At 45.3% G+C, this 71,758-nt stretch overlaps 4 protein-coding genes across 4 annotated transcripts; all 4 read right to left on the bottom strand.

Moving 5' to 3' along the window:
• Window positions 1–15,273: 15,273 nt before the first annotated feature.
• LOC149363401 (uncharacterized) lies at window positions 15,274–22,173 on the bottom strand. Its single transcript, XM_089568517.1, has 3 exons — window positions 22,153–22,173; window positions 15,487–17,119; window positions 15,274–15,398 (listed from the first exon to the last, which is right to left on the bottom strand). Coding segments are annotated over exons 1-3 (1,656 nt in total). The 3' UTR covers window positions 15,274–15,396.
• Window positions 22,174–35,938: 13,765 nt separating this feature from the next.
• Window positions 35,939–44,935, bottom strand: LOC149363400 (uncharacterized). The gene is made up of 4 exons (XM_089568516.1): window positions 44,931–44,935; window positions 38,093–38,147; window positions 36,140–37,490; window positions 35,939–36,060 (listed from the first exon to the last, which is right to left on the bottom strand). Coding segments are annotated over exons 1-4 (1,413 nt in total). The 3' UTR covers window positions 35,939–36,058.
• A 5,551-nt stretch (window positions 44,936–50,486) lies between these two features.
• LOC149363399 (uncharacterized) lies at window positions 50,487–58,648 on the bottom strand. Its single transcript, XM_089568515.1, has 4 exons — window positions 58,633–58,648; window positions 52,509–52,555; window positions 50,692–51,907; window positions 50,487–50,609 (listed from the first exon to the last, which is right to left on the bottom strand). Coding segments are annotated over exons 1-4 (1,281 nt in total). The 3' UTR covers window positions 50,487–50,607.
• Window positions 58,649–64,732: 6,084 nt separating this feature from the next.
• On the bottom strand, window positions 64,733–68,955 carry LOC149363398 (uncharacterized). Its single transcript, XM_089568514.1, has 4 exons — window positions 68,952–68,955; window positions 66,897–66,943; window positions 64,941–66,288; window positions 64,733–64,855 (listed from the first exon to the last, which is right to left on the bottom strand). Coding segments are annotated over exons 1-4 (1,401 nt in total). The 3' UTR covers window positions 64,733–64,853.
• Window positions 68,956–71,758: the final 2,803 nt, after the last annotated feature.

Genomic DNA, 71,758 nt, shown 5'->3' with positions numbered 1-71,758 from the left:
AAGGAGAAAGAAACACGGATGTAGCTTGCGCGATGAAAAACTGGAAATTACCGCTTCTTTCATACCGTCAATTTTTGGTTATTTACAGAGTATAGCGTGGAGAAAAGCAGAATTCGTTGTCAGTAAAGAAAGGGCCAGCCCCGCCTAAGGCTAAGGTTGGAAGCCATGAGGGAGAGTGATAAACTGCAGGAGACGGTGCATGTAGCTTGGTCACGAATATACGCGAAAGTGGCCTACAACTTTTCGTGTAAATATTGAACAAAAATTTGAATACCCTGGTATCTGATCAATGTGGCGAGGAAATCCCTGTGACAATATTTCATCGAAAGCCCATGTGGCCAATGTATCACATGCTTCGGTGATCAATGAGAGAAATAGCACTGAAACAGGATATCTAAAATTAGAGGGACACTTAAGCTCCGCCTTCACAGTATGACGCGATAGCGGCCAGTGATCCTCTCCAAAACAAACATAATCATATACCACTATATTTGAAAGACCACAGGGTGTCCATATAAACTCCCTCTTCTTCCCAAACCGTGCCACCTTGCCTCGCGCGGCCTAGTCGACAGCGAGTCTGGCTCGCAACCCCAGCGTCGTGAGTTGGAATCCCACGTAAAGTTCTCAGAGTTATTTTTCAAGCTATGTGGAAGAAACTATAAAGTAAATCTTTTGACAACAGGCGGTGTTATTTAATTCTTACTACGCGTCTTAATTTACTTGCTTTGATTTCACGCGCGACGTCATGTTCCACGTGAGCGTCGTGGGTTGTTTGAAACTCATGCGCGAGTACGTGCGGCTTATACGTCATTACCTTACCGACCAGTGGGGATTTTCGCGTTACAACGCTACCGACAGCAGTTTTTCTGCGACGCGATCTCCTTAACACTCTCGCGTTCAGACTTCGGCATTAGGGTGCGATCACCAGATTCTTCTTTGGCAGAGTTCTGTGTCAGTGAGTACACATCCTTAAAAACAGCTGAGCACTAGATAGTTGCCGTAATCAGGAACTAGGCAGAAGCTGTTTTGTTTTCAGCCATCCGTAAATCCAGTTTGATAGTCTTGGAGAACGCTACTGTTAGCGTTGCTCGTGTGCAGTGTACGGCCGCAAGAACTTCGGCCCACGTCTTTCATTTCCCACCGATCGGCACTCGAGTGGCATTCCTGCAGTGTTGCGTGGCGTGCAGGCGAAACCTACGATCGCAACGTGCAGCTTATTTCTACATAATCCTGAGCTCGTATGAACAAGTACTGCTCGTTGTCTAATCCGATGTGATGTCAGTGGTATTTCGTGCGTAGATTTTTTGCCGGCTTGAGTTGTAGGCGGCGACCGGATCTCGAAATGGTATGCTTAACACCTTGCGTGACCTCGGCGGGAAATATGAATCGTTATTTTAATCATCGTTTTTTGAAACGGCGAGGTGAGATGAGCTCCGTATCGATCTTGTCTGTAGACGACGCCACAGAGCCTCCTCGCGCATATATAAATATGCGCGATCTATACAGCCCGAACTGTGAACACTGCTGCCAACGAGCCAACTACGGTTATATCCTCTAGGAAAGCAAGCACTTCATAAGTCAGTATTGTTTACTACATGCGATATAAAGACCAGGTAAGGTTGATTTATGCCTTGCTGTGCAAAGAAAATTTACCAGCTCATTCACCCATAGAGATACATCCCCTGCTGTTTACAAGCTGTGTAAATGAGCGTAGTACATAGGATGGTTTGGTTTATGGGGTTTAACGTCCCAAAGCGAATAAGGCTATAAAAAACGCCGTAGTGAAGGGCTCCGGAAATTTCGACCACCTGGGGTTCTTTATCATGCACTGACATCGCACAGTACACGGGCGTCTAGACTTTCTCCTCCATAGTACATAGGACATCTGATCATAAATTAAAGGCTGTGATAGGAGGGCTTCGCAATATCTGGCGCATGAACGCTCCATTAAGTGATTGCGCCGATGAAACAATATATAGTACAAAAAATAACGAATTGTTGAGTTTAATGCCCTCAAGCGAAATATGGGCTGTCGAGAAGCAGCAGTGGAGGGCTCCGGTTAAATTCAGACAGCCAGGCGTCATTTAACATACGCTGACTAGACAGAACCCGAGGTGGCCAAAATGATCAGGTGTGCTCCATCGCGGCGCCTTCCATGGTTCACGTGCCGCATCGGAGCGTTAAGCATATCAACACATCACACAGCAACTGTATATAACACTTGAACATCGGATCGGACGGGTATGACGCGTGCCGCAGGCGCCCAGTACACTAGATGCGAAGGAGTACAAGCGCATTTGGTGAGCTGATAGGAGCATTTGATAGTGTGGGTAAGCATTCATCGCGTATTCTGCGCATGCAGCTGATATTCTCGTTGAGATTCGCACTGCAGGTCCGGCGCAAGGACACGCCTGCTTTGGCGTTGCCCTTGCATATGTCACTATAGGAGGTTATAAAGTTTGAAAGTATGCGAGACCTGCGTGTGTGTTGTAACATGCCCATTTTAGCTTCACCTAAAGCGGCCTCTCAGTATACAATATACACGTAGAAGATGTAGTCCCTCTTTACAAGATGTCAGGTGTCTTCGTCAAATGTCGTCAGTTTCGGGGATCCTTGGTTATCGCCGCTCTTGCTTCACTGTTTCCAGCTCTCGTGACCTGGGGCCGCATTCAATACTCTTTCCTTCTGTGCTTTGAAATGAAACTAAATGCGATTTAATCAATCTCCATCTGCTTCAAAAAAATGAATAAAGGTAGTTTAGCCCTTACTCGAAATTGTTTTCATTCTCTAAAACAGAAGCAAGCAAGCCAACAAACAAATGAGCAAACAAACCAGCGCTCGCACTTTCGTCTTCTGCCAGGACTAAAAAATAAATAAGTAACCACAAGTGTTGTAACGTCACGTGAGAGACATTCTTAGGCAGAAAGCCTCAATTTGATGTCCCCATCTCACCCCTTCTTGAATTCTACACTTTGTTATACGTGATATAAGGATGTATTTTTAATGTACTGTAGGGAATAGTTGCGCAAAATCCGAAGTTCTTGTTTGTAAAAGCCAATGAAGGAGAGAGCAGCCTGTTCGTATGTTTAAAAAGAGCGCAGGTGAGCACATGCACGTGGAGTCAATGCGTACAGCGTTCGTTGCTCGCTGGCAACGGTCCAAGTCGATCGGTTAATTCGGCGCTCTTCCTCATCGTCCAGGGACGGAATCCGGGCTTTACATTTGGCCTTCGAAGGGTGAAGCAAGCGATCGGGCGCACGTGAAAAGCCACAAAACTGGAACGCTCTGCAGTGACGACTCTGTAGGAGGAATGTAAAAATCACCCGCTGCAAGTGTTCACCGTGTAAACACTCAGGATGCTTAATTAAGTCACACATTTCCTCTTGGCCAAGTCGAAGAATAAAAGAAACAAATGGATGAGCTCTTGGGGAGCAAGTGCGATCAGAAATCAGAAATCAGTGAAAAAGGTAAGGAATGCCGCCATATGGCTACTCGCGCGAAGTGTCTATCTGCCGACGTCGTCCGTGCTCTGAATGACGCGTGACGTGCGGTTACAGCGTATAAGTTTAAGTATTTGTGTGTTAAGTATAAGTATTTGTGTTGGGCAGCCACCTGTTTTTCAGTTATTACCACATCCCAACTTTTTCGAGTTTGCGAATACTGGCAGCTGCTGTGTGCTCCTTTAATACATTGCGAAGGCAGCGATGTCCTGTTTCTCAACCAGTCTGTGAAAGAAGCGCATGTTTTGAGCTAAGCAATATTTCACATCAGGCCTGTTTTATAATATAGCCACTTATCTATGCTCAGAGCATCCTTATAACAAGGGCAGATTTTCGGACCTTTGCCGAAATTTAGAAGAGAAGGAACATGAAGGATTGGACCAGGAAAGTTTGAGAAGCTATTTTGAGGAGACGCCTCAAGTGACTACTGTACACAAGGCATATTTTAGGACCGAAACTGAGCGCCCCAACGTTCAACAGCATTTTTAAAAAACTACCTTTGTGCACCTAAGGAGCATTTTCACCGCAACCGAAGAACAATTCACCTCGATTTTTTGTCGGCCATTGCTACATGTCTAACTCATGCAATGAAGTAAAAAATTACGCATTCATAGATCTAGCTATTTATTTACTGACTAATTTATTTGTATAAGTATATTTCAGTAGCCTCTCAAACAGCCTTGTCAGCAGTGGGCCAACTAGAAATGTCACAGAAAATGACCGTTTACAAGGTTCATCAATAAAAAATTTGCGTGCCGCTTGCACCAGAGCCTCACCAGAAAATGAAGGTAGGGTACAGCTACAAATTAGGTCAGAAACGCAGATGAGCACAAGTCTGGTGCACATTATCTGAGCGGCGGAAAACGCCGAAAGGAAATATAGTTGTATAATGGGCACATGTCTTCAACATATGAGCTATTAGTAAGCGCGCATTAAGTAATTTGTGATTATTGGAGTAATGACATAGGCGGTAACACAAAATATGACACTGCCACAACGCGGACAAAGTTTGAGGCCTGACAAGTTCGCACTAAGAGACGAGGGCTCTACAAGATAATCGAGTAACGAATTTCGTTCTCGTATATCTTCAGTACTGAAATAAAGCTTAAATATATCACATTTTGCTTTACTGGCGTGTATTCGAAAAGCACTGTATATAGCACATAAATAGATGTGGCGCAGGAAGTTCCTCCGTTTGTTGATATTTCAAATAACGACTTCGGTCAAGAGCGCTCTTTGTGAGTCGCGACTTACTGCGTATCAATAAACTGATTTCTATCTGCCTGAAAACTTTTTATTCCTTAACACAGTTTCCTTCACTGTTAGCGCCAGTACTAACCCACCAGTGTTGAACAACTTTTTCGAAAGTTTTTCAACATCCTCCGAATTTTGCGAAATTCAGATGTCGTGGGTTCGGATCGCACCGGTGGCATGTGGTTGTTTTTTCTTCTGCTTATATTATTCCCTCATTGATGAAAGTACAAAAATAAAAGAAAAAAAATAAATAAAAAATCCCCTATGCTCCTTGGTTTCGGTGGTTTTTGGTTTCTGTCATTTATAAAAACTATTAATATAATTAGTGTTCAAAGCAAAGTACACAACTTTGAGAACTACTGAGAAAAGTTTCTTTGCTAAATACAACTTAAATAGTTCTTAAATGTTCTTTGAGACAGCAAAAAGTAATAAACTACTGAGACGAGTATCTTTGCTATATATAACTAGATAGGCAGTTAGAAATTGTAGTAAGGGAGTAATTACTCATTGACGTCCACCCGAGCGCAGCCATACGGCTACAAAGGAAAGCTATACAGCTTTCTCAGAAACTTCGTAGTTAAAGAAAAATTCGTCCTGGTCCGGGGTTCGAACCCGGGACCACCGCTTCACCGGAGCAGTCGCTCTACCAATTGAGCTAACCGGGACTTTTTACAGGCCGAAAAAGGTTACAGCGCTTACAGGCCGAAAAAGGTTATCCCGCCTCATGGATTCAAAAGACGAATCCCACACAAAAGTAGCGAAAACCCTGTGAAAACGCTGGATAGGAAGTCTTCCGCAATGAATAATTTGCAGCACATAATATATTTTAGTGGCGAGAAACAGATATCCGGCGGTCACCGTGCCAAAAATTGAGAGGCCATGGGGGACAAACGTTTGAGCATAGCGCTGAAGAGTTGACACGCGGTCTTTCCAATACTGTGCGCTATGCTTATAGGCACTCAAAGGAATGCCAAGATACTTTGGTGGCCTGCATGTCCATGTTATACCAGCATATTCAGCAGGTGTCGAACCCCAGCTACCAATCCAAAGACCGCAACTCTTAGAGCGATTAATCCGACTTCCTGACACCGAACCAAAGTCCTCCGTTAAACGAATAACCTCATCAATGCTTGGCTTATCGGTACAAAAAAACGCAAGGTCATCTGCATAAGCCAATGTCTTCAGTTCGTGGCCCATTATTCGGAAACCATTGACAGCTCTACTGTTTATAACACTTATGCAAAGTGGCTCCAAGTATAATGCGAACAGGAGCGGAGACAGTGGGCACCCTTGTTTCACCGAAGACTGAATTGGGACTGGTTGCGAGAGACAGCCATTAACAATCAAGCGCGTGGTACAGGATTTGTAACAAAGGCGTATGCCAGTAGAAAGTATTGAACCGAGATTGACGTGATTTAAAAGTGGAAAAAGAAATGAATGGCACACTCGATCAAATGCCTTTGCCAGGTCAATTTGCAGCATTGCTAATTGTTCTTGAGCGTCACTGCAATACTGCAACACCGTACGCGCTACATGTAGGTTAGATTGTATTGATCGTCCCCGCAAGCCACATGTTTGATGAGGCCCAATCAAAGTAGACATTGCAAGCTGCAGCCGATTTGACAGTACTTTAGCAAAAATCTTATAATCTACATTGGAAAGCGTGATTGGTCTGTAGCCATCTACAAATCGAAGTTTTTCCTTATCTAGGTTTTTGGTATAAAGAAAATATGACTTTTCGTAAATGACTGAGGCAGAAATTCAACATCAATACTTGTCTCAAAAATCTGGAGCAAGACAGGGGCTAGAACGGATTTAAATACCTTGTAAAATTTTCCTGAGAGGCCGTCAGGCCCCGGACTTTTCGAAAGCGGCAATTGATCAATTGTATCTTGCAATTCACCCAAGCTTAAAGAGCCAGCTATTGCTTTGCACTCATCCTGATTGAGTGGGTTAATCATGGACACCAATCGCGCTATATGATCATCATCAGCAGTGCTAGACGTGGCAGCAAACAGAGAGCCATAGTGGTTTTCAAACTCGGTAACTATGACATCTGCACTTGTGACCAGGGCACCACCACAGTAGAGCTCAGAAATTTGCTTGGCAGCCACGTGACGACGCTCATCTAGCAAGGCCTGTCTAGTAGGCTACTCAGAGTGCAGAGCACGGTTGCTGCGGGATCGTACACGGGCCGCACGATAGCGTTCTGCATCAAACTTCTGAAGGTTGCACTTAACAGCACCAATTTCCTCTGTGTACAAGCCAGGAGCCTCACATTCAAGCTCATGCAGATTATAAAGAGTCTGAAGTAACCGTTTCTCCTCACCATGCTTAAGATAAGACTCCACGGAGCCGATCTCAATAGCTATGCTACGAACTTCTAGCTTAAACACGGCAAGCTTATGGTAGGGGGAGAGCGAATTGATCAATAACTCGAAGTAGGAACAGTGTTGACCAAATGTTTAGGGGAATCCCGCAAGGTGGAGTAGATTTGTAATAAGGGAGTAATTACTCATTGACGTCCACCCGAGCGCAGCCATACGGCTACAAAGGAAAGCTATACAGCTTTCTCAGAAACTTCGTAGTTAAAGAAAAATTCGTCCTGGTCCGGGATTAGAAATTGTCTTTGATGGCAGCAAGAAGTAATAAACTGATTTCTAAATATTAGCAGTCTGCTTTAAACATTTTTACTCAAAATTTGTCCGCAGCATGTTACAGCGTATAATAATCTGGAAAATTTCAGTTCTTGACCAGAAGCTGAAGAATGGCAATACATTTCGAGTCCTGTTTTGCCTAACCCTCCTCTCCCTATTATCTTTAATGCTATTTTAAACATCTTCAGACAAAGAAAATAGAATAAGACGGCACACACACTTCTGACAAACTAAAAAGGACAAAGCGTGTTCGTGAGTTTTGCGTCATGTGTGTCGATACAGAAAAAGCACGTTAATTCCACCCCCGCTGAATTTGTAATTCCAAATAATTACAACAGCCAGAGAGGACCGACCGGCATCCGTGCAAGTGTACGGCGTTGGAGACTCGCTAATTTCGACTCTACGCGTATCGCAACGGGTAATTCGAACAACTTCGCGTATGGAGGCCGCGTCCAGGTACGACTGGCACGGCAAGCGATCGCTAAAATAGCCCTACTCAAACCCGAACGGCACGCTGCTGAGTTGCACGTCCACCTTTCACGTACAAGGGACTGAAGGCACGACGATAAAGGGATAACCACCGCCTCCGAGAATACTCCGACCGCTTAGTTTCGGTTTCGCCTTCCAGAGCTTCGCGCAAGCGCTCGGCGTTTGGCGGCCATCAGCCGCGCATCAAGCATCCTACCGACCACAGCTGCGCTTCTGTTGGGCGGTTTATTGGCGCCTCTGCGCGGTTCTCGCGCTTCCACCTTCGCGGCTCTTTCAGTTCGCCGGAAACTGCGTGCGCGTCGCGTGGCATTCGTTCATTGCGCGGGAACCCTGAAAATCGGGTATGCGTATAATCGAAGACATTGCACTTTTATGCGGCGTCGGCACTGTCGATGTAACCTGGCCAAAGCATAATTAAAAAGTACATAAAAAACACTGCCACGACTGGGATTCGAACCCGCGGCACCGCGAACAGATCAATTTCGCTGGCCACTGCACGCGAGCACGGCTTTGATCTACTGTGATAACAGCAAGGCTAAGCGCATGTACTGTAAAATTCTGCGTCGATGTTTATAGAGGGGTTTTATTTCCATTGAGAATTGGGGGTCAAAACTCGCTATATATTTGAATGCATACGGCAGCTAGCGGCACTAAGTACGCGTAGAATACGCAAACAGCCCAATGGCAAGAGACATAAACAGCGGCCTTGAATTATAATACAGTGGAGAGGAAGATTATTTTAGACGTCTATTAATGGCTGAATAAAAACATGTCGCAGTATATCTTCAGTGTCGCGGCACGGTGCCTGAGCCCGAGCGAGTGAGCGGATATATAAGCCTGTTTTTTCGGTTTGGAAAATGCTTCTCTTGTGGGGAATTGACTGAAGCAACGTTTTGAGTCAGACATCTAGCGTTATTGACCTCACTGCTGCAGTGCTATTTGACAGAAATACGTGAGTTTAAAACACAGCCATGGAGCAATTTTTACCCACACCTGCTCAGCGGTTTCGTGATACCCCTGACACAAGGGCAGTTTCAACGCCCATTGAGCCAATGGGCATCGAACTCGATGGGGATCGGCCAGTCCCAGATGGCGGTTTCGAAAGACAATTGAACTCGATGGAGATTGACTCAATGGAGGTTCGCTAATGGCCATTAGAATATTGAGGGACATTGAGCACCTCGCACTCACTATACTTGAAAGAAACAACACCTAAAAATTTGAGCAGAACAAAAAGATCTTCCTGATTGCATTTCTAATTTTACACCATAATAGCCAGTTCGTAAACTCATTTTTACTTGTTTGTCAAAATGACAACTCTGCAGAAAGTCCGGCTATAGTCCGGCTATAGTCCGGCGGTTTGAAGAAACGAAATTGACGCCGTTCTTGCTGTGCGGCGTTTTGATGCCTTTCTCTTTTCTTTTCGCCTCATAGCCCACTTTTTTTTTTATTGGGATTTAAACTCCCAAAGCGACTCAGGCTATGAGAGACATCGTATTCAAGGCCTCCGGAGATTTCGATCGCCTGGGGTTCTTTAACGTGCCCAGACGTCACACATAACACGGGCCTCTAGAATTTTGCCTCCATTGAAATTCGACCGCCGAGGCCGGGATCGAACCCACGTGTTTCAGACCAGCAGCCGAGCGCCGTAACCACTCAGCCCCCGCGGCGGGTTTCGTAGCGCACTTTGCGAGAGATAAGATCAAAACTTGCCCCACAAATTCTGCAAGGATAGTAGCTATGAACACGACAAAGACGGTCACTTATCTGTGGCTGCTTCGCCGGCGAAAAATGAATGAATGCTTTTTAAATGAATGCTTTTAAAACGAGGTGAGCGTCGGTTCTCATCGTCTCCCCGCCATTCCTGTGTCCAGGTTGTGGGAAACTGTGAAGTATCCGAACAGTTTTTTTTTTCTAAAAAGGCACCAATTAAAATGCTGCCTACTCAAACAGTTGACTCGTTTTACTTAGCTTCACTTCATAATCTGTTTTTTAAATCTTGCTACTCTTAGCGCCACCTGTGGGATCGCGCGCTCACTCGTCACTCAAGGGTGATTGAAATTCGCCGTGTGCAGCGGTGTATCAGGATGGCCCCCAAATTTTTCAATGAACGTTCACTCATCGGGCATTTAGATTGCCCGTGTGGCTGGGGTATACATGGTACGATGGTATGAACTACTTCTACTTCCTTCTTTACTAGACCTAGGCCCCTCAGCCATAAACTCAAAAGAGCAAATGGATGTCATTGCAATAGATCTCTCCAAAGCATTCGACAGAGTGTCTCATGGCAAACTTTTACACAAATTGCATGAGATGGGTATCGATGTACAAATAATTAATTGGATTCAGGCTTACTTAAATAACAGAGAACAATTTGTACTAATAGATGAAGAACGCTCATCGACTTCATCAATATCCTCTGGTGTTCCGCAAGGGTGCGTTCTGGGTCCTATATTGTTTTTTATTATATATTAATGATATTGCGAATGACATACACCCTCTCGTCGAAGCGCGCTTGTTTGCTGATGATATTGTGTTATTTTGTCGCGTAAAATGCCTGCAAGACCAGGTTCTATTGAATGACTCCTTGAATGCTGTGTATAATTGGTGTGTGAAATGGGACATGAGCATTAATTATGATAAGTCAACTTCTATGACCGTGTCGAACAAAAAGACCTCATTAGTCTTCCCATACATAATTAATAACATAGAACTAAAGCGTTCTAGTCAATTAAAATATTTAGGTATCACGATTAGCCATGACTTAAACTGGAGTGATCATGTGCAAAACATTTGTGGAGCAGCTCAACGAAAACTTGGATTCCTAAGGCGGAAGCTAAAAGATGCACCATCAGATGTCAAACTACAAGCATATAGATCAATAGTAAGACCAACTCTGGAATACGCAAGCATAGTTTGGGATCCGAATCAGAAATATCTTGTAGATAAGGTTGAACGTGTTCAAAGATTGGCAGCAAGATTTATATTTTCGTCTTACCGAAGAACGCAGTCCGTATCAGAACTTCTATTACGAGCACAGTTACCAACATTGGCTATTCGCAGAAAAATTTCTAGGCTAAAGTTTTTTTATCAGCTTTATCACAATATGTTCAATCTGGATTCTACCTTGTACTTGCGCCCACCCGGAAGACTGTCATCGCGTACTAACCATCCCTTCGCAGTTATGTCATACATGCCGAGAGTTGATGTGTATAAGTTTTTGTTTCTGCCTAAAACAATTATAGAATGGAATAACCTTAACCGACATATATTCAACAAAACTTGTTCACTTGAAACTTGTAAAAGAGCTGGAACTGTGTTGTACTGAATGACTATACTATTCCCACCCTGTAACAGCCCGCAAGGGCTAACAGTATTTTGAAATAAAATAAATCACAACTCTTGCTGAAAACAGTACCCTTTGCGGAGAAAAAGAATACTCTTTTCTAAGCGAAAGCGTACCCTTCATCGTTTCATCGTTAGTGCATGCGCGTAGCTTATCCAGTGCTAATTTGGAACAAGCATCTCTTTATCGAGCTTGTGAAAGTTTGACTTGATGCCAAGAATAGTTTCTTGAGCGCTGTTCGGTGCGCCGTCGTCCAAGGTCTCATTTAAAAGCGGGGGGACAGCGAAATAAGAAATGCGCTTGCGGTCGCTGTACACGGGTCTCTGAGGCCATTTCTTTGAAACTTCCCTTTCACTATCAGAGATGGCGCAGCCACCTTGAAACGGCAGGGGCTTTAGAAACGGCTAAGGTGCGCCGATGCATACGGAATGCGTGGATCGAAGCAACCCAGGAGCTACTATAGCCAGCTTGGAACTTCTTTGGAGTTGAAAGTTCACTTACCAAAAGCGTCATTCCTTTAATGAGATTTATAGGTGACGTAGTCACTCTAATCACTATTTCTGCATGAAAACACCAATAGTGCCGTACGTCCCAACGTGTGGTAACGTGTATGCGCCGTTGAACAAAGCTGTAGAGTGATGTTTGTGGGTAATAGGGGATACTTTTGTGTTTATCCTCCCGGGAGATGGGGCCTGTGGGAAGGCAACTACTTCCCCTTCTTCAGGTATCCTGTAAGACGACAAGAATAAAGGTTACTTTGCACACAGCAGTGCGAGTGCCGTCGGTGAACTGCCTGGTGGTCAATACTGTGATTGCGGAAGCGAGATTTCACTGCTTAACGGGTAAGGCTAATGGAAGAGCCTTGGCTCCCATTTCACTTCCGTTATCAATCTAGCGGCACACTCAATTTTCATGGATTGTCAGAACGTGAAAATTATTGTTGGCAATCGATTTTGTTCCGAATCGGCACTGTTAAAATTTCGGAAACGACCCGGGCCAAATTTTTGGAAATTAGCCGTGTCAGATTTGGACGTCACCAGCGTGTTCGGACATTGCAGGAGAATTGAAATCTGGGTTTGTTGCTACATACTTAAGAAAAACCAGCCAAAAAGACGGAGTCAAAGGAGAAACGAGGTACACGCAACGACTGGACTAAAAACTGTGCTTTATTGAAAAACAGCCAGTCTGCCCGGAAACCTAACAGAGCATGCGCAGCTCAACGGCAACGCAAAACCAGCACAAAAGACCGCGATGCTTGCGAGATAGTCAGGCTGCAGTGTCAACAGGACAGGTAACCTATTTTCTTCTGCATCAGCTTGATAGACACCGTGCTAGTACAGTTATCTCCTTGATTACTTAAGTGATATGCTTCGAGGATTTCGCGCTCAACCTTACCCTTGCCTCTACCGAGAAAAGTGACATTCGAAAACAACGGGTAGCACCCGCAATCACGGAAATGTCGAGGCAAGTTTGCTTCATCAGCAGGAGTCAGAGAATGATGGTGCTCTCGTAACCTTTCATTAATACACCGGCCAGTTTGGCCAATGTAAACTTTTTTGCATGTCAGCGGAATCTTGTAAATCACTCGTGTCGCACATGGAACGAAGCTGTTTTGATGCCGCGTTGAACAAACAGGGGGTCTAGTTCTGCCACACGCTACACCTGGACAAAGGCTTGAAAGTTTGCAAGGAGCAGAAAAAACAACATTGACACCTTGTCTGACAGCAACTTTTTTGATGTTATGGGAACCCATAAAGCAATAAGTTGTAAGTCCAGTCGTTGTGCGTGCCTCGTCTCTCCTTTGTCCCCGTCTATTTGACTGGTTTTTCATAAGTGTTCGGACATCTGATGTTGAATTTAAGGCTCTTGCTCAGTGGCTTATCAACGTCAGCAAAAGTTAAGGCTCGCACCGGCCCGATGATCGACTTTTGCAACTAGTAGCGCTATCGATCTAACAATGACACCTATATATTTATGTATAGCTTCTGACGTCATTTCTCTCTTTAGGGAGTACTGCTATCGTGGTTTCTTTTATATGGACAGCATACGTGCGCATATCTGCAAACATATTTCAATGTTTTATAACACTTTTATTTTATCCCTGCAATTTCCTGTCATGTCTAAAGTTTTAGCATTTATCACTTTGAACGGGTACGTACTTGCGAGAAGAACAGACATATGTCGTGTGTGTTCCTTTGCTGTGCCCCGTCTTCTTCGCACAAGTACGTATCCGTTCAAAGATGAAGCAACACACCCAAACAAAAGTTTTACTTTGCTTTGTGTGCACAAGAACATTATTTCACATCTTTGCTACTGCTGTGAGTCGATGTTGGATTTAAATTGCCTTTCATTTGCACCTACTTTGAAAAAAATGTAGCAGTGGCTTAGCTCGGCTATGCCAGGTTATAAAGCAAAAGCTGGTTCCTCTTGATTCATCTTAGCTGCTATGCACCGCCTGTTACGCTCCTCATCCCGGCGTCTCCGCTTGATAAGCCGTTCTTCTCTCTGGTCAGGCGTGTCTGCCGCTCTCTTGCCTTTTTCACGTTCATTTTATCTCGGCAGAGTGGCCAAGTGCCAGGGGACAACTTCTGGCACCCAGGACTTTATCTTGTCTTGTCGATGCCGCCTCTGAGCAGCAGCCGAACTCTCCTTCTCGTCACCATGCTAAACGACTCTGATACGGCCTCAAGAATATTTCAATTTGTAAGTGCAACCGCCGTACATAGCTCGCTGTAAAGTACATCTTTCTAGGCTAGCTGGCAGAGCATTGTGTAACAAAAGATAAAACAACGCTAAATTTAACACAAACCACACAAAAAGACGGACAGGACGGGTGCCGACTGCCACTACGTTTATTGGTTTGCGGTTTCGTTTGTGTGAAATTTAGCGCTGTTTTTACCTTTTTTTCCAGGCATTAGCATGGTGTATGATATTGGTCTTCAAAGTCACGATGCCACACATGGGATATCAGGAATGCCACAATGGGGTTTACAGGCTCACTTCAGAACAGATGGGGTTCTTTAAGGAGTGCTAACGTCACTGAGCACGCGAGTGATGTTAATTCTTTCTCATCCAACTGAAGCCTCCGCGGTCAGGATCCAATCCCCGGTCCTGTGACCTTGGAATAAGCTGCCGGCTGCATAAACAACAAAGCCAGCGCGCTAGTTGCGCTCAGTGGGGTGATGAAGATTAAAAAACATTGCCGTCAAACTACCCACAATTTTCTGACAGTTAAAACGAATAGCTTTGCTCCAATTATTCAATCATCAAAATATCATCAAAGTTTTAAACATAGGCTCTTAGAAATACTGGCAGATGTACTGCAACTCAAACACCAGGAACGTCTTGTCTTTGTATTGTAAAAGAAATGGTTTGGTTTATGGTTTGGTTTATGGGGTTTTAACGTCCCAAAGCGACTGAGGCTATGAGAGACGCCGTAGTGGAGGGCTCCGGAAATTTCGACCACCTGGTGTTCTTTAACGTGCACTGACATCGCACAGTACACGGGACTCTAGAATTTCTCCTCCAAAGAAATTCTAGCCGCCGCGGCCGGGATCGAACCCGCGTCTTTTGGGACAGCTGCCGAGCACCATAACCGCTGAGCCACCGCGGCGGCATAAAAGAAATGAAGGTATAAAAAGCTTCTCTCTTGCATGTAACGTACATTTTAAACATTGCATTGCAACTTATCCTGAAATTATGAAATTATTATGTTCCCTTTAGAGCAAGACAGGCACATTATTGATGAAAACCTGCCAGGCTTCGCTGATTATTTCCAGAAAAGTTGAGCCATATGATTGTTCATTGTTGTTCGTGAGACAAAAATAAAATTCGTGACGCAATAATTCACGACTTTAGGCGTGTCCCTTTAACGTCACTGTATAGCGACAGGAAGCGATTGAGATCATTTCTGTGAAAGATTTGCTATAATTTTGCAAAGCATGTTTGAAACATAAGCTTCACAAAAGAGCCTGACCATATAGAATTTTATGCATTCTATATAAAAACAACTACGCTGTACTAACCATTTTTTTCTGTACATATAAACAATTTATTACAAAGTGTGTGAAGATACTAGAGAGAATCCACAAGGTCGACGATGACTTCATTTCTTCTTCAAGATTCCATGCTTTCACGAAATGAGAATAATTTCTGCAAAAAACACACACAAAATTAGCATAAGTTGTGGTAAAATCGTGAAACTGCATTTTACGAGGACAATTCCTAAGCCTATACTTACACTTCTTCCTGCGAAGAAGGGTGGTGTAGTCGAAGGGAGTGCCAAGACCGTAGCCGTAGTTCAGGCCGTAGACTCCAATGCCATGGCCGAGACCGTAGTGGCCGACACCGTATCCGAGGGTACCAATGCCGTAACCATAGACTGGGGCAGCCTGGTAAGCAGCGATGGCTGGGGCAGCGTGGGCAACGGTGGCGATAGCGGGAGCGTGGTGGACGGTGGTGGTAGCAACAGCTGGGACAGCCTGGGCAACAGTGGCGACAGCTGGAGCCGCATGGGCAACGGTGGCGACGGCTGGGGCAGCAGCCAGGACTGGGGCGGACTGGTAGGTGGTAACGCGGGACACGGCTGGGGCAGCGTAGGCAGCAACGGCGGGAGCAGCGGCGATGGTGGCCACGGCTGGGGCAGCGGCAACAACAGGAGCAGACTGGTAGACCTTAGTCACAGCTGGAGCAGCCACGGTGGCGACAGATGGGGCAGACTGATAGGTGGTGATGCGGGAAACAGCTGGGGCAGCAGCAACGGTGGCGACAGCTGGGGCAGCAGCAACGACTGGAGCAGATTGGTAGACCTTAGTCACAGCTGGAGCAGCAAAGGAGGTGACAGCTGGGGCAGCCTGGTAGGTGGTGATGCGGGAAACAGCTGGGGCAGCAGCAACGGTGGCGACAGCTGGGGCAGCAGCAACGACTGGAGCAGACTGGTACACCTTAGTCACTGCTGGAGCAGCGACGGCGGCGACAGATGGGGCAGCCTGGTAGGTGGTGAAGCGGGAAACAGCTGGGGCAGCAGCAACGGTGGCAACAGCTGGGGCAGACTGGTAGACACCAGTCACAGCTGGAGCAGACTGGTAGGTAGTGATGCGGGACACAGCTGGGGCGGCAGCAACAACAGGGGCGGACTGGTAGACCTTAGTCACGGCTGGAGCAGCGACGGCGGCGACAGATGGGGCAGCCTGGTAGGTGGTGAAGCGGGAAACAGCTGGGGCAGCAGCAACGGTGGCAACAGCTGGGGCAGACTGGTAGACACCAGTCACAGCTGGAGCAGACTGGTAGGTAGTGATGCGGGACACAGCTGGGGCGGCAGCAACAACAGGGGCGGACTGGTAGACCCTAGTCACAGCTGGGGCAGCCTGGTAGGCGGCGATGCGAGAAACAGCTGGGGCAGCGGCCACACTAGCGAATGCTGGGGCAGACTGGTAGGTGGTGATGCGGGACACAGCTGGGGCAGCGTGGGCCACGGTGGCGACAGCTGGAGCAGCGTGGGCCACAGTGGCGACAGCTGGAGCAGCGGCAACAACTGGCGCAGACTGGTAGGTGGTGACGCGAGACACAGCTGGAGCAGCAGCATAAGTGGCGACAGCTGGGGCAGCGTGAACAGCGGTCACAGCTGGAGCAGCGTGGTAGGTGGACACGGTACGAGCGACGGCTGGGGCGGCAACAGCGTAGCTGGCAGCTGGTCCATAGGCAATACCGTGACCCGCTCCGTAGCCAGTGAGACCGGAATAGCCGATTCCGTGGCTGAGACCGTAGCTGGTGAGGCCAGCGCCTTGCGTGGTGGCGAAACTACCATGGAGGTTGCCATGGAGGAATCCAGCGAGGGCGCTGGTGGCCAGGGCCAGGACGACGCAAACGCGGAACTGAAATTTACCAAAGAAGTGTGTAAGGAGGGTTCCATGTACTATTCATGCATTTGCACTGTAATATTTAGGGCAAAATTAGTGAGAAAGTTATGTTTGTGGAGACACAAACTTTTCTAGAGTGCGGTTATAGAGAACGGCTTAGAATAGCGTTTTTGGGAACTTCTAGCAGAAGCCTAGGTTTCGGTAAGGTGGAGGAACAAACTGGAAGTTATTACTAAAATTTCATTCATAACAAAAAAGGTATATCTGTATTGTATGAGGAGTTGTGCTGCATTTTGCAGTGGTCTTTTTATTTTGATTGGGTTATTAAGAAAATCCTGTACATGAGGCTGTTCATTTTTTCTCTTTCTTCGGTTGCGATCTTGAGAGAGTGTTTGAAAGCGTCTTATGGAGGATTTCCTGAATGAAAAGCAATTCATATGCATTGAGAACATGGGAAACAGGAACACAAATCAGTGTTATAGCCAATTGCTATAACTAACCTAACGAAATGTACCACGTTCGATGAAATAGATACATCTGAAACTTCATTGAGAAAAGTGGCTTCTAACTTCAATTCTAATTACAGGGATAATTCAGGCTTACCATGGCTGTTGCAGTTGTACCTTTGGCAAACCAGAGGCTGCTGATCTTTGTGAGACAGAGACGTACTTATATACCCGTGTGGAGCTGGGGAAAAGCGAAAGGAGGAGAGAAATCTAGTGGCTGAGGGCGAGTATGTAAAAGAGCCGACAACAGCTCTAACGACACTTTTTTTTGTAACACAGTAGGAGCTACGATTCTTACATCCGGTTCAGGGCGCAGTTAACGTAGACTTCGTCCGGAAGAATGCGGATCAACCCTTTTGCCTTCGCTGTATTCAGAGCTCACGGACTGCCCTCTCCTACGTCTGGAGCTTCTGCAGGTCTTTCGAAGAAGCTCAGTGATTTTTTTTTATTTTGTGTCCTCGCTCTAGGCAGAAATGATAATGCAAGGAGAATGAAAAAGGGAACAGAACGGTGACGCCATCCGTGCATAGGAGAGAGAGAGAGAAAGTTTGCGAAAGGTGAAAAGCGATACCACGCTCAACGTGAGCCGGCTCTGTGGGGCAACTTGCACGTCCTTCAGGCGGCATTGATCTTGAGAAAAGCGAGAGAGGAAGCGAGTTGGCACACATTGTGTGGTCCGAGCTTGCTTGTTCTAGTTTTTCTTTTTCTGGTCTTTAAATTAGCGTACTCCCAGTCGGGACATTTAAATAAATGCATGACGGGGAATCCTTGCTCGACTTTTTGTTCATTAATGGTCAAATACAAACTTGTTCAGTTCAAAGTGACCCTTTACTGCTCCAGCAAAGAGCGGTAAAAAAGGGTGTTATTTCTCTGTTACATTTTTTCGCTAAGAAAGTGGTTAGCCAGAAAGGCATGAAGATTGAAACCGCATTTAAAAAAATCTCAGTGTAGACACAAAGACGTTGTTGAACGTTCGTCGCATCTGATTCATTTATGGGTTGAGGGGTCATGGCCAGAAATTAAAAAGCGGTTCAAAGAGAGCACTGTACTAAAATAATGTTTAGGCTATTCAGAAATGAAAGGATCCTGCGAGAATCTTTGAGGTAAACTAACAAAATACGTGCTGTAAGTTTGGTTTTGCCAGCTCAACGTGTGATAACAGCTAAATGTGCTCTCAGCCGCGTCGCATAGATAGCTTGATTCAACGTTCTCTTCGGAGTGTGCTAATTTTGGCCACTTTCATGAACACAGAAGATCTAATGAGTCTCGCCGGAAAAAAAAATCATTTAAGCGATAAACTCTTAAGGAAATGAAACTATAAATAGTTTCTCGCGAACACGCCTCAGTATACGAGAAAAAAAAACCGGTCATATCAGTAAATTTTTGCCCGTGAGTGCCAAGATTCGAACAAGAGGACCACATCTATGCGATTTTGTTTTCGTGTTGGCAAACCTCTACAAACATCATACAATCTCCACAAATTCATTTCAGTGTTGGTTCCTAGTCGAGGGATAAGGAGTAAGGACGATACGCCAACGATGGCATAATAACGAATTCAGATACTGTTGTCTATTGAAGTTGAGAAGCCCGACGAGGGATTTAAATTTGCAATAGATTCTCATACAAGTTCCCTTTGAAAGAAAGTAAAACGTAAGCTTCGCAGAGGGAATGGTAGATCTCTTAACAGCATATGAATAATTTCTTAATAAATGGCAAGAAATTGTTGACGATTGTGATTTTTTGTGGCGCCAGGGCATCTGGGGTCAATGAACACTATTGCACAAGGTATTTTTCTTCGTCTGAAGGTGGGGCTAAGGACCCATTTCCCAAGAATTTCGCCCTAAGGTAGCCTAGTACGAGGTCAGAGGAAAGATTGTACCCATTGTATAACCGGTCAGTAGCCGGCAGCACTGGTGATCGAACCCTCCACCTTCCCCATGCGAGGCAGGCGCTCGAATTACTAGGCCAGCGCTGCGATAAATGCCAAGAAATTACCTGAGTGTTGGGGATGCAACGTATTGTATCTATGAAGAAACCGCTTGTTACGTTTCTGGTATAATTTTGGAAGAAGATTTGCTAATATTAATCTCATTAAGTCCCTAATCAATGCTTTGATTTTATCACGAGGAATTGCACCTAATAGCATTATTTATGTTACGCGGTCACTTTATCGAAAAAAAATTGTTAATACTAGATCAAGCAGCAAATTAAAATCGTCCTAAAAATCGAATTCTTTCATCCAAATTAAACTGCTAAGGAAGATTAAAAACTTTTTATCATATGATTTTCAATACATCGTGGGAGGGAACAGCGCGAACAAGACGACAGACGAAGCAAGAGGACACAAAGACGAGCGCTGACTCAGTTTCGAGTCAGCGCTCGTCTTTGTGTCCTCTTGCTTCCTCTGTCGTCTTGTTCGCGCTGTTCCCTCCCACGATGTATTATTACAAACTCGCCCAGCTATCCATCCTTCTTCAATGATTTTCAATATTTGGCTGATTGTCTTTCTGGGAGCAGCAGTGATACTTCTGTTGCGTTGAACACAACTTTGAGCACATGGAGAATTGCTGCTGCAGTTATAGATATATAAAAGCCTGCGGCTGCGCAATAGACCAAAATAGTTATATCATGAATTGCCATTACATGTCACTGGAATCAACAAGAACGGTTTTCGTATTCGTATCTTTTGAGAAAAATAAACCGATAACAAAAATTATTGTACACTTTCACTTATTGGTATATAAAAATTAACTGTACACAATCTCATTAAGAAACTTCCTGCCGGAATACAGTTAGGCATGTTAGCGGATCTGGAATGGAAGAAGTGGTTTCTAAGAAAAACAAGAAAGGTTGGTAGTAACTACAAAATGCCTCAAAGCAATGCCAAGGAGAACTAAAAATTATCAGAATTCTAGTTCAGAACCAGTTTAGTCCTCTTTTCACTCGTGTGGCGTTCAAATATTTTTCTAGTGCTTTTTTGCGGCATCATTGGACTGACAGGGGGTTTTCCAGACGTGCTATTTGTCACCTTCAGGACAAGTGTTCAGGGCGTGCAGGCCATATTTTTTCTTAATGTGTTACAGGATGTCACGGTCCCTCTGCTGCTATGGCTGAAATCCAACAGGGCATCATACAATGTAACATTTTGCTGCTGGTAGGTGGACACAACCAACTAATGCATTGAAAACGTCGTTAGTCTTTCTTTTGAGCGTTTAATTTATTAAATACAAACAAAAGTAGGGCGTTTGGAATTCATTATTGTTATTTGAAGCTAGAAATTTAAGAAGAAAAATAAAAAACATTACAAAAATTAGGGAATTATTTCGCCATGAGTTACAATTTTGGCCCTAATTTATCGAACGCCGTTAATTAGAAACGTAATTTTTGCTGCAATTCCTTCTGGAATGAATGTGTGTATTGGGGAATGAAAGTTTAAACGATTATTTTTTTCGAAGATGGTTTTCAAAGTGGCCTCGTCTGTGAGAGTTCGGCTGAGTCAGTCTCCGTCTTGGCGGCCATTCGCATTAATGACGTTTTGCAAGAGTCTTGCCCTGGGAATCCTGTGAGCTTTTTTTACAGCATCGACACATCGGCGCTAGGAATTTTACGCAAAGTTTGCGAAGTTTGGCAGAACCGCCTATCGCATGGCTAAGGAGCTGCTGGAAACATTTTGTGCGCACTGAACAATGAAGCAGTGCGTGCAGTAGTATTGATGACGGATCTCTTTCTCTTTTTTTTAACCGAATGCTTGAAACGTTAAATTCTCTACGCAAAAAAAAGTGTATAGATCGTTTCTTAACTTTCTTAGGCATTAAGAAGCTTTTCGCGTAGTTGCATGCAAATATGCTTAAAGGCTTTCATTCTATCTTTCTGGGCGCATTGAAACTAGGCCCGGTGTCACGAACAGCAGTTGTTTATGAAACAAAACGCCTTGCAAATAGCTGCTGTGGATGAGGGGGTTACGTGATTATTTTGATAAAACGAAATGCTTAAAAGTGGGTTTGGTTTCGTTTGGATTATGGGGTTTAACGTCCCAAAGCGACTAAGGCTATGAGAGACGCCGCAGTGAAGGGCTCCGGAAATTTCGACCACCTGGGGTTCTTTCACGTGCACTGACATCGCACACTACACGGGCCTCTAGAATTTCTCCTCCAAAAAAATTCAATCGCCGCGGCCGGGATCGAACCAGCGCATTTCGGGTCAGCAGCCGAGCACGATAACCACTGAGCTACCGCGGCGGCCAAACACTTAAAAGTGGCGTAGTGACGTTTTCGAACTCCTGGGATCCGTCGACGAAGTAGCTGTTTAACGCCCTATCGCTCGAGACATTATGCACTGCCGGGGTGAAAAACGCAAAAGCGTGTATTCTCGCATGCGCCATTTAGAGGACCCGTCCAGGCACGACATCCCATTTTTCACTTGAATTTTCCAAATCATGCATATTGTCGCATTCAGGGGAAAAAAATGTGGCGGACACGTAAGCTCCGCCTTGAACGGTAGAATGCGATATCGTTATTGGGTCTCGTGAGCGGTTGCGCTTGCCCACGCAGGCAATGACACCATTTCCGTATTAGGTGAAAACCATATGACATTCGTGTGCAACCGCAGCCCTAGAGTACGGGGCTCAATTCTCAACTAAATATCCACATTTTCTTGGCTGAATTTGTCTACTTTATATACGTGAATGTTATAATGGCGTTTGAGCAATTTGCAAGCTTCTGACGATCAGTTTTCTAATGTTTTATTCATTTTTCAAATGAAAATTCTATTCGATTCACTTTTGAAAAATTCATGTATGCGAATCAAATTTTTCGCTCACAATACCAAAGTCGGATTTGCGTTTGAACGAGACCTTTGAGGCAAACGCTTTAAAACATTTCATTTGCTGTGGTCGTTCCTAGGCTCTCACTTCACGACGGTCGCGCAACCAATCGCATTTGCCGCTTTCGGCCGAGTAAGTGTAGTATGTGGATGCGAAAATGTTTCATCTGAAAGAAGAAATTTTGCCCTCTTGTCGCGTATGAAAACAAAGCTGTCAAAAGTATTTGCGGATTAATATTTCTCAGCAGCCACAAAACAGGCCAGAAAAGAGATAACGAAGTGAGCATCAAATTTGCCGCATACTTTCGCGCTAGCTGATTGCTCCACTTCGGCTTTATATGATGCTCCTGATAATTGAGAGGAGTGCGGTTACTACTGGAATTCGCAGAATCTTCGAGAGTCTGTAGCAGAGCGAACACACAAAGCCACACAAGTTGCCTTTGAATAGCGTCGTCGCTGTTTTACTCTCTTCAGTCTGTCGGCGTTGGCTGCGCGGGCGTGGACTTCCTGGTCTGGCGACGCTGCCTCGTCCGCTTGGCATCGCAAGTTCCAACGTCAAGATCCTCTCTCACCGTGGACGCTTTTGCTGCTCTTTTCAGCCGTGCAGCTACAGATCTTCATGCAGAATTTGCCTGTCTACCCTTGGGGAGTGACGCCCTCGATGTTCTTTTCGTGGATACCGCTTCGGGCGACTTCTATTTCTTCCCACGTGTGGCGAACGCCTTAATGTTACGCCACGATCACATTCCACGAGGCACGCTCCAAGCAAGGCGTGGTACTCGGAGTGAAAAGTACAGCCGACGCCGAACGCCGAACGCCGAACGCCGTGAAACTGGCCCACTTTACGTCATGCAGTCCGCACTGTAAAAGTTTACCGGCGTACCAACTTTGCAAAACGTTTGCTGCGACTTCCCGCATATCATATGAGACGCCATAAATATTTTAAAGAATGACGCAGTGCATACGAAGTTACAGTTTATATCGTTGAGAATGTCTCTCGATCGAATTATGTTCGAAACACGTTGGCAAACTCTCAGAAAGCGGCTACGTAAGCACGGGTGTGGTAGGCGGCCTTAGTGATAGCGTGCATATGTTTCGTAACCTAATATCAAATTAGCGCTAATTAAACGCGGCTTTTTGAGCTCTTTCAAAGGCGGTGTTGGCACTTGTGAAGTTCGTGTCGCTGCGATAACCGACACCCGCCTTAACCTGAACGTTCGCGACGAGGCGATCTTTCATAAGCTGTCTGGTTTCTGGCTTTATCGACGTGATCTAACTTCTTGCGTCGTCGACGATGTTCTGCTTGCATAACCGGTTCCTGCAACTCTATTGTTCTTTTAACTAATACTGAATACTTAGAAGCATACATGAAGGAAATATCTTTTTTGTGTGTATTAAAGCCCCTCATTTTCTTGGCCCCTTTTGTTTGTGAGCTGCGTGAACAGTGTAAGAGCGTGCCATCTTACTATCCAGTGAATACTTCCAGGCATTTCAAATTATTTTAGTAATTCTGGGTTTACAGACTTGACTGTCTCATACCTTCTATTATCTGAGTACAGTGATGTTTTCGGCGTCTAGCTGCTCAACATTCAACCTTTCGCTGCGCACTGCTGAGCTAACTAGGTCACTTAGCGAAACATTTTTTGACCGAATTGTAACTGCATGTCCAACATTATTCTCACCTAGTTTACAGCGATCACTTGTGTTCAAAATTTGAGCTCTGCGCTGTGAACTAGGTGCACGTTTAGCTTTAGTAGCCTCCTCAAATGCACCCGAGCTCACTTCGAGCTGAATAACAGTGAACTACGTGTTTTTGTTCGTTCCTGCACGTCAGTCTCGGTTCTATGGCGCAGACACAAACTGGAGTCGTTTTAAATTGGCAGTGAACACTTCCCTAAAAAAAAAATGTCCCGGTCTCTTTCTCGAATTCTATAGAGAAATTGCACAACGGCGGCACACGAAGGTTATCTAATAGAAAAATATGATTACACTGTACAGCAAAACTGCCCCCCCCCCCCTCCCCAGTGAGCCGATTGCGACACCTAGAAAATCTAACAGGTGACACCGGGCCTCTCGCGAACACTTAAGGCGAATAACAGGATTTGCAAAATACAATAGAATGTATTATTTCAAACAACCTACACAGTGTCGATGTTTGAGGTGCAGTGTAGCGCCTCAGAAATTTTGGCACGTGTTAATTCTTCAGTAAAGACATGCGTAACCCTCCGTAATTCTTGCAGCGATTATTTTACCCGATTATACGTCTCCAGTGGTTTATCAGCGTATTTCTTGAGGCCATTTTTGCTTGGGAGATCCCACTGCTTGCAGTATTGCAGTCATATTTGTATACAGCAATTTTCTATGTTCCTTATGGAATACTCATTTTGTAAAAATTTATGTCCGCTCGAGCAACTGATATCTTTAGTGAGTCGGAAGGGGGGCCCCGCTCCGGAAGCCACTTATACAGATTGCCCCTCGAAACTGGCGCCGACATAACAATCATGGATCCTACGCAAACATCCTGAACTCAAGTTGTTCTCACAATCTTCGCAATTTCTTGAACTGTTTTTATTTCTTTTTGCTTTCACAAACGGAAACTAACCCAAACAAAACACTACAGTGCCAAACAGAAATAAGTTCATTTGGTTGGTAGCTCCTCAATTCTCGAGCGCCACTCAGTTGCGGATTGCACTTTTCTTCCCTTTTCTAAAGTACTTAAAAGGCTTGCTGCAATTTCTTCATTTAACGGTGGCAAAAACCAAACCATCAATGAGAAATTCAGGCTTTGTTACATCACTGCTATTATCACAGCCCTCGAACAGCAACTTGCTAAAGCCGCTCTTCACTATGCCCACGTTGGCTCCGAAGTGGCTGCCACATTTTGGTAATTCGAATTAACGGCTTACACCAAATGCCATTCATAACTGCATTTTTTGTACATAACAGTGGTCTGTTCTACGATGTCTATAATTACCATAACATTAACACGTTGCTGGGGAACACAACAGAAATCTTTGCTTGATGTAAGGATTGCCTTGTGAAATATAACACTATTATCTGGAAACTGGACGGAATTATATGGACTTGTCTTTCTACGAAGACAACTCCTCTTGTAGTGCTGTCAAACAACATCAGTCTTTCCCATCCCTTGTTGACCTTGTGTGCGCCAAGAAACCATCTGTCTGCCCTGTGTACATTATACGGAAAGTTATGCATGTTTAATGTACACACCCCTAAAGTCCTCAGCGCATAGTATTAATTTGTTGTGGAATGAATGTCTCTTGAGTGCTCCGTGTAGCGGAGCAGTCAAACTGCACGTGCCGTTGCAGGCTTTTCTACCTTGAGAAGATACCTTCTTACATACAAAAAAAAACTCTTTTGGTCTTTATTGGTGCCATGATGGCTCCATTATGAGTCTCCAACGAAATACATCTGACGTGAAGATATTTGACAAAGGAGGTACCCGGTTCCCTTCAACCGTACACCATCCTAAGCGTACCGACGAATTCTGGACAAGCACATTTCTCAACAGGCAATTATTTATAAACGCAATTTTTTCCTATATCGTAAGATTTCACTGTAGCAATCTATATATCAGCAAATGTCCCCTCCTTAGGCTTGCGTGTTTTTGCTGTTTATATTTTTGCTATCGTCAAAAGAGGTTCCCTTTTGTTTTTTGTGGCAGTCTTAACTATTCGATGCGAGTGATGGACACCCTTAAAAAAAGTTGGCTACGCATTTCAAGGATAAATCATTGCCTTCAATACTTCCATAACAATATCTCCCAATATTTGACAGTTGCCGCACAGTTAAAATTGATGTCGAGTAATCCACAACAGGCAATTATTACGTGAAGGCCTGCATCGTGCCACATCTTCCATACTCCTTGATAATTAGTCATGCAATCAGTAACATCAATTAAATGCCCGGCTACATGTGACGTTCTCTAGTGCTCTTACTTCACAATTTTTTTTTACAAATCACTTGCTCGCACTAAACTAGAGTTCGCTTCGTCTGAATCTGATTCAGGTTCAAGATGACCCGGTCAAGCTCATTCGAACAACCGCACATATTTCATTTTTCGGATCATCGCATAGGGTCTCACTGCCGGGACCTCGGGCATAAAACTAAATTCGTGTTTAAAGACAAAATGAGGACAACTTCATGCAGTAATTGTTATTAGTAAAAAAATGACGCTGTGAGTTTCTGGCAATTTTTACGTCTATCCAGACGCAAAAGACGCATTTATGAGTAGAAAAACTAATTTTTTTACTTTTCCCTTTACTTCATTAAAATTCATGATGCTTGCACTATAAACCACTGGTTTCCGCCGTTTTGAAGTACGTTATTTACGTAGTAGCCTTGCTTCTGGTACCAGAGCGAAAAATCGGTGTCGATGCAAGCAGTTTCAAAAAACAGAATCCCGTCTGGCAGGGCTGTTATGAAATCTGGCGGTGAGGGTGGTGCCTGTAATCAGCTTTTTTCTTCTTTTCTATCTTATAAAAGCTCCTTTCTCATCGAGAGTGCTCCTTCGGGATTATAACGCGGTAGCCTATACTTACCGACCAAGCTGAGTTTATCTAAAGTGGCGCTTTAAGTTCACGTGCGTAATACCTGAAAATATGTCGGCTTTACGTAGTCGCATGCGTTACTTGTGGAATGTGCGCATGTGGAGTCAACTAATTCTTGATTCACTAAATATTTCATGCGCTCACAAAGTTGGGAACTTATCCGTAGGCAATAATACTGGTTCTGAAAGTTTTGCGCAACAAACATCCCGCGTCTGACTACTTTTTTGGCCTCTGCGCCGCCATTGAACACCACCAACATTACCGGGTTACGCTGTCTCACACAGTATAATTACAAGTTTGCAAGCTACTACTCTTACTTTTTACGCAGAACTTCTATTCTTGCTTTTTACTACGTTTTGTATTTGTGCGTGATCAAAATCATGAAGTTTACCATTTCCATCTGCAGCCCTTCTTTACCTTGGTTACCGGCAAACGAAATAAAATTCAACTATCATTTCTTTTTCTACATCCTGCTGGGTGCCAGCAACGACAAAGGATATAACTAATGGAGAGAAAGGCGGTTGTTTCATCAGTACCACCGCACCATAATTAAGATTGCTTTTGAACAGTCATCAACGCGAGGAGCTAGAAATAGCGTACAAACTATGACTGAGTTCCTTTTAAATGTTAACGATGCAATAAAGCAAAGAAGTTAGTGCCAGCCTATGTGAGAGTAGGAGAGAGGGCTATATTTGTTCACCGGAAGGCGCTTTCACAAATTAGCGGTTGGAGTGTGCCGGGGAAGCTATCGTCTTCGCCATGAAGATCAACACAGCCGATGTCTTCCCGGAATGTTTCGGTTCTATCTCTCAAAATAAACTTTATAACGCTGAAGATACGCTTACTGCATTTAAATCATTGTGGAAATTACCACCTAGTCCGATGTTTTCCCAGACAGCGAGCAGGAACAAGAACTGGATGTTGACGATTATGCGGGTCCGCCATCACAATGCCTAAATGGTCTCACCAAAATCGTGCACTGACTGTGAAGTATAGAACTCGCCTCTAGTGAAGAGAAGCCGAGCTTTTAAAATCTTTTCCCACGCGTGGAAAAGGTTCGCGACTGGCAGATGCCGTAGCTGTTGCAGCAGGATGCCGAATGCAGGCACCATGCGATCAGAGAAATTAATGTGCATTTCAAATGCTCAGCTAAATATCTACGTTATGCGCTGACGCTGGCGCTGATCTCCAATGTGCTAAACAGCTACTGTTTAACAAAAATCATATAAAAGAAGTGGAGCTTTCTGCAAGTATGCATGCTCTCCTCCGGAACCGGCTGCCGGCGCGGCGTCCTTGACACCGACGAGAGATCCCTCCTCTAGTCGGTGCCAGTGAGTGCCCAGCGTGAAAAGGTCCCACGATGCGCTCTGAAGCCAGGAGAACGTGCTCGCGTAGGCCGATGTTTTGGCCTGCACACTTGTGAATCGCAATGATCACAGAAAAGGTAGTACGCGATGGCTCGTAATAGGATTTCTGGCTTGAATTATGGCTACTGCAGTTTAGGGCACATAACTACTGAGGCATAATGACTGTGAGGATTTCAAGATGAGAATCATTTACTGCACTGACCATCCAAATGCTTATCGCTGCCGGAATTTCACATAATGCTTCTTTTCAGCGCAAGGGAAGGGAGGAGGCGCTCTGATCGAAGTAGTTCTAAAAATGAGCTGAATGGTTGGCACTCTATGTGCTTATTGTTATTTTACGCATACCACGGCAAAGCTGCCGTGGAGAACGAGGCTTTTAGTCTTAGTCTTAGTCCCTTTGTTAATTAATATGACCGTTATCAAATTGGTTTGGAAATTAGGAGAAATACCACCCATATAATTCATGATTTATGCAGATGATGTAAAGATATAGTAGATTCATAAGCATATTGAGACGCAGAACTTTCATTTACAAGGGTCTTTAAACACAGTGGAGGAGTACGTCCGTGAAGGGGGCTTGGAACTGCCGCCACAGCAGTCTAACTACATTCAATACGGGAAGCATTAACGGAAGGATGAGACTGCCAGTTTCAATTTTTACGCTTAGAATTGTTAACTAGATATTCTATGGTGTGGATGAATTGAGAGTCCTTGGGTCAGACATGCAGTAGTCAGGCAAAGGAGCACAATAGCTTCATAAGACAAAGAAAGGCTGCACTTGATCAAAAACATCTGATCTAGGGGTGCAGGGGCTGGAGCGCGATGGACAGATCTCTTGCATGTTCTGTACTTCATCCGAGGCTATTACAAGAGGCTCAGTTCCATCGACGAACGCGACGACAATGGGAGGTGCTAGTAACAATCAACAGCAACGGAATGAGCACTATTACGGCCTTGCCAAAATTTACACCGATGCCAATTCTCAAGAAAGATCTCAAGAGAAATTATCTTCCGCCCGTTGAAGCTTTGTACAGTGAGGTGAAGACACAGTCGCCGAAAATGATCGACGCCCATTCATGGGCAAGCACGACAATCATCACGAAAAAGACGAACATGCTCCATCGAAAAGCAAAGCCCACAAATCGAATGGTGGTTGGTGCAAGTTCAGAAACATTGATATCTTATGCGGACGCACTTGTCATGGAAAAGGGTGGAAGAATGGCTACTACAAGCCTTACCCATTCTGAGTTAATCACACGTGGAGAATACGTCTCCGACCACCCGGACCCGCTTGTGATGGAGCTGTACGCTATCCGTAATGCAGTGGAGTCTGTAAAGAAGCCCACACCTACACGGACTCCTTAGAGACTATTCAACGACTTGAAAGGTTACAACGACACTAGGCATCAATCAGGAGATATATGCACTTAATACGAAAACATAGAAAAGCATCAACATAATTTACACACGAGAATATACTCAGAATGTTCACCAGAGAAACGTAGACGTCCTTTACACCAAAACACTAAAAACAAACGCCTCGCCCAATGCCTCCCCTTTAATCTCCGCTCCGATCTTCTCATCTTGTCATTCTGTATAAGCAGAACTACAAGTGCTTTGATTCCCCCGTGCACTTCCCCTTTCCTCATAACTTAGAGAGATTGGAGGAGGGCTGTGGTGGCCTTTACCCCGTCGGGGACATGCCGAAGGGGCTCTCAACGAGATGCAGAGCTCTGCACATGCCCCCAAGTGTTCCACGCCGGCCGCTGAGGAGGCTCTTCGCCAACTACTGGAAGTTGAACTTACAGCTGCGATGGCGGAGCACATGTCCTTGTGGCTAACAACAGTAAGAACGGGAGCCTGCTAACATTTCTTGGTGATGCTTTACAGGGTTTAACGTCCCAAAGCGACTCAGGCTATGAGGGACGCCGTAGTGGATTGATTCACAAATTTCGATCACGTGGGGTAACGTGCACTGACATCGCACAGCACACAGGCCTATAGCATTTCGCCTCCATCAAAATGCGACCTCCGCGGCCGGGGTCGAAACCGCGTCCTTTGGGTCAGCAGCGGAGCACCATAATCACTCACGCACCACGGTCGCGCGATTTCTTGAAGAAACTAGGCCCCGCAGCCTGCGTTAGCTTAATGTCAGCCTATTATGCCTCATGCCAAGTGTTGAAACTTAAAAAAAAAGAAGTAAGCTTTTAAATATTGACAAACAGGGGCAGACGCTCGTGAGAAACTTTTGTGTGCTTGCTGTGCAAGATACGTTGGAGCGCGGTGACGTATATTCCAGGAAGTCACTTTGTGTACGCATGCTCTGTACTTATTGTCCAGTACATGCGCACGCATGAACGCTCAGAGCACAGGAGAACTGAAACATAATAAAAAAATGGCGCTGTAGTTGGACGATTCTCATATTGAGATTCTCATATTCTTTCCAGTATTTTTATTTAATATTTGAATCCCTCACTATTTCATTCCTTCATGGCTTCACTTGCAGTCGGCTTATAAGATTAGAGAACGTGCCTGCCGCGGTGGATTAGGTTCAATGCCGTTTGGCTACTAACCCGAAGACGCGGTTATTTCGGAGCCTGCTATGTGGCACAACCCATGTACAAATTGTGCACGTTAAAACTACATTAGAGTTCTCGAATAAATGTCTTGAAACTAATAGTGTAGCCCGTCCGGGGCTGAGCGCATATATCCCATACAATTCCCAATCTTGTACAGCGCCGGACTGTTGTGTTGAGTCTGTCGTGGAGCTTATTTATTTGTTGAGTCTATCGTGGAGCGTGGGGTTTATTTATGTATTTTATTTGTACAATATTGCAAGCCAAAAATGATCAAGCAGGAGTGGTGAATAAAACAGCAGATCATAATTACACAATGCGAAATGATGGGATCTCTACAAAGGATGAAAAGAAGAGAAACAGGAGGAAATAGAGAAAACAAGTTGCGACAAATTAGCAAAAAAATATATACAGTAAGAAATTAATTTAATCACAGAATGAACAATTTATAATGCAAATACTTGAGATGGTAGATTATTCCAACCGGATATAGCCCTGGGAAAGAAAGACTATTTAGGTATGATTGTGCGGGCGAATAACGGAGTAAGTTTATGAGCATGGTTGTGCCTTGTGACTCTAGGTTATAAATGCTGCAAGTATGTTGAAGTGTTGAGCGGGAACAGACCGTAATATCGCTTAAAGAAGAATTTTGACCGTGCTAGGTTTCTGAAAGACTGTGAGGATGATGTTAGTAATTCTCATTAACTCAGATGTGAAATCATGGCGATAGCAGCAATTGTGTGTGAATCTCTAGAGCGAATTGCTTATGTTTGTATCAGTTCAATCTTGTGAATGTCTTTCTTAGTTAAAGCATCCCAATCACGAGTTAGAGGCCAGAAGATCTGACTTGACCGAGCTTGCGGCGAGCAGAAGCGCAGATATTATCAATATGAGTGGAGCAGCTCCAGTGGTTTGTAATTGTTACGCCCTGGTATTTGAGACAGCCAGTTTGAGATATGGGGGCCTGCTTGATCGTGTATTGGGAAGGGAGTGGAGACTTTCTGTTGATTATGCGCATGAAAGAAGTGTACTGTGCGATGTCAGTGCACGTTAAAGAACCCCAGGTGGTCGAAATTTCCGGAGCCCTTCACTACGGCGTCCCTCATTGGTTGAGTCGCTTTGGGACTTAAAATCCCATAAACCAAACCAAACCAGCTTCATCAGGACTAAATTTCGCACCCCTGTGAGCACGCCAATTAGAAACAGCAGTAAGACATTCATAAAGCACAAATTGATCATATATGTTATTAACAACCTTGAAGAGCAAACAGTCATCTCTAAATAATCGCATACTGACACTTTCATCAGCGTAGGTGGGCAAGTCTTTCACGTAAGTAAAAAAAGTAGCGGACCTACGACACTACACTGCGGAACACAGGGGTTTACCGAGGGAGGATCTCAATATTGGTCCTTGAAATCAGTGAACTGTTGGCGCATACCTAGATATGACGATATACACTAGCCTACACTACCAGGTAAATCCATCTCGCCAAGCTTCAATAATAGACCGGAATGTGTGACCGTGTCGAAAGCTTTGGTAAGAGCCAGGAATATAACGTCTATTTGACCGGAATTTTCTAGAACAGACGAAAAGGAATGAATTGTTGAAACTAGTTAAGTGGTTGTCTACAAGCATTTGCGAAACCTATGCTGGAAGAGAGAGATAATGTTTTTTTTGTATGTAGGAATCCAGTTATGTAGTTTGAAATGTGTTCTATGTGTTTTCGTGATGTGCAGATGAGTGATATCGAACTGTAGTTGTTTAACTGCTTGCATTTTCTTTTCTAACATAGAGGCACAAGATTTGCATGTCTCCAGTCAGCAGGGACGACGCCACTGGAGGCTCGCCCCCGGGCCACTCTTGGGGAGGTGGTGCAGAGATTACGATGCCCCGTTGCCCCGTTGCCCCGGCAAGTGGCTATTTCAAACACAGCCTCTGGTAAGACGACTGAGACTCGGGTCGCTCTTCCCAAGGCAACATCTCTCGACCAGTCATCAATTGCCACCTCTCACGGCAGGCAATTTGCTTACAATCCTGTGGGCAGGTTGTAACGAAATCACAACGTGATGTGACCTGGTAGCACGTGGGCCATCTGATTTCCTCGACACGCCAGCGCCGATGAAGCAGAGGTTGCCGCTGAACGGGACCCTTAACCCTGTCGCGTTACAGGAAAGGAAAAAAAGCAAGCAGGAACGCAGGAATAAAGCTAGTTAGAAGAAAAGTAGCGCAGCACTTGCCGGCAGGAATACTTATACACTTGACTGTGAGGCAAGTGGATAAGTATGCCGGCTTATACACATTTATTTATTTATTTATTTATTCAAAATACCCCCAAAGGCCCTCATTTGAGGGTACTATATGGGGGGGGGGGGAGGGGGAGTAAGTACAAGGCATTGGTATAAGGTTAAAATATTGCACTGACATAAAATAGAAATCAGAAAATATTGGTAAAAAAATGGGCATCCACAGAAAGAGTTGCAGCAGTGCGCATAACAGCAAAATTTGAGAATAAATAACAGCACCGCAAGAAAAACTGCGGTGAAGTATAAAACAAAAAATATAAAATAAAAAGAAGACCAGGCGGAAGAAAGAGCACTGAAAAAAATACCTTTTTAGTTGCTGAAACATGAGTGAATAAGGTGTTGGAACTTATTTATATCAGATTCTGTGGCAATGTCTGATGGTAAAGCGTTCCATTCAGTTATTGTGCGTGGTAAAAAAGAATAGGCATAATGGGATGAATGGCAGTTAATGCGTTTAACTTTGTAAGGATGATCGCTTATACTTATACACATACATACTTATACACTTGATCTACACTTGATACACTTGATAATCGTTTATACTTATACACATACACCTGCCACCAGTAATTGGTGACAAACCTGGATGTGCCAGTATCATCGTGAAGAAAAGTGCTAATAACATGCTCAAGTCTTCTCTGGGGAAGTGGGAAGTTAACTGTTCATGGCCAAGAGGCCCACCTCACACGCACATGTAGACGGTCGAGCAAACACATGCACGCATGTGCACGCACACGCTCGAGAGCGAGACTATTACGTATTATTGCGAAAGGAGTATATAGCTCAGCTATGCCCTCAGAACGTGTCCGCACCGTGACGTCACTCCAGATGAATGAATGTATAATACAAAATTGAAGACTGGGCGCGAATCGAACCCGGACCTCCGGAGTAGGAGAAAGGGACGCTGCCACTCCACCACGACACTTCGGCGTTGGAAGTTGAGGAAAGGAACGTCTAGTGAATGCGCAGTGTATAAAAACGTATCTTCGAAATATGTGCTGAAGCCTACATTAGTAATTTTGAGCATGTTAATTACAGATGCCGCATTCAAGCTAGTACCGAATCCCCTCCGTTTCCGGTAAATTTTGTTCGTGCTTGACGTGCAGTCGTAACGCCATCATGCGGCAACCACTGACCCCCCCTCGCAATGTACGGCGCTGGAGAAGCAGATGCCGAAGGTGGCGGTCCACACAGAGCTTTTGCAGTCCGAGCGTAAGGAGACTTAAGTGTATCTCATAATATTTTTTTACATGCTCTTATATTTGTATATGTGAGGCTATGCAAGCAATAATTAGCGCAATCGCGCTATCCAATTCAAGATAAAAAGGTCTTCATAGAATAAAGCTCGGAGAGTATTCTTTTTCGAGCAACTGGAATACAGAAAACGAACAGGAGCCTATACTCAAGAGGCTGTGAGCTTCCTGAATGCTTATTTTAGCTTAAAACTGCCATTCGTAAACCCGAGAGTCAAATGGCTACGTCGGGTAATTTCCGTGATCTCTGCACATTTCTGCTTTAAGAGAGAATGGAACAGATGACTGGTGGAAACTCCCCACTTCGAGACACGAGGCTGCCCCTCGCTTGAGCTCCTTCTGTACCGCGTATTGAATCTGCGCACGCAGGAGAGCACTCACTATCCAGCCCGAACAAGCTTTTACGGTTCTGACACAAAGGTCCTTAGAGGTTCGGGCCCACATAGGCAACATTCTCTGTGAACATCTGGTGGCCATGAGAGTAGTCAGTGAGGGAGCCTAATTACTACGAGACCATTCTTCCTGAAGAAAGTTAGCCAAGCAACTGCCCCAAAAGAAAAACCTAAAACACTTTGAATGTGCCAGTTAAGGTACCACGCCAGAAAGAAGTCATAGTCAGTAGCGGATTATGAAGCAGAAGACCACGGTAACCCTTCTTCGCGCCACGAGCGCTGCAGCCAAATGCAGAAGTACAACTACCGGCGACAGAAGGTTTCACCATCTGAAGCTTACTCTTAAGCAAAGTTTGCCGAAATATTTAGATACCCACCGCGGTGCAATAAGTCATACATTCGCTAAGATTATGAAAACATTGTTCTGGACGTTTCGATATGGCTATCTGCGGGACAATACAGCTTGAGATAATCATCGCTTTGCATCTGAAAAACACTCATTAATTAAATCATTTGATGCACCTCCCACTCTTGCTTCACTTGATTAATGACTTCTATGCCATTTTTCTTAATTTGGAAGAAGAAAAGATAGGGAAGTTACCACTAAGATTTCATAGTAAATGTCATAGTAAATGTCAACCTTAGCGCCGAAGGAGGTATGGGCTATGCGAGAAGTGTTCACAAAACGTGTATATTAATATCTATGAGAATATGACAACTGCGATATAGTTCCCTGTTTCTCAGCCAAGTTGAAAAGCCTTGCCAGCTTGGTGCTATTTTTGAGTAGTTTAAACATTCTTAGGCATGAGGTGTTCCCATAAAAAATTCGCGGACTACCTTCTAGCGCCGTAGTTACTTCATGAAAGCTGAAGTACCGATTTGACCCTGTTCTACGAAGCCAGACGCCGACTGTTATTATACGAACAAAAATAAGGCCAAATGTTAATTAAGCACAGCCCGTTTTTAAGAGGAGCTTTAAATATACCCATACTTATACCTTCACTTTTGCATATCTATGCGTAAATAAATAGTGTGTTGAAATCCTTTTGCTCTGTACATATGAACAGTTTATTTCACAGCGTTGAAAGACATCAGGCAGATGGTCAAACGTCGATGCTGACTTCATAAGTTGAAGCACACATAGTTTCTCGTTGGAAGAATAAATTCTGAAAAATAAAAAGAAAACATTAAAATAATTTGGGAAAAAGTTTTTTTTGTAAGCGCATAATTCGAAACTGCACTTACACTTCTTCTTGCGGAGGAGGGTGGTGTAGTCGAAGGGAGTGCCCAGACCATAGCCGTAGTTCAGGCCGTAGACGCCAATGCCATGGCCGAGACCGTAGTGGCCGACACCGTATCCGAGGGTGCCAACGCCATAGCCGTAGACTGGGGCAGCCTGGTAAGCAGCGAGAGCTGGGGCAGCGTGGGCAACAGTGGCAACCGCTGGGGCGTGGTGGAAGGTGGTAGTAGCGACGGCTGGGGCAGCGTGGGCAACAGTGGCGACAGCTGGAGCGGCGTGGGCAACGGTGGCGACGGCTGGGGCAGCGGCCACAAGTGGGGCGGACTGGAAGGTGGCGACGCGGGACACGGCTGGGGCAGCGTAGGTGGCGACGGCTGGGGCAGCAGCAACGACTGGAGCAGACTGGAAGACCTTAGTGACAGCTGGAGCAGCGAAAGAGGTGACAGCTGGGGCAGCCTGGTAGGTGGTAACGCGGGAAACAGCTGGGGCAGCCTGGTAGGTGGCGACAGCTGGAGCAGCAGCAACGACTGGAGCAGACTGGAAGACCTTAGTCACAGCTGGAGCAGCGAAAGAGGTGACAGCTGGGGCAGCCTGGTAGGTGGTAACGCGGGAAACAGCTGGGGCAGCCTGGTAGGTGGCGACAGCTGGGGCAGCAGCAACGACTGGAGCAGACTGGAAGACCTTAGTCACAGCTGGAGCAGCGAAAGAGGTGACAGCTGGGGCAGCCTGGTAGGTGGTAACGCGGGAAACAGCTGGGGCAGCCTGGTAGGTGGCAACAGCTGGGGCGGCGGCAACAACAGGGGCAGACTGGTAGACCCTAGTCACGGCTGGGGCAGCAACAGCGGCGACAGCTGGAGCGGACTGGTAAGTGGTGACGCGGGAAACAGCTGGGGCAGCCTGGTAGGTGGCGACAGCTGGGGCGGCGGCAACAACTGGGGCGGACTGGTAGACCCTAGTCACGGCTGGGGCAGCAACAGCGGCGACAGCTGGAGCAGACTGGTAGGTGGTGACGCGGGACACAGCTGGGGCAGCAGCGACGGTGGCGACTGGAGCAGCGGCGTAGGAGGCGACAGCCGGGGCAGCGTGAACAGCGGTTACGGCTGGAGCAGCCTGGTAGGTGGTGGACACGGTGCGAGCAACAGCTGGGGCAGCGACGGCATAGCTGGCTCCCTGGCCATAGGCGAGTCCGTGGCCCACTCCGAAGCCGGTGAGGCCGGAGTAGCCGATTCCGTGGCTCAGACCGTAGCTGGCCAGGCCAACACCGCTTCCGAGGGTGTAGGCACCAGCATGGAGGTTGCCATGGAGGAAACCAGCGAAGGCGCTGGTGGCAAGGGCCAGGACGACGCAGAGACGGAACTGAAATCAACCAAGCGAAAGTTTTGAAATGGTGGCTACTTACTAATAATGCGTCTGAGGTTTTTTGTTTCAAGATGAGTAAATATGGTTTAATGGCTTTGTCTTGCATACAGGAAATGATTTTGATTGATAGATGAAAGGAGCACTTAGTCTTGGTGCTTAGCGTAAGCTAGCTTTAAGAGCCGTTCGAAGTACGATGAATGCTAAGATTGTTTGATATTTAAATTATAGCTCTTGATGCACATAAAGAGAAACAAGAATGCAAGTTTCTAGACACTCGATTATACGAGCGTTTTGAATTTTTAATCTTTCTGTATCCTGATCTAGCTGCGTTAAGAATATCCTACTGGATTGTTTTGTATTTAGCCTATATATCGGCAGTACTTATTAAGTCATAACAATACCTAAAGTAGAAGCGAGGTTTTTTCTTTACAGTTCGCGTAGAATGGACCTTATGCAGGGCAGGATTTCAGGTGTGCGGTACAGGTAATAGAGGACAATTTCTATTTTATGAGCGAAGACCCAAACAGGTTTTGAGTTTAAGTTTACTGAGCGGCAGTTTTTTATCCTAAGTTTTAGAGCGAATCGGGAGTTTGGCTTACCATGGTTGTAGTACTTGTACCGTTGGCAAACCTGAGGCTGCTGAAGTCTGAGTGCCTCGTCGATGCTTATATACTCGTCCCAAGTAGAAAGGAGGTGAAAGTAGGAAAGAGTATAAAATGGTGAGGGAAGGAATGCAAAAGAGGACGTATCAGTTCTAATTACAATTTCCTCTAACATGGTTGGCGCGTGGCGTCTCGCATGCGTCATAAAGCCTGGCTAGTGCAATGTCGGGTGGTGGAGGAATGCGGTTAGACGCTTCTTTTGCCTGCCCCGTATTCTGAGCTCCTGAAATTCCCTTTCCCTGGTAAGCCGTGCTTGATTCTTTGTGGCCGATATTTAGTAGCACATTTTTTCTTTCTTTTGTGGTCGTGTAGAGTCACTTTGCGTGAAGAAATAAGCAAGGTTAACGGGTGGAGAGGAGGATGCGGCACTCGGCGCATATCTGAGTGAGACGTTGTGAAAGTGGAGAAACACGGTAGCTTGTACAGATTGAGCCGACGGCGCGCGGCAAATACACGTCCTCGGAGCGTCTCTGAGCTTGACTAAAGTGAGAGAGGAGGGAAGTCTCCGCGGATTAGCTGGATCGGGACTTTTTTGGAATGTTTCTTTTCGAAATTATTTTAGTCTGCATCGAATGAGGTCGTTGGAATAACTTCTGAAAGAGGGTCGTAACATAATTTTTCTTTCACTGCCTGCCTAGTGCAGAAAAAAGAATAAAACCAGCCATCGCTCATAGAAGCAATTTTTCGCACCCCTGTCTTGGGTTCGACGTAGATGGCGCCGATTGTGGGGAAGAAGCGGTATGAAAGCGGGAGAGGAAAGTGCTTCGTCGCTGGTCCCTCTATATTTGACAGCCTTTAGTTTCATCATGTTTGAAATTAAAATCTTACACATGTGGGGAAGTATGTCGCGAACTAAAAATTTGCATAGAAAATCTTGCAGAGAATTCCGAAGTGCCTAATATGCTAATTGATACGAAATGTGGTAGTTTCTGCACCGCCAATGAAAAGCCGGCTGGGTACCTCCCTCCGAAATGTTTAAAATTTTTGTTAAAATGCACGCTGAAGTAGCACAATAATAGTTAGGTATACATGTTACAAGAGCAACGTATCATCTGTTCGAATACTGAAAACTTGCTGCATTGCTCGAAAAGTTCAGAGTTTTATTAAAGATAGTTTTGGTCTGGTCTCCAAAACAGCTCTCCAAAGGCACTTGGACGTCACAAATTGGGGGAAAACACTTAAATGGCGCAAAGTTGCTTGTTCTCCCTCAAGATGAAAATTGCAAATCGTGTTCAAAGTTTTTCTTTGCCGACGGGTCCCTAAGGAATCATTATGAAACCCGAGGTAGCAATTCAAAGAAGACAAAAAATGAGTTAATTTACATTGTGCAATCATTTACAGAACAAGAATTGGGCCGTCAGTGCAATCGTCCGTGCTAGTAGAAAGTTTCCTTGGAAATGAACAAAATAAATTGATCTTAACGTATAAATTTAAAGAAGTTCGAACAGCTGGGCGCGAATTAAGTTTACGGGTATTATTCAGTGGCTGGCTTAATTTTATGTGTATACCTTCCTTTATTGTAACCTCACCTAGTTCGCTTTGGGTTCACCAGTTAGAAAGAACAAAATTGTGCCGCCATCTAGCACACAGAGGTGAAGTATCACGAGGTGAAGAAGACAATGTTTGCGTCTCTGGTCGCAGTCTGAGCTCCGCGAAGAATGAAAACAGCAGTTCGAGTGCATGTGCTTTCTAGATGCTATTCCTGAACTTCGTGACTGATAGAAAATTTAAGATGCTGATCACACTGAAATAACATGTGTGTAAAGTTGTGCTGGGTTTTCGAACAACCCATTTGATTTAGTTTGTTTGGTTGAGAGTTGTGTGCTTACGTAATTACTATGTTAGTTCACATTCCATTACGCAATGCCTAGTGTAAGTTTGCTGCTTGTATGCGGTAACTGCTATGCCATTTGCATTCTACCGACGAAAACATGGAGACCTTTTGCAGAACTGCTTTTCTGTGGGGAATCTTGAACAGAAATTTCTGTCTTGATGTGTTTACTCTTTCCTGTTCCAAAAAATTCAGTGTGATTTAAGGATACCCAGGTGGTTGAGAGCAAACTAATGCCCTCTAGAGTGGTCTGCAACAAACCGCGCAGTACTACGTTGGCAAGTAGGAAGCAATGGGTGTGCAAAATCTTTGTTCTTCTGTAGAAGATTCACTGACCTTGTATTTGTGCACTGTATTTTTGGCGACACTTTCAATCCTAGTCGGTTGGTTGATTGATTATTTTATGGGGTTTGACGCCTAAAACGGTTCAGGCTATGAGGGATGCCATAGTGCACGACATCGGATTTTTTAACGTGCACTGATGTCGACAGTACATGGGCCTCTATCGTTTCGCTTCCACTGAAATGGCATCGCTGCGCTGCGGTCGGCATCGAATCAGCATTTTTCGATTAAGTAGCTCAGGACTTTAACCATTTAGCCATGGGTGTGGCTACTTTCACTCTTGCTTAATGCCGTAGTCCTTACGATAGCTTGCCTCAAGGATAGGAAGTTTGACACTTCTTCATGATTAGAATTTGACTACTTTTTTTTCGCGCATTAATTTGTGTGTACTACTTTGCGATTAGATGAGCACCATTTCATGGTAGACCTATCGTAGTTCTCTAGTCATATGCTTTGGTAAACAGGCGGCTTGGACAGGTTGCTGTAGTTCCAACAGTTCCATTAAAATTAGTTTGATGACCAGATAACTATCGTTTTGAACACTAAACATGCAAATATCTGCTTTAATTTATGTTCACTCGTTCCAGGCGCCAGTTCACTGCGTTCATTTGTGTTACTTTTTCGTGTCTCATGAGCGGTTCCCTGTTATTTTCTATTGCTAGGAGGCTAGTATCTAGTGGCAGCGAACTTGAAGACGAAACTTGACTGCACTACGGAAGCAATATCGAAAGCTTCACGCAGTCATGTGCACAACTGGCCGGTTTCAATGTTTTCTTTATTTGCTTTAGTGCGTAACATCTGTCCTTACATGATATGTCCGGTGCTCGGTTAGCTATATCGTGTCACATCATCTCACGGGTTCATCCGACATCATTTTATTTCTCGAAAGCTGAATGCCGCATAGAAATGACAAAGAAGAACGTTAGGGCGGATGTAAACCACGTCTCCGCTTGACACAATTTTTGACCGACGCTTCACAACTGGATAGTGAGAAAATGAATGAAACAAAAAAATGCCATGGTCCGTTTCTGCGCGTGGTCGCCCAGATCTGTATGTAGCTTTCAAAAACGAGTGTAGAGTTTTGGTGGCGTTCTTTAATGATGGGAACCAACTTCACAATCGTAGAACCTTCGCCTCGTTTAGTACACAGCCGTCTAATTAGCGTTTTCATTGACATTACAGATACTACTTGAGCGTCGAAGCAGCGAAAATGCAAAGAAGGTACTGAAAATTTTCTAGTCTGATTATTTGAGAGATTGCACTATCACCGAAATGAACCATCATAGAGTGCGCTTTACTAGAGGCTCGATCTGAGGTTCACCTCAACACTCACGCATAAAGGGAATTTTTTCTTCGATCATAAGTGCCCTAATCCCTCTTGGTAATTGTGCCACAGTTTTTCTGGTTCTGTTGGCGTCGAATAGTATTGCTCAGCAAGGACAAAAACTGTTTTCACTTTACTTTCGTTTTCTTCAGAATTCAGAAGCACTTGTAAAAGAAACTTCTTGAAAAGTTTAGATCCAGCTGCGCTGACTTTGACTTTGTTATTACTTTTTTGTCGTACTGACAACGTGTTTCCTCTTGTTGCGACGAATTATCAACTCCGACGGATTATCAAAGTTTTATTGTATCGACGACTATCTTCAAAATAAAAGCATATGTACGTAAACACTATTCGTAAAAGATGATAAAAAAAAAATGGCTGAGGCTTAACTTGGTTAAGCCTGGAGAATGCGAAGCATCATCGTGTCGCGTCATTTGGAGGCGCACAACCACAGCGACGGCGCGAGGTGGGCCCCGGTTTCTGCACTGTCGTGACGTCATCGTGTCACGTGGTGTGACGTCATGTATCACGTGATTTGGAGGCGCACAACTACAGCGACGGCGCGAGGTGGGCCCCCGTTTCTCTACTGTCGTGACGTCATCGTGTCACGTGGTGTGACGTCACGTATCCCGTGATTTGGAGGCGCATAACCACGGTGAAGGGCTGAAGTGGTAGCTAAAGTAGTATGCTTCGCATAAAATAAAAATGAGAAAGGCCAATCCCCAAAAGAGGTGACATAAATTCTTCCCAGCGGGTTGGCATGACGGCACGAATGCGGGCCTATGGGATTAGTGCAGCCTGCAGATGTTGCAAGCGAGGCTTTCAGGCGCACTTAGAGTCAATATTCTGTAGGGAAACACATGAAGCTGCCTGCAGACAGCAGAATGCGGCATGCATACTGCACTCTCCATGTAGGCGATCCAGTAGTTTCGCCAGCAAGACATTAACGACACTGCAGCTGTTACGTGAGGACGACTAGAAAGTAACACGGGGGAATTTGTTTTGACTGGCCTGACGAAAAACCATTCTAATTTCTCCAAGCAGGCCATCAAGACCTCCGCGGCTCAAGCCTGTTGGTAAACTCGGGAAAAACATAGTATTGTCCTTTACATTTTTGAGTTGATAGTTTTCCCGGGTAATCAACAGCAGCGCAAAGGAAGGCGAACACAGACCACGTGGAAGCTGTTATGCTTCAAACTCTGAATGTTGAATTTAATCGCAATGAATACTGCCAGGATGACCATGGCATATGTGGAGCCAGTCAATAATACCTAGTCATTCATGTCTTATTCCTTAGAATAGCATGTATAAGCGCCAAATCAAAATATTTGATGGCGCAGGCTTCTTTCTCAAGCCATGCACCCAAGAAAGCTGATCATCAGGATGGGCCATGGCTTGTATCCACTGCAGAAAAGGCGAGGGGTAATCTCCTCATCCTGTGTGTAGAAACCCCAGTTAAGTAGCGAAAGGTCGGCCTTCTTGGAAGCGAAGCGTTCTTCGGCTGACGCAGATAACAGAATGCTCGAAAAAGCCTTACCAGCGTCTTTATCATCGTGAAAAAGGAGAGCGGTCGGCTGCAATAAATTTTGAAATGTCGCGTGTCGCCTCTGCGCCGATAAATAATCCAGGTGGTGAGGTAACCGGAAAAAGACAACGAATATACGTTCTCAGCCCTTAGGCGGATAGAAACGAAGGCATCTTTCGCATGCAGACATACCAAATGAATTTCGGATTGCGAGACAGCAGTAGCGGTAACAGCAAAGCGATATATGCCGTGGGTTACTGTTTCGGCGTGTAACCCTGAAGCGAAGAAAAGGCCTCTGCTCCAAGGCTCAATCCCCAGCTCGCGATGCTACAGTCTGCCACCAGTCTTGCTGCAGCTCTCTTCCCCGTTAGAAATGTACACTGAACACAATGAAGAAATTGTCGCCGCGGTGACTCAGTGGTTACAGCGCTCGACAGCTCTCCCGAAAGACGCTGGTTCGATTCCGGCCGTGGCGGTCGCATTTCGATTGAGGCAAAATTGAGGCCCGCGCGCTCCGCGATGTCAGTGCACGTTAAAGAACCCCAGGTGGTAGAAGATTCTTGAGACGTTCACTACGACATCTTTCATAGCCTGAGTCGCTTTGGGACACTAAACCTCATAAACCCAGAATGAAGCAATACGGGCTGACGTTGCAGGGGTGTTGACTACAAGTGTAGCGACAGATTACCTCAGTAATGACTAGTGTCGAGATCTTAGATTTACTGCGGATTAATTCAGCCTTTAGCTATTGGCCACATAATGATTAGGCGTGTTGTCAGCCGTGGTGCTTCTGTGAAAGTGAAGTGTGAAAGAAGAATCTCGAACTTTGAACCTCGAACCTTCGAACTTTACTAAGTAAGGTTTCTTTTTAAAGAGCAATATGAACGACAAGGCACTTGCGCGCTGTGTCATACTGCAGCTTACACAAGCCTTACTTTTTTGTTCTGAGGGTGCTATCTTCACAATCTTTAATTTCACCTCACATGTTATCCTAAACCATTCTTCACGCAGTGAACATTGTTAGCTCATACGGCGGACCATGCACTTAATCATTTCTGATGTAACATCATTACCCGCTTGCGCCATTATCTCCCAAATTCCCTTCCCCACGCGGAGTTGCATGCCATTGACTCAGTTTCGGCTGATTTTGATATCCTTCACGGTCCAGGAAGTCAATGGTTTTTCTCACTGTGGTTGCCCTAATCCATCCTTTCCAGCTTAGGGTACAGCGTCCTCAAGTAACTCTGAGAATCACTAAAGTTTGGTCTACCTTTAACTCTGAAGACAAAGGGCACAACAACTTTTGCCGCGTGCTGAAACGAAGTGATAAGACTGCCGGACTCAATATTATTCTTTCACGTAAGGGAAGTCTTGCTGGTGGATAGCAATCTTTAATGCAACTTATCTATATGGAAATAGTGAGAAATTCCAGAGCTTTTTGGCACAGTGGAAGAAAGGCTGCAGTATCCAGTTACCTACACCTTATAGTCATGTACGCCTGTCACATGTCGTACGCTGTCTTGATACTGGCGTATCAATACCGCGTAAGACATTTTTAATCTCTGTTCCGATCTTCCCATCTTGTCATCCTGTATAAGGAGAAGTGCAAGTGCTTTGTTTCCCACATGCACTCCCCCCTCCCTCATAGCTTGACGCGATTGGAGGAGGCATCTCTCTGAAAGGTGAGGGCTGGGGCGGCCTTTACCACCTCGGTGACATGCCGAAGGGGCTTTCAACGAAATGCAAAGCTCACCTCATGTCCCCGTGTGTTCCACGCCGGCCGCTGAGGAGCGCCAATTACTGGGAGTTGGACTTACAGCCGCAAGAGAGGAGCACCTGTCCTTGTGGCTAACGGACCACAGGAGCCTACTAAGATTTCTTGGTGATGTTTTCATGGTTTAACGTCCCAAAGCGACTCAGGCTATGAGGGACGCCGTAGTGTATTGCAACGTGCACTGACATCGCTCAGCACACAGGCCTCTAGCATTTAGTCTCTATCGAAATGAGACCGCCGCGGCCGGGAACGAACCCGCGTCTTTTGGGTCAGCAGCCGAGCACCATAACCACTCACCTACCCCGGTGGCGCGATTTCTTGAAGAAAATAGGCTACGCAGCCTGCTTCTGGTTAATGTCAGCCTCTCATTATGCCACATGCCAAGTGTTGAAATTAAAAAAAAAGAACGACGAAGCTTTCAAATATTCACAAACAGGGGCAGACGCTCATGAGAAAATCTTGTGTGGTTGCTGTGCAAGATACTTTGGAGCGAGGTGACGTATATTCCAGGAAGTCACTTTGTGCACACATGCTGTGTACTTATTGTCCAGTGCATGCACTCGCATGAACGCTCAGAGTACAGGAGAACTGAAACATAATGAAAAAAAAATGGCGCTGTGGTTGGTCGATTCTCATATTCTTTTCGTTCTTTTTATTTAATATTTGAATTCCTCACTATTTCACTCCTTCATGGCTTCACTTGCAGTCGGCTTAAAAGATTATAGAACATGCCTGCCGCGGCGGGTTAGTGCCAATGGCGTTCGTCTACTAACCCGAGGACGCGGTTATTTAGGAGCCTGCTACGTTGCATAACCCATGTACAGATTTTTGACGTTAAACCTACATAACGTAGTAGTAGTAGAAAGCAATGTATAGTTCTCTAATAAATGACTTGAAACTATGACTGTAGCCCGTCCGGGGCCGAGCGCATAATTCCCATACAATACCCAAACTCGTGCAGCGCTACGGTGGCTAAAACAGGCCACGCTTTAGGGTGCTGACCGCGAATGACAGGTGTCAGCCGTTGAGACAAGAACGAAAAATGAAGAAAATAAAGAAACCAAAAACATGAGGGAGCACACAAGCTCCACCTTAAGGGTATGACACGACAGCGTTAATGGACACGCTCAGCAGTCTGGGGTCCTTTTTCTGTAACACTTCACAGAAAAGGACACTGGTTTCTCTTTCACGATCGCATAACGCTGAACCTAGCCTTAAGAATACAATGTACTAGCATTAGAGATCCCTGACGCGCAATTATTCCTTCGCTATCAACTATGTTCTGCTTTCAAACATATAGATGCGAAATTGGTCGTTCTATACTTTATATCATATATCGTGGGTTTGTTTATGTATTTTATTTGTACGACATTGCAAGCCAAAAAGGCTCAAAGGAGTAGTGGTAAATCAAACAGTGGAGCATAACTACAGAATGCCAAATGATAGGATCTGTACAGAGGATGAAAAGAAGAGATACAGGAGGAAATACAGAAAAGAAGTTGCGACAAATGAGCAAAAAAGACACACAGTCAAAAGTTCATTCAATCGAAGAATGAAGATTTTCTGAAGCAAACAGTTGATATGGTATATTCTTCCAATCGGATATAGTCCTGGGAAAGAAAGACTATTTAGCTATGAATGTGCGGGCGAATAACGGAGTCAGTTTAACAGCATGGTAGTTAGTGCCTTGTGACTCAAGGTGATAAAGGCTGCAAGTATGTTGAAGTGTTGTGGCGGAAATGACCGTAATAGGCCTAAAGAGAGTTTTAACCATGATAGGTTTCTGAAGGACTCTGAGGACGATGTTATTGATTGTCATTAACTCAGATGGATAATCATGGCGATGATAGCAATTCTGTGCAAATTTTTGGTGCGAACTGCTTATGTTTGTTCAGTTATAGTTAGTGAATGTGTTTCTTAGTGAAAGGATTCCAAGCCCTCGCTGGCCTATTGCAAACCGAGATCTGATTAACGTGTTAGAGACCAGAAGCTTTGCGCCGGAGGGGCAGAATTTGAGCCTGTGTTTGACTTGATCGAGCTTTCGGCGAGCAGAAGCGCAGATATTATCAATATGAGTGGACCAGCTGAAGTTGGTTGTAGCTGTTACGCCCAGGTATTTGAAAAAGCCAGTTTGAGATATGGGTGTCTGCTCTGCTTGATCGTGTATTGGGAAGAGAATGGAGACTTTTGTGTTGATGATGCGCATGAAAGCAGTTTTAACACGATTAACTTTAGCACTCCATAGAGCACACCTTTTAGAAACAGCAGTAAGATATTCATAAAGCACAAATTGATCATATATGTTATTAACAACCTTGAAGAGCAAACAGTCATCTGCAAATAATCGCATACTGACACTTTCATCAGCGTAGGTGGGCAAGTCTTTCACGTAAGTAAAAAAAGTAGCGGACCTACGACACTACACTGCGGACCACAGGGGTTTACCGAGGGAGGATCTCAATATTGGTCCTTGAAATCAATGAACTGTTGGCGCATACCTAGATATGACGATATACACTAGACTACACTACCAGGTAAATCCATCTCGCCAAGCTTCAATAATAGACCGGAATGTGTGACCGTGTCGAAAGCTTTGCTAAGAGCCAGGAATATAACGTCTATTTGACCGGAAGTTTCTAGAACAGATGAAAAGGAATGAATTGTTGAAACTAGTTGAGTGGTTGTCTACACGCATTTGCGAAACCTATGCTGGAAGAGACAGATATTGGTTTCTTTGGAATTTAGGAAATCAGCTATGTAGTTTGAAATGTGTTGTATGAGTTTTCGTGATGTGCAGATGAGTGATATCGAATGGAAGTTGTTTAAACGATTGCTTTTCCTTTACTTACATAGAGGCACAAGATTTTCATGCCTTCATTCAGTCGGGACAACACCACTGGAGGCTAGCCCCCGTGCCACTCCTGGGGCGGCGGCGCAGGGGTTACGATGCGCCGCTGTCCCGGCAGGTGGCTATTTCAAACACAGCCTCCGGTAAGACGAATAAGACCCGGGTTGCTCTTCCCAAGCAACATCTCTCGACCAGTCATCAATTGCCACCTCTCACGGCGGCCAATATGCTTAGAATCCTATGGGCAGGTTGTAACGAAATCACAACGTGACGTGACCTAGGTAGCACGTGGGCCATCTGCTTTCCTCGACACGCCAGCGCCGATGAAGCCGAGGTTGCCGCTGAACGGGACCCTTTACCCTGTAGCGTTACAGTAAAGGAAGAAAGCGATCAGGAACGCAGGAAAAAAGCAAGTTAAAAGAGAAGTAGTGCAGCACTTGCCAGCAGGCATACTTATACACTTGACTGTGAGACAAATGTATAAGTATGCCGGCTTATACACACACTCATACACATACACCTGCCATCAGTAAGTGGTGACAAACCTGGACATGCCGGTATCGTAACGAAGAAAAGAGCTTATAATATGCTCAAGTCTTCTCTGGGGAAGTGGGTGGTTAACTATTTATGGCCAAGAGGCCCCCCACTCACGCACATGTAGACGATCGAGCAAACACATGCACGCAAGCGCAGACATACGCTCGCGCGCGCACGGCTATCACGTATTATTGCGAAAGCAGTATATAGCTCAGCTGTGCCCTCAGAATGTGTCCGCACGGTGACGTCACTCCAGATGATTGTATGCATAATACAAAATTGAAGACTGGGCGCGAATCGAACCCGGACCGTCGGAGTACGAGAAGGGGACGCTGCCACTCCACCACGACACTTCGGCGTTTGAAGTTGAAGAAATGCACGTCTAGTGAATACGCAGTTTATAAAAACGTATCTTCGAAATATGTGCTGAAGCCTACATTAGTAATTTTGAGCATGTTAATTACAGATGTCGCATTCAAGCTAGTACCGAATCCCCTCCGTTTCCGGTAAATTTTGTTCGTGCTTGACGTGCAGTCGTAACGCCATCATGCGGCAACCACTGACACCCCCCCCCCCCCCCCCCCCCCCCCCTCGCAATGTACGGCGCTGGACAAGCAGATGCCGAAGCTGGCGGGCCACAGAGAGCTTCCGCAGCTCCGAACGTAAGGAGACTTAATTGCATATCGTAATATTTTTTACATACTCTTATATTTGTATATGTGAGGCTATGCAAGCAATAATGATCGCAATCGCGCTATCCAATTCAAGATAAAAAATGTCTGCATAGAATAATGCTCAGAGAGTATTGTTTTTTGAGCCACTGGAATACAGAAAAGGAATAGGAGCCGGTACTCAAGAGGCTCTGAGCTTCCTGAATGCTTATTTTAGCTTAAAAGTGCTATTCGTACACCCGAGAGTCAAATGGCTCTCGTCGGGTAATTTCCGTGATCTCTGCACATTTCTGCTTCAAGAGAGAACGGAACAGATGACTGATGGAAACTCAGCTTTTCGAGAGACGAGGCTGCCCCTCGCTTCAGCTCCTTCTGGACCGCATATAAATCTGTGCACATAGGAGAGCACGCACTATCCAGCCCGATCAAGCTTTTACGATTCTGGCACAACAGTCTTTTGAGGTTCGGGGCCACATGGGCAGTATTCTCTGTGAACTTCTAGTGGCCATTAGAGTAGTCAGTTAGGGAGCCTAATTACTTCGAGACCATTCTTCCTGGAGAAAGTTAGCCAAGCAACTGCCCCAAAAGAAAAACCAATAACACTTTGAATGTGCCGGTTAAGGTACCGCGCCAGAAAGAAGTCATAGTCAGTAGCGGATTATGAAGCAGAAGACCACGGTAACCCTTCTTCGCGCCACGAGTGCTGCAGCCAAATGCAGAACTACAACTACCAGCGACAGAAGGTTTCACCATCTGAAGCTTACTCTTAAACAAAGTTTGCCGCAATATTTAGATACCCACCGGGCTTCAATAAGTCATATATTCGCTAAGATTATGAAAACATTGTTCTGGACGTGTCGATATGGCTATCTGCGGGACAATACAGCTTGAGATAATCATCGCTTTGCATCTGGAAAACACTCATTAAGTTACATCATTTGATGCACCTCACACTCTTGCTTCACATGATGAATGTCTTCTATGCCATTTTTATTATTTTGGAAGAAGAAAAAATAGGGAAGTTACCTCTAAGATTTCACTTTTTAGGTTTAACTTCATAGTAAATGTCAACCTTAGCGCCGAAGGAGGTATGGGCTATGCGAGAAGTGTTTACAAAACGTGTATATTAATATCTATCAGAATATGACAACTGCGATATAGTTCCCTGTTTCTCAGCCAAGTTGAAAAGCCTTGCCAGCTTGGTGCTATTTTTGAGTAGTTTAAACATTCTTAGGCATGAGGTGTTCACATAAAAAATTCCCGCACTACCTTCTAGCGCAATAGTTACTTCATGAAAGCTGAAGTACCGATTTAACCCTGTTCTACGAAACCAGACGCCGACTGTTAATATACGAACAAAAATAAGGCCAAATGTTAATTATGCACAGCCCGTTTTTAAGAGAGGGGCTTTAAATATACCCATATTTATACCTTCACTTTTGCATATCTATGTGTAAATAAAATAGTGTGTTGAAATCCTTTTTTCTCTGTACATATGAACGGTTTATTTCACAGCGTTGAAAGACATCAGGCAGATGGTCAAACGTCGATGCTGACTTCATTTGTTGAAGCGCACATAGTTTCTCGGCGGAAGAATAATTTCTGAAAAAGAAAAAGAAAACATCATTAAAATAAGTTGCGAAAAAGTTTTTTTTGTAAGCGCATAATTCGAAACTGCACTTACACTTCTTCTTGCGGAGGAGGGTGGTGTAGTCGAAGGGAGTGCCCAGACCATAGCCGTAGTTCAGGCCGTAGACGCCAATGCCATGGCCGAGACCGTAGTGGCCGACACCGTATCCAAGGGTGCCAACGCCATAGCCGTAGACTGGGGCAGCCTGGTAAGCAGCGAGAGCTGGGGCAGCGTGGGCAACAGTGGCAACAGCTGGGGCGTGGTGGAAGGTGGTAGTAGCGACGGCTGGGGCAGCGTGGGCAACAGTGGCGACAGCTGGAGCGGCGTGGGCAACGGTGGCGACGGCTGGGGCAGCGGCCACAAGTGGGGCGGACTGGAAGGTGGCGACGCGGGACACGGCTGGGGCAGCGTAGGTGGCAACGGCTGGGGCAGCAGCAACGACTGGAGCAGACTGGAAGACCTTAGTCACCGCTGGAGCAGCGAAAGAGGTGACAGCTGGGGCAGCCTGGTAGGTGGTAACGCGGGAAACAGCTGGGGCAGCAGCAACGGTGGCGACAGCTGGGGCAGCAGCAACGACTGGAGCAGACTGGAAGACCTTAGTCACAGCTGGAGCAGCGAAAGAGGTGACAGCTGGGGCAGCCTGGTAGGTGGTAACGCGGGAAACAGCTGGGGCAGCCTGGTAGGTGGCAACAGCTGGGGCGGCGGCAACAACAGGGGCAGACTGGTAGACCCTAGTCACGGCTGGGGCAGCAACAGCGGCGACGGCTGGAGCGGACTGGTAAGTGGTGACGCGGGAAACAGCTGGGGCAGCCTGGTAAGTGGCGACAGCTGGGGCGGCGGCAACAACAGGGGCGGACTGGTATACTCTAGTCACGGCTGGGGCAGCAACAGCGGCGACAGCTGGAGCAGACTGGTAGGTGGTGACGCGGGACACAGCTGGGGCAGCAGCGACGGTGGCGACTGGAGCAGCGGCGTAGGAGGCGACAGCCGGGGCAGCGTGAACAGCGGTTACGGCTGGAGCAGCCTGGTAGGTGGTGGACACGGTGCGAGCAACAGCTGGGGCAGCGACGGCATAGCTGGCTCCCTGGCCATAGGCGAGTCCGTGGCCCACTCCGAAGCCGGTGAGGCCGGAGTAGCCGATTCCGTGGTTCAGACCGTAGCTGGCCAGGCCAACACCGCTTCCGAGAGTGTAGGCACCACCATGGAGGTTGCCATGGAGGAAACCAGCGAAGGCGCTGGTGGCCAGGGCCAGGACGACGCAGAGACGGAACTGAAATCAACCCAGCGAAAGTTTTGAAATGGTGGCTACTTACTAATAATGCGTCTGAGGTTTTTTGTTTCAAGATGAGTAAATATGTTTTAATGGCTTTGTCTTGCATACAGGAAATGATTTTGGTTTTGATTGATAGATGAAAGGAGCACTTAGTCTTGGTGCTTAGCGTAAGCTAGCTTTAAGAGCCGGGCGAAGTACGATGAATGCTAAGATTGTTTGATATTTAAATTCTAGCTCTTGATGCACATAAAAAGAAACAAGTATGCAAGTTTCTGGACACTCGATTATACGAGCGTTTTGAATTTTTAACCTTTCTGTACCCTGATCTAGCTGCGTTAAGAGTATCCTACTGGATTGTTTTGTATTTAGCCTATATATCGGAAGTACTTATTAAATCATAACAATACGTAAAGTAGAAGCGAGGTTGTTTCTTTACAGTTCGCGGACCTTATGCAGGACTGGATTTCAGGTGTGCGGTACAGGTAATATAGGAAAATTTCTATTTTATGAGCGATGACCCAAACAGGTTTTGAGTTTAAGTTTAATGAGCGGCAGTTTTTTATCCTAAGTTTTACAGAGATGGGGCATTTTGGCTTACCATGGTTGTAGTACTTGTACCGTTGGCAAACCTGAGGCTGCTGAAGTCTGAGTGCCTCGGCAATGCTTATATACTCGTCCCAGGTAGAAAGGAGGTGAAAGTAGGAAAGAGTATAAAATGGTGAGGGAAGGAATGCAAAAGAGGACGTATCAGTTCTAATGACAATTTCCTCTAACATGGTTGGCGCGTGGCGTCTCGCATGCGTCATAAAGCCTGGCTAGTGCAATGCCGGGTGGTGGAGGAATGCGGTTAGACGCTTCTTTTGCCTGCCCCGTATTCTGAGCTCCTGAAATTTCCTTTCCCTGGTAAGCCGTGCTTGATTCTTTGTGGCCGTTATTTAGTAGCACATTTTTTCTTTCTTTTGTGGTCGTGTAGAGTCACTTTGCGTGAAGAAATAAGCAAGGTTAACAGGTGGAGAGGAGGATGCGGCACTCGGCGCATATCTGAGTGAGACGTTGTGAAAGTGGAGAAACACGGTAGCTTGTACAGCTCCAGCCGACGGCGTGCGGCAAATACACGTCCTCGGAGCGTCACTGAGCTTGATTAAAGTGAGAGAGGAGGCAAGTCTCCGCGCATTAGCTGGATAGGGGCTTTTTCCAATGTTTCTTTTAGAAATTTATTTCAGTCTGCATCGAATGAGGTCGTTGGAATAACTTCTGAAAAAGGATCTCAACATAATTTTTCTTTCGCTGCCTGCCTAGTGCAGAAAAAAGACTAAGATCAGCCATCGCGCATAGAAGCAATTTTTCGCACACCTGTCCTGGGTTCGACGTAGATGGCGCCGAATGTGGAGAAGAAGCGATATGAAAGCGGGAGAGGAAAGCGCTTTTTCGCTGGTCCCTCTATATATGACAGCCTTCAGTTTGATCATGTTTGAAATTAAATTCTTACAGTTGTGGGAAAGTATGTCACGAACTAAAAATTTGCATAGAAAATCTTGCAGAGAATTTCGAAGTGCCTAATATGCTAATTGATACGAAAAGTGGTAGTTTCTGCACCGCCAATGAAAAGCCGGCTGGGTACCTTCCTCCGAAATGTTTAAAATTTTTGTTAATATGCACGCTGAAGTAGCACAATAATAGTTAGGTATACATGTTACAAGAGCAACGTATCATCTGTTCAAATACTGAAAACTTGCTGCATTGCTCGAAAAGTTCAGAGTTTTATTAAAGATGGTTTTGGAATGGTCTCCAAAACAATTCTCCAAAGGTATTTGGACGTCACAAATTGGGGGAAAACACTTGAATGGCGCAAAGTTGTTTGTTCTTCCTCAGGATGAAAATTGCAAATCGTGATCAAAGTTTTTCTTTGCCGACGGGTCCCTAAAGAATCATTATGAAACCCGAGGTAGTAATTCAAAGAAGACAAAAAATGAGATAACATACTTTGTGCAATCATTTGCAGAATATGAATCGGGCCGTCAGTGCAATCGTCCGTGCTAGTAGAAACTTTCGTTAGAAATGAATAAAATAAATTGATCTTGACGTATAAATTTAAAGAAGTTCGAACAGCTGAGCGTGAATAAAGTTTACGCGTATTATTCAGTGGCTGCCTTAATTTTATGTATATACCTTCCTTTATTGTAACCTCACCTAGTTCGCTTTCGGTTCACCAGTTCGAACGAACAAAATTGTGCCGCCATCTAGCGCACAGAGGTGAAGTATCACGAGGTGAAGAAGACGATGTTTGCGTCTCTGGTCGCAGTCTGAGCTCCGCGAAGAATGAAAACAGCAGTTCGAGTGCATGTGCTTTCCAGATGCTATTCCTGAACTTCGTGACTGATAGAAAATTTAAGAGGCTGATCACAGTGAAATAATATGTGTGTAAAGTTGTGCTGGGTTTTCGAACAACCCATTTGATATAGTTTGTTTGGTTGAGAGTTGTGTGCATACGTAATTACTATGTTAGTTCACATTCCATTACGCAATGCCTAGTGTAAATTTGCTGCTTGTATCCGGTAACTGCTATGCCATTTGCAATTCTACCGACGAAAACATGGAGACCTTTTGCAGAACTGCTTTTCTGTAGGGAATCTTGAACATAAGTATCTGTCTTGATGTGTTTACTCTTTCCTGTTTCAAAAATTTCAGTGTGTTTTAAGGATACCCAGGTGGTTGATAGCAAGCTAATGCCCTCTAGAGTGGTCTGTATCACACCGCGCAGTACTACGTTGGCAGGTAGGAAGCAATGGGTGCGCAAAATCTTTGTTCTTCTGCAGAAGATTCCCTGACCTTGTATTTGTGTACTGTATTTTTGGCGCCACCTTCAATCCTAGTCGGTTGGTTGATTGATTAGTTTATGGGGTTTGACGCCTAAAACGGCTCAGGCTATGAGGGATGCCATAGTGCACGACATCGGATTTTTTAACGTGCACTGATGTCGACAGTACATTTGCCTCTATCGTTTCGCTTCCACTGAAATGGCATCTCTGCGCTGCGGTCGGCATTGAACCAGCACTTTTCGATTAAGTAGCTTAGGACTTTAACCATTTAGCCATCGGTGTGGCTACTTTCACTCTTGCAGAATGCCGTAGTCCTTAAGATATCTTGCCTCAAGGATAGGAACTTTGACACTTCTTCATGATTATAATTTGGCTACTTTCTTTCGTGCATTAATTTGTGTGTACTACTTTGCGATTAGATGAGCACCATTTTGTGGTAGACCTATCGCAGTTTTCTAGTCATATGCTTTGGTAAACAGGTGGCTTGGACAGGTTGCTGTAGTTCCAACAGTTCCATTAAAATTAGTTTGATGACCAGATAACTATCGTTTTGAACACTAAACATGCAAATATCTACTTTAATTTATGTTCACTCGTTCCAGGCGCCAGTTCACTGCGCTCATTTGTGTTACTTTTTTCGTGTCTCATGAGCGGTTCGCTGTTATTTTCTATTGCTAGGAGGCTAGTATCTAGTGGCAGCGAACTTGAAGACGAAACTTGAGTGCACTACGGAAGCTATCTCGAAAGCTTCACGCAGTGATGTGCATAACTGGTTGGTTTCAATGTTTTCTTTATTTGTTTTAGTGCGTAAAATCTGTCCTTACATTATGTGTCGGGTGCTCGCTTAGCTATATCGTGTCACATCATCACACGGGTTCATCCGATATCATTTTATTTCTCGAAAGGTGTATGCCGCATACAAATTACAAAAAAGAACGGTAGGGCGGATGATAAACCATGTCTCCGCTTGACACAATTTGTGACGGACGCTTCACAACTGGATAGTGACAAAATGAATTAAACAAAAAAATTCCATGGTCCGTCTCAGCGCGTGGTCGCCCAGATCTGTATGTAGCTTTCAAAAATGACTGTAGAGTTTTGGTGGCGTTCTTTAATGATGGGATCCAGCTTCACAATCGTCGAACGTTCGCCTCGTTTAGGACACAGCCGTCTAATTAGCGTTTTCATTGACATTACAGATACTACTTGAGCGTCGAAGCAGCGAAAATGGCAAAGGAGGTACTTAAAATTTTCTAGTCTGATTATGTCAGAATAGCACTATCACCGAAATGAATCATCATAGAGAACGCTTTACTAGAGGCTCGATCTTAGGCTCACCTCAACCCTCACGCATAAAGGAAATTTTGTCTTCGATCAGAAGTGCCGTAATCACTCTTGTTAATTGTTCCAGAGTTTTTTTTGGTTGTTCGTTTATGGTTTATTGGGGTTTAACGTCCCAAAGTAACTCAGACTATGAGGGACGCCGTAGTGAAGGGCTTCGGAAATTTCGACCACCTGGGGATCTTTAACGTGCACTGATATCGCACAACACACGGGCCTCTAGAATTTCGCCTCCATCGAAATTCAGCCGCCGCGGCCGGGATCGAAACAGCGTCTTTCGGGTCAGCAGCCGAGCGCCGTAACCACTGAGCTACCGCGGCGGGGCTTTTTTTGTTGTGTTGGCGTCTGATAGTAATGCTCATCAACGAAAAAACTTATTTTAACTTTACTTTCGTTTTCTTCAGCATTCAAGAAGCACTTTTAAAAGAAACCTTTCAAAAGTTCAGATCCAGCTGCGCTTACTTTGCTATTACTTTAGTATCGTACTGACAACATTTTCCCTCTTGTTGCGACGAATTATCAGCTAAATGTTTCTAAATCGGATTATATCGATGACTATCTTCCAAATAAAATCATATGTACGTAAACACTATACGTAAAAAATGACAAAAAATAAAAATGTGAAAGGCTAATACCCAAAAGAGGTGACATAACTTTGCTTCCCAGCGGGTTTGCATGGCACGAACACGAGCCTATGAGAATAATTCAGCCTGCAGAGGTGGTAAGGGAGGCTTTCAGGCGGACTGAGAGTGAATGTTCTGTAGGGAAGCACATGAAGCTGCTTGTAGACAGCAGAATGCAGCATGCATACTGTACTCTCCCAGTAGGCGATCTAGTAATTTTGTCAACAAGAGATTAACGACACTGCAGCTGTTACGCGAGGACGACTAGAAAGTAACACGGGGAAATTGTTTTTACTGGCCTGACGAAAAACCATTCTAATTTCGCCAAGCAGGTGATCAAGACCTCCGCGGCTCAAGCCTTTTTTGAGTTGGTAGTTTTCCCGGGTAATTAACAGCAGCGCCAAGGAAGGCGAACACAGACCACGTGGAAGCTGTTATGCTTCAAACTCTGAATTTTGAATTTAATCGCGATGAATACTGTCAGGATGACCATGGCATATGTGGCGCTAGTCAATAATACCTAGTCATTCATGTCTTATTCCTTAGAATAGCATGTATAAGCGCCAAATGAAAATATTTGATAGCGCAGGCTCCTTTCTCAAGCCATGCACCCAAGAAAGCTGATCATCAGGACGGGCCATGGCTTGTATCCACTGCAGAAAAGGCGAGGGGTAATCTCCTCATCCTGTGTGTAGAAACCCCAGTTAAGTAGCGAAAGGTCGGCCTTCTTGGAAGCGAAGCGCTCTTCGGCTGACGCAGATAACAGAATGCTCGAAAAAGCATTACCAGCGTCTTTATTATCGTGAAAAAGGAGAGCGGTCGGCTGCAATAAATTTTGAAATGTGGCGTGTCGTCTCTGCGCCGATAAATAAGCCAGGTGGTGAGGTAACCGGAAAAAGACAACGAATATACGTTCTCAGCCCTTAGGCGGATAGAAACGAAGGCATCTTTCGCATGAAGACATACCAAATGAATTTCGGATTGCGAGACAGCAGTAGCGGTAACAGCAAAGCGATATATGCCATGGGTTACGGTTTCGGCGTGTAACCCTGAAGCGAAGAACAGGCCTCTCCTCCAAGGCTCAATCCCCAGTTCGCGATGCTCTAGTCTGCTACCAGGCTTGATGCAGCTCTCTTCCCCGTTAGAAATGTACACTGAACACAATGAAGAAATTGTCGCCGCGGTGACTCAGTAGTTACGGCGCTCGACTGCTCTCCCGAAAGACGCGGGTTCGATTCCGGCCGTGGCGGTCGCATTTCGATTGAGGCAAAATGATAGAGGCCCGTGCGCTCCGCGATGTCAGTGCACGTTAAAGAACCCCAGGTGGTAGAAGTTTCTTGAGCCGTTCACTACGACATCTTTCATAGCCTGAGTCGCTTTGGGACACTAAACCTCATAAACCCAAAATGAAGGAATACGGGCTGAGGTTGCAGGGGTGTTGATGTTGACTACAAGTGTAGCGACAGATTACCTCAGTAATGACTAGTGACGAGATCTTAGATTTACTGCGGATTAATTCAGCACTTAGCTATTGACCACATAATGATTAGGCGTGTTGTTAGCCGTGGTGCTTCTGTGAAAGTGTGAAAGAAGAATTTCGAACTTTGAACTTCGAACCTTCGAACTTTACTAAGTAAGGTTTCTTTTTCAAGAGCAATATGAACGACAAGGCACTTGCGCGCTGTGTCATACTGCAGCTTACACAAGCCTTACTTTTTTGTTCTGAGGGTGTTATCTTCACCATCTTTAATTTCACCTCACATGTTATCCTAAACCATTCTTCACGCAGTGAGCATTGTTAGCTCATACGGCGGACCATGCGCTTAATCATTTCTGATGTATCATCATTACCCGCTTGCGCCATTATCTCCCAAAGTCCCTTCCCCACGCGGAGTTGCATGCCATTGACTCAGTTTCGGCTGATTTTGATTTCCTTCACGGTCCAGGAAGTCCATGGTTTTTCTCACTGTGGTTGCCCTAATCCATCCTTTCCAGCTTAGGGTACAGCGTCCTCAAGTAACTCTGAGAATCACTAAAGTTTGGTCTACCTTTAACTCTGAAGACAAAGGGCACAACAACTTTTCCCGCGTGCTGAAACGAAGTGATAAGACTGCCGGACTCAATATTATTCTTTCACGTAAGGGAAGTCTTGCTGGTGGATAGCAATCTTTAATGCACCTTATCTATATGGAAATAGTGAGAAATTCCAGGGCTTTTTGGCACAGTGGAAGAAAGGCTGCAGTATCCAGTTACCTACACCTTATAGTCATGTACGCCTGTCACATGTCGTACGCTGTCTTGATACTGGCGTATCAAGACCGCGTAAGACATTTTTAATCTCTGTTCCGATCTTCCCATCTTGTCATCGTGTATAAGGAGAAGTGCAAGTGCTTCTTTTCCCACATGCACTCCCCCCTCCCTCATAACTTGACGCGATTGGAGGAGGCATCTCTCTGAAAGGTGAGGGCTGGGGCGGCTTTTACCACGTCGGTGACATGCCGAAGAGGCTTTCAACGAAATGCAAAGCTCACCACATGTCCCCGTGTGTTCCACGCCGGCCGCTGAGGAGCGCCAATTACTGGGAGTTGGACTTACAGCCGCAAGAGAGGAGCACCTGTCCTTGTGGCTAACGGACCAAAGGAGCCTACTTAGGTTTCTTGGTGATTTTTTCATGGTTTAACGTCCCAAAGCGACTCAGGCTATGAGGGACGCCGTAGTGTGTTGCAACGTGCACTGACATCGCTCAGCACACAGGCCTCTAGCATTTAGTCTATCGAAATGAGACCGCGGCGGCCGGGAACGAACCCGCATCCTTTGGGTCAGCAGCCGAGCACCATAACCACTCACCTACCCCGGTAGCGCGATTTCTTGAAGAAAAAGGCTGCGCGGCATGCTTCAGGTTAATGTCAGCCTCTCATTATGCCACATGCCAAGTGTTGAAATTAAAAAAAAAGAACGACGAAGCTTTCAAATATTCACAAACAGGGGCAGACGAGACGCTCGTGAGAAAATCTTGTGTGGTTGCTGTGCAAGATACTTTGGAGCGAGGTGACGTATATTCCAGGAAGTCACTTTGTGCACACATGCTGTGTACTTATTGTCCAGTGCATGCACACGCATGAACGCTCAGAGTGCAGGAGAACTGAAACATAATGAAAAAAAAAATGGCGCTGTGGTTGGTCGATTCTCATATTCTTTTCGTTCTTTTTATTTAATATTTGAATTCCTCACTATTTCACTCCTTCATGGCTTCACTTGCAGTCGGCTTATAAGATTATAGAACATGCCTGCCGCGGCGGGTTAGTGCCAATGGCGTTCGTCTACTAAGCCGAGGACGCGGTTATTTAGGAGCCTGCTACGTTCCATAACCCATGTACAGATTTTTGACGTTAAACCTACATAACGTAGTAGTAGTAGAAAGCAATGTATATTTCTCTAATAAATGACTTGAAACTATGACTGTAGCCCGTCCGGGGCCGAGCGCATAATTCCCATACAATTCCCAAACTCGTGCAGCGCTACGGTGGCTAAAACAGGCCACGCTTTAGGGTGCTGACCGCGAATGACAGGTGTCAGCCGTTGAGACAAGAACGAAAAATGAAGAAAATAAAGAAACCAAAAACATGAGGGAGCACACAAGCTCCACCTTAAGGGTATGACGTGACAGCGTTAATGGACACGCTCAGCAGTCCGGGGTCCTTATTGTGTAACACTTCACAGAAAAGAACACTGGTTTCTCTTTCACGATCGCATAAGGCTGAACCTAGCCTTAAGAATACAATGTACTAGCATTAGAGATCCCTGACGCGCAATTATTCCTTCGCTATCAACTATGTTCTGCTTTCAAACCTATAGATGCGAAATTGGTAGTTCTCTACTTTGTATCATAGATCGTGGGTTTGTTTATGTATTTTATTTGTACGACATTGCAAGCCAAAAGGGCTCAAAGGAGTAGTGGTAAATCAAACAGTGGAGCATAACTACAGAATGTCAAATGATAGGATCTGTACAGAGGATGAAAAGAAGAGATACAGGAGGAAATACGGAAAAGAAGTTGCGACAAATGAGCAAAAAAGACACACAGTCAGAAGTTCATTCAATCGAAGAATGAAGATTTTCTGAAGCAAACAGTTGATATGGTAGATTCTTCCAATCGCATATAGTCCTGGGAAAGAAAGACTATTTAGCTATGACTGTGCGGGCGAATAACGGAGTCAGTTTATCAGCATGGTAGTGCCTTGTGACTCATGGTGATAAAGGCTGCAAGTATGTTGAAGTGTTGTGGCGGAAATGACCGTAATAGGCCTAAAAAGAGTTTTAACCATGATAGGTTTCTGAAGGACTCTGAGGACGATGTTATTGATTGTCATTAACTCAGATGGGTAATCATGGCGATAATAGCAATTCTGTGCAAATTCTTGGTGCGAACTGCTTATGTTCGTTCAGTTATAGTTTGTGAATGTGTTTCTTAGTGAAAGGATTCCAAGCACTCGCTGGCGTATTGCAAACCGAGATCTGATTAACATGTTAGAGACCAGAAGCTTTGCGCCGGAGGGGCAGAATTTGAGCCTGTGTTTGACTTGATCGAGCTTTCGGCGAGCAGAAGCGCAGATATTATCAATATGAGTGGAGCAGCTGAAGTTGGTTGTAGCTGTAACGCCCAGGTATTTGAAAAAGCCAGTTTGTGATATGGGGGTCTGCTCTGCTTGATCGTGTATTGGGAAGAGAATGGAGACTTTTGTGTTGATGATGCGCATGAAAGCAGTTTTAACACGATTAACTTTACCACTCCATAGAGCACACCTTTTAGAAACAGCAGTAAGACATTCATAAAGCATAAATTGATCATATATGTTATTAACAACCTTGAAGAGCAAACAGTCATCTGCAAATAATCGCATACTGACACTTTCATCAGCGTAGGTGGGCAAGTCTTTCACGTAAGTAAAAAAAGTAGCGGACCTACGACACTACACTGCGGACCACAGGGGCTTACCGAGGGAGGATCTCAATATTGGTCCTTGAAATCAGTGAACTGTTGGCGCATATCTAGATATGACGATATACACTAGACTATACTACCAGGTAGATCCATCTCGTCGAGCTTCAATAATAGACCGGAATGTGTGACCGTGTCGAAAGCTTTGCTAAGAGCCAGGAATATAACGTCTATTTGACCGGAATTTTCTAGAACGGATGAAAAGGAATGAATTGTTGAAACTAGTTGAGTGGTTGTCTACACGCATTTGCGAAACCTATGCTGGAAGAGACAGATATTGTTTTTTTTGGAATTTAGGAAATCAGCTATGTAGTTTGAAATGTGTTGTATGAGTTTTCGTGATGTGCAGATGAGTGATATCGAATGGAAGTTGTTTAAATGATTGCTTTTCCTTTACTTACATAGAGGAACAAGATTTTCATGCCTTCATTCAGTCGGGACGACACCACTGGAGGCTAGCCCCCGTGCCACTCCTGGGGCGGCGGCGCAGGGGTTACGATGCCCCGCTGCGCCGGCAGGTGGCTATTTCAAACACAGCCTCCGGTAAGACGAATAAGACCCGGGTTGCTCTTCCCAAGCAACATCTCTCGACCAGTCATCAATTGCCACCTCTGACGGCGGCCAATTTGATTAGAATCCTATGGGCAGGTTGTAACGAAATCACAACGTGACGTGACCTAGGTAGCACGTGGGCCATCTGCTTTCCGCGACACGCCAGCGCCGATGAAGCCGAGGTTGCCGCTGAACGGGACCCTTTACCCTGTAGCGTTACAGTAAAGGAAGAAAGCGATCAGGAACGCCGGAAAAAAGATAGAAGAAAAGTAGTGCCGCAATTGCCGGCAGACATACTTATACACTATAAGTATGCCGGCTTATACACATACTCATACACATACACCTGCCACCAGTAAGTTGTGACGAACCTGGATATGCCAGTATCATAACGAAGAAAAGAGCTTATAATATGCTCAAGTCTTCTCTGGGGAAGTGCGTGGTTAACTATTCATGGCCAAGAGGCCCCCCACTCACGCACATGTAGACGATCGAGCAAACACATGCACGCAAGCGCAGACATACGCTCGCGCGCGCGCTGCTATCACGTATTATTGCGAAAGCAGTATATAGCTCAGCTGTGCCCTCAGAATGTGTCCGCACGGTGACGTCACTCCAGATGAATGAATCCATAATACAAAATTGAAGACTGGGCGCGAATCGAACCCGGACCGTCGGAGTACGAGAAGGGGACGCTGCCACTCCACCACGACACTTCGGCGTTTGAAGTTGAAGAAATGCACGTCTAGTGAATGCGCAGTTTATAAAAACATCTTCGAAATATGTGCTGAAGCCTACATTAGTAATTTTGAGCATGTTAATTACAGATGTCGCATTCAAGCTAGTATCGAATCCCCTCCGTTTCCGGTAAATTTTGTTCCTGCTTGACGTGCAGTCGTAACGCCATCATGCGGCAACCACTGAACCCCCCTCGCAATGTACGGCGCTGGAGAAGCAGATGCCGAAGGTGGCGGGCCACACAGAGCTTTCGTAGTCCGAGCGTAAGGAGACTTAAGTGTATCTCATAATATTAATTTACATGCTCTTATATTTGTATATGTGAGGCTATGCAAGCAATAATTAGCGCAATCGCGCTATCCAATTCAAGATAAAAAATGTCTTCATAGAATAAAGCTCGGAGAGTATTCTTTTTCGAGCAACTGGAATACAGAAAACGAATAGGAGCCTATACTGAAGAGGCTCCGAGCTTCCTGAATGCTTATTTTAGATTAAAACTGCCATTCGTAAACCCGAGAGCCAAATGGCTCTCGTCGGGTAATTTCCGTGATCTGCACATTTCTGCGTCAAGAGAGAACGGAACAGATGACTGTGGAAACTCCCCCTTTCGAGACGCGAGGCTGCCCCTAGCTTGAGCTCCTTCTGGACTGCATATTGAATCTGTGCACGCAGGAGAACACTTACTATCCAGCCCGAACAAGCTTTTATGGTTCTGGCACAAAGGTCTTTTAAGGTTCGGGCCCACATGGGCAATATTATCTGTGAACACTTGGTGGCTATTAGAGTAGTCAGTTAGGGAGCCTAACTACTACGAGACCATTCTTCCTGAAGAAGGTTAGCCAAGCTACTGCCCCAAAAGAAAAACAGAAAACATTTTGAATGTGCCAGTTAAGGCACCACGCCAGAAAGAAGTTATCATAGTCAGTAGCGGATTGTGAAGCAAGAAGACCACGGTAACCCTTCTTCGCGCCACGAGTGCTGCAACCAAATGCACAAATACAAATACCGGCGACAGAATGTTTCACCTTCTGAAGCTTACCCTTAAACAAAGTTTGCCGCAATATTTAGGTACCCACCGGGGTGCAATAAGTCATATATTCGCTAAGATTATGAAAACATTGTTCTGGACGTTTGGATATGACTATCGGCGAGAAAATATAGCTTGAGATAATCGTCGGTTTGCATCTGAGAACAACTGATTAAGTTTATTAGTTCATGCGCCTTACACTCTTGCTTCACATGATTACCGTCTTTTATGCCGTTTTTATAATTTTGAGGAAGAAAACATAGGAAAGTTACCACTAAGATTGCACTTTTAGGTTCAACTTCATAGTCAATGTTAACTTTAGCGCCAAAGGAGGTATGTGCTATGCGAGAAGTGTTCACGAAACGTGTATATTAATATCTATCAGAATATGACAACTGCGATATAGTTCCCTGTTTCTCGGACAAGTTGAAAAGCCTTGCCAGCTTGATGCTATTTTTGAGTGCTTTAAACATTCTTAGGCATGAGGAGTTCACATAAAAATTCGCGGAATACCTTCTAGTGCCATAGTTACTGCATGAAAGCTGAAGTACCGATTTGACCCTGTTTTACGAAGGCAGACGCCGACTGTTATTATACGAACAAAGATAAGGCGAATTTTGAACTAAGCACAACCCGTCTGTAAAAGAGGGGCTTTAAACATACCCATATTTATACCTTCACTTATGCATATCTATGTGCAAATAAAAGAGGGTGTTGAAATCCTTTTTGCTCTGTACATATGAACAGTTTATTTCATAGCGTTGAAAGACATTAGGCAGATGGTCAGACGCCAATGCTGACTTCATTTGCTGAAGTGCACATAGTTTCTCGGAGGAAGAATAATTTCTGAAAAAGAAAAAGAAAACATCATTACAACAAGTTGCGAAAAAGCTTTTTCTTTTGTAAGCGCATAATCCGAAACTGCACTTACACTTCTTCTTGCGGAGGAGGGTGGTGTAGTCGAAGGGAGTGCCAAGACCATAGCCGTAGTTCAGGCCGTACACGCCAATGCCGTGGCCGAGACCGTAGTGGCCGACACCATATCCGAGGGTGCCAACGCCATAGCCGTAGACTGGGGCAGCCTGGTAAGCAGCGAGAGCTGGGGCAGCGTGGGCAACAGTGGCAACAGCTGGGGCGTGGTGGAAGGTGGTAGTAGCCACGGCTGGGGCAGCGTGGGCAACAGTGGCGACAGCTGGAGCGGCGTGGGCAACGGTGGCGACGGCTGGGGCAGCGGCCACAACTGGGGCGGACTGGAAGGTGGCGACGCGGGAAACGGCTGGGGCAGCGTAGGTGGCGACGGCTGGGGCAGCAGCAACGACTGGAGCAGACTGGAAGACCTTAGTCACAGCTGGAGCAGCGAAAGAGGTGACAGCTGGGGCAGCCTGGTAGGTGGTAACGCGGGAAACAGCTGGGGCAGCCTGGTAGGTGGCGACAGCTGGGGCAGCAGCAACCACTGGAGCAGACTGGAAGACCTTAGTCACAGCTGGAGCGGCGAAGGAGGTGACAGCTGGGGCAGCCTGGTAGGTGGTAACGCGGGAAACAGCTGGGGCAGCCTGGTAGGTGGCGACAGCTGGGGCAGCAGCAACCACTGGAGCAGACTGGAAGACCTTAGTCACAGCTGGAGCGGCGAAGGAGGTGACAGCTGGGGCAGCCTGGTAGGTGGTAACGCGGGAAACAGCTGGGGCAGCCTGGTAGGTGGCAACAGCTGGGGCGGCGGCAACAACAGGGGCGGACTGGTAGACCCTAGTCACGGCTGGGGCAGCAACAGCGGCGACGGCTGGAGCGGACTGGTAAGTGGTGACGCGAGAGACAGCTGGGGCAGCCTGGTAGGTGGCAACAGCTGGGGCGGAGGCAACAAGTGGGGCGGACTGGTAGACCCTAGTCACGGCTGGGGCAGCAACAGTGGCGACAGCTGGAGCAGACTGGTAAGTGGTGACGCGGGACACAGCTGGGGCAGCAGCAACAGTGGCGACTGGAGCAGCGGCGTAGGTGGCGACAGCCGGGGCAGCGTGAACAGCGGTCACGGCTGGAGCAGCCTGGTAGGTGGTGGACACGGTGCGAGCGACGGCTGGGGCAGCGACGGCGTAGCTGGCTCCCTGGCCATAGGCGAGACCGTGGCCCACTCCGAAGCCGGTGAGGCCGGAGTAGCCGATTCCGTGGCTGAGACCGTAGCTGGCCAGGCCAACACCGCTTCCGAGGGTGTCGGCACCATGGAGGTTGCCATGGAGGAAGCCAGCGAAGGCGCTGGTGGCCAGGGCCAGGACGACGCAGACACGGAACTGAAATCAACCAAGCGAAAGTTTTAAAATGGTGGCTACTTACTAATAATGCGTCTGAGGTTTTTTGTTTCAAGGTGAGTAAATATGTTTAAATGGCTTTGTCTTGTGTACAGTTAATAATTTTGGTTTTGATTGATAGATGAAAGGAGCACTTAGACTTGGTGCTTAGCGTAAGCTAGCTTTAAGAGCCGTTCGAAGTACGATGAATGCTAAGATTGTTTGATATTTAAATTCTAGCTCTCGATGCACATAAAAAGAAACAAGTATACAAGTTTCTAGACACTCGATTACGCGAGCGTTTTGAATTTTTAACCCTTCTATACCCTGATCTATCTGCGTTAAGAATATCCTACTGGATTGTTTTGTATTTAGCCTATATATCGGAAGTACTTATCAAGTCATAACGATACGTAAAGTAGAAGCGAGGTTGTGTCTTTACAGTTCGTGTACAGTGGACCTTATGCAGGACTGGATTTGAGGTGTTCGGTACAGGTAATATAGGACAATTTATATTTTCTGAGCGAAGACCCAAACAGGTTTTGAGTTTAAGTTTACTGAGCTGCAGTTTTTTATCCTAAGTTTTACAGAGATTGGGCATTTTGGCTTACCATGGTTGTAGTACTTGTACCGTTGGCAAACCTGAGGCTGCTGAAGTCTGAGTGCCTCGGCGATGCTTATATACTCATCCCAAGTAGAAAGGAGGTGAAAGTAGGAAAGAGTATAAAATGGTGAGGGAAGGAATGCAAAAGAGGACGTATCGGTTCTAATTACAATTTCCTCTAACATGGTTGGCGGGTGGCGCCTTGCATGCGCCATAAAGCCTGGCTAGTGCAATGTCGGGTGGTGGAGGAATGCGGTTAGACGCTTCTTTTGCCTGCCCCGTATTCTGAGCTCCTGAAATTCCCTTTCCCTGGTAAGCCGTGCTTGCTTCTTTGTGGCCGAAACTTTGTAGCACATTTTTTCTTTCTTTTGTGGTCTTGTGGAGTCACTTTGCGTGAAGAAATAAGCAAGGTTAATAGGTGGAGAGGGGGATGCGGCACACTGCGCATATCTGAGTGAGACGTTGTGAAAGTGGAGAAACACGGTAGCTTGTACAGATTGAGCCGACGGCGCGCGGCAAATACACGTCCTCGGATCGTCGCTGAGCTTGACTAAAGTGAGAGAGAAGGGAAGTTTCCGCGGATTAGCCGGATCGGGATTTTTGGGAATGTTTCTTTTCGAAATTTAGTTTAGTCTGCATCGAATGAGGTCGTTGGAATAACTTGTGAAAGAGGATCGTAACATAATTTTTCTTTCGCTGCTTGCCTAGTGCAGAAAAAAGAAAAAAACCAGCCATCGCTCATAGAAGCAATTTTTCGCACCCCTGTCTTGGGTTCGACGTAGATGGCGCCGATTGTGGGGAAGAAGCGGTATGAAAGCGGGAGAGGAGTGTGCTTCGTCGCTGGTCTCTCTATATTTGACAGCCTTTAGTTTGATCATGTTTGAAATTAAATTCTTACACATGTGGGGAAGTATGTCGCGAACTAAAAATTTGCATAGAAAATCTTGCAGAGAATTCCGAAGTGCCTAATATGCTAATTGATACGAAAAGTAGTAATTTCTGCACCGCCAATGAAAAGCCGGCTGGGTACCTCCGAAATGTTTAAAATTTTTGGTAAAACGCACCCTGAAATAGCACAAAAATAGTTAGGTATACATGATACAAGAGCAACATATCATCTTTAAATGTTAAGACCTTTATTAAAGATAATTTTGGAATAGTCTCCAAAACAACTCACCGAAGGTATTTGGACTTCACAAATTGGGGGAAAATACTTGAATGGCGCAAAGTTGTTTCATCTCCCTCAGGACAGAAATTGCAAATCGTCATCAAACTTTTTCTTTGCCGACGGGACCCTAAGGAATAATTAAGAAACTGGAGGTAGTAATTCAATGAAGACAAAAAATGAGATAACGTACTTTGTGCAATGATTTGGAGAACATGTATCTGGCCGTCAGTGCTAGTAGAAACTTTCGTTAGAAAAGGGTAAACTAAATTGATCTTGACGTATAAATTTAAAGAAGTGTGAACAGATGCGCGTGACTAAAGTTTCCGCCTATTATTTTGTGGCAGCCTTAATTTTATGTGTATAACTCCATTATTGTAACCTTACCTAGTTCACTTTGGGTTCACCAGTACGCACGAACAGAATTGTGCGGCCATCTAGCGCAGAGAGGTGAAGTATCACGAGGTGAAGAAGACGAAGACTGCGTCTCCGCTCGCAGTCTGAGCTCCGCGATGAAAACAGCGGTTCGACTGCATGTGCTTTCTAGATGCTATTCCTGAACTTTTTGACTGATATGAAATGTAAGAAGCTGATCACAGTGAAATAACATGTCTGTAAAGTTGTGATGGTTTTTCGAACGACCGATTTGATATAGTTTTTTGCTTGAGAGTTGTGCGCTTACGTTATTACTACGTTAGTTCACATTCCATTAAGCAATGCCTAGAGTAAGTTTGCTGCTTGTATCCGGTAACTGGTATGCCATTTGCATTCTTCTGGCGAGAACATGATGGCCCTTTTGCAGAACTGTTTTTTGTGTGGGGAATCTTGAACATAAGTTTCTGTCTTGATGTATTTACTCTTTCCTGTTCCAAAAGTTTCAGTGTGTTTTAAGGATACCCATGTGGTTGAGAGCAAGCCAGTGCCGTCTAGAGTGGTTTGCATGACAGCGCGTAGTACTGCGTTGGCAAGTAGGAAGCAATCAGTGCGCAAAATCCTTGTCCCTATGTACAAGGTTCTCTGATCGTGTATTTCATCATCATCATCATCATCAGCCTGACTACACCCACTGCAGGGCAAAGGCCTCTCCCATGTCTCTCCAATTAACCCTGTCCTGTGTCAGTTGCCGCCACTGTACCCCCGCAAACTTCTTAATCTCATCTGCCCACCTAACTTTCTGTCGCCCCCTGCTACGCTTGCCTTCTCTAGGAATCCACTCCGTTACTCTTAAGGACCAGCGGTTATCTTGCCTTCGCATTACATGCCCTGCCCAAGCCCATTTCTTCCTCTTGATTTCAACTACGATGTCATTAACCCGCGTTTGTTCTCTCACCCTCTCCGCCCTCTTCTGATCTCTTAATGTTACACCTATCATTTTTCTTTCCATAGCTCGTTGCGTTGTCCTTAACTAAAGCTGAACCTCTTTGTTAGCCTCCACGTTTGTGCCCCATAGATGAGTACCGGTAAGAAACAGCTGTTGCATACTTTTCTCTTCAGGGATATTGGTAAACTGCCATTCATGATCTGAGAGAATGTGCCATATGTGCTCCACCCCATTCTTATTCTTCTAGTTAATTCCCTCTCATGATCCGGGTCAGCTGTCAGTTGTCTTTGTGCACAGTATTTTTGACGACACTTTCAATGCAGGTCGGTTGGTTGACTGATTGGTTTATGGGGTCTGACGATTAGAAGGGAACAGACTATGAGGGATGTTATGGCGCACGAGATCGCTCTTTTTAAAGTGCCGTGATGTCAACAGTACATGGGCCTCTATCGTTTCGCTTCCATCGAAATGACCCCGCTGCGGTCGGCATCGAACCCGCATTTTTCGATTAAGTAGCTCAGAACTTAAACCACTTAACCACCGCGGCGGATACTTTCACTCCTGCATAACACAGTAGCCCTTACGATATCTTGCTTCAAGGATAGGAGCTTTGATCCTTCTTCATGATTAGAACTTTAGTACTTTCGTTCGCGTATTAATTTGTGCATACTACTTTTTGATTAGTAGAGCACCATTTTATGGTTCCATTAAAGTTAGTTTGATGGCCAGAGAACTATCGTTTTGAACACTAAACATGCAAATTTCTACTTTAATTTATGTTCACCCGTTCCAGGCACCATTTCACTGCGTTCATTTGTGTTACTTTTTTGTGTCTCATGAGCGGTTCCCTATTATTTTCTATTGCTAGGAGGCTAGTATATAGTGGCAGCGAACTTGAAGACGAAACTTGACTGCCTTACGGAAGCAATCTCGAAAACTTCACGCAGTGATGTGCATAACTGGCCGGTTTCAATGTTTTCTTTATTTGGTTTAGTGCGTAACATCTCTCCTTACAATATGTCCGGTGCTCGCTTAGCTCTATCGTGTCACATTATCACAGGGCTTCATCCGATATCATTTTGCTCCTCTAAAGGTGAATGCCGCATAGGAATGACAAGGAAGAACGGTAGGGCGGATGATAAACCATGACTCCGCTTGACACAATTTTTGACCGACTCTTCAGAACTGGATAGTGGCAGAAGGAACGAAACAAAAAAGTCCCACAGTCCGTTTCTGCGCGTGGTCGCCCAGATCTGTATGTAGATTTCAAAAACGCCTGTAGAGTTGTGGTAGCGTTTTTTAATGATGGGACTAGCGTCACAACTGTAGAATGTTCGCCTTGTTTAGGACACAGCCGTCTAATTAGCGTTTTCACTGACATTGCAGATACTACTTCAGCGTAGAAGCAGCGAAAATGGCAAAGGAGGAACTGAAAATTTTCCGGTCTGGTTATGTCAGAATATGCACTATCAGCGGAATGAATCATCATAGAGTACGCTCTACTAGAGGCTCGATCTTAGATTCTTCTCAACACTAAAGGAAATTTTTTCTTCAATCAGAAGTGCCCTAATCACTCTTGTTAATTGTGCCACAGTATTTCTGGTTGTGTTATAGTCTGATAGTATTGTTGATGAAGGAAAAAAACTTGTTTTAACTTTACATTCGTTTTCTTCAGCATTGAAGAAGCACTTTTATCAGAAACTTCTTAAAAAGTATCGACCCAGCTGCGCTGAGTTTGTTATTACAGTATTGTCGCACTGAAAACATTTTTCCTCTTGTTCCGACGAATTATCATCTAAAAGTTTCTAAGTTGGTTGGTATCGACGGCTATCTTCCAAATAAAAGCATATGTACGTAAACACTATTCGTAAAAAAAGAGAAAAAAAGATGAAAATGAGGGAGGCCAATTCCTAAAAGAGGTGACATAATTTTACTTCCCAGCGGGTTTGCACGGCACGAACGCGAGCCTATGAGAATAATTCAGCCTGCAGGGGTGCCAAGCGAGGCTTTCAGGCGCACTTATAGTCAATGTTCGGTATTGAAGCACATGAAGCAGCCTGTAGACAGCAGAATGCAGCATGCATACTGCACTCTCCCAGTAGGCGATCTAGTTGTTTTGTCAGCAAGACATTAACGACACTGCAGCTGTTACGTGAGGACGACTAGAAAGTAACACGGGGAAATTGTTTTGACTGGCCTGACGAAAAACCATTCTAATCTCGCCAAGCAGGCCATCAAGATCTCCGCGGCTCAAGGGTGTTGGCAAACTTGGGAATCACATAGTACTGTCCTTTACTTTTTTGAGTTGGTAGTTTTCCCGTGTAATCGACAGCAGCACACAGGAAGGCGAACACAGACCACGTGGAAGCTGTTATGCTTCAAA

The sequence above is a fragment of the Amblyomma mixtum genome, chromosome 2 (genome assembly GCF_055824585.1).
Source record: "Amblyomma mixtum isolate Tamu chromosome 2, ASM5582458v1, whole genome shotgun sequence".
Classification (NCBI taxonomy): domain Eukaryota; kingdom Metazoa; phylum Arthropoda; class Arachnida; order Ixodida; family Ixodidae; genus Amblyomma; species Amblyomma mixtum.
The sequence above is the reverse complement of the archived record's forward strand: the minus strand, read 5'-3'. Positions and strand labels throughout refer to the sequence as shown.

Bases quoted from the DNA above. Each gene is read 5' to 3' on its own strand.
- LOC149363401 (XM_089568517.1), bottom strand. From the start codon at position 22,173: ATGGTGTCATTGCCTGCGTGG. The intron at 17,120-22,152 runs GCAAGCGCAACC...GGTAAATTTCAG, and splicing joins TGGTGTCATTGCCTGCGTGG to TTCCGCGTTTGCGTCGTCCT.
- LOC149363400 (XM_089568516.1), bottom strand. The intron at 37,491-38,092 runs GTAAGCCAAACT...GGTTGATTTCAG, and splicing joins GTACAAGTACTACAACCATG to TTCCGTCTCTGCGTCGTCCT.
- LOC149363399 (XM_089568515.1), bottom strand. The intron at 51,908-52,508 runs GTAAGCCAAAAT...GGTTGATTTCAG, and splicing joins GTACAAGTACTACAACCATG to TTCCGTCTCTGCGTCGTCCT.
- LOC149363398 (XM_089568514.1), bottom strand. The intron at 66,289-66,896 runs GTAAGCCAAAAT...GGTTGATTTCAG, and splicing joins GTACAAGTACTACAACCATG to TTCCGTGTCTGCGTCGTCCT.